Source organism: Oncorhynchus tshawytscha, linkage group LG02 (genome assembly GCF_018296145.1).
Source record: "Oncorhynchus tshawytscha isolate Ot180627B linkage group LG02, Otsh_v2.0, whole genome shotgun sequence".
In the NCBI taxonomy this organism is placed as follows: domain Eukaryota; kingdom Metazoa; phylum Chordata; class Actinopteri; order Salmoniformes; family Salmonidae; genus Oncorhynchus; species Oncorhynchus tshawytscha.
In genome coordinates, this window is record NC_056430.1 from 30,495,125 (window position 1) to 30,567,213 (window position 72,089).

Here is a 72,089-nt window from a genome sequence, read left to right on the forward strand (position 1 = left end):
GTGTGTGTAGTACAGCTGAGGCTGAGGGGAGATGGACTGTGTGTGTGTGTAGTACAGCTGAGGCTGAGGGGAGACGGACTGTGTGTGTGTGTAGTACAGCTGAGGCTGAGGGGAGATGGACTGTGTGTGTGTGTGTGTAGTACAGCTGAGGCTGAGAGGAGACGGACTGTGTGTGTGTGTGTAGTACAGCTGAGGCTGAGGAGAGACGGACTGTGTGTGTGTGTGTAGTACAGCTGAGGCTGAGGGGAGACGGACTGTGTGTGTGTGTAGTACAGCTGAGGCTGAGGAGAGACGGACTGTGTGTGTGTGTGTGTAGTACAGCTGAGGCTGAGGGGAGACGGACTGTGTGTGTGTGTGTGTGTGTAGTACAGCTGAGGCTGAGGGGAAACGGACTGTGTGTGTGTGTGTGTGTGTGTGTGTGTGTGTGTGTGTGTGTGTGTGTGTGTGTGTGTGTGTGTGTAGTACAGCTGAGGCTGAGGAGAGACGGACTGTGTGTGTGTAGTACAGCTGAGGCTGAGGGGAGACGGACTGTGTGTGTGTGTAGTACAGCTGAGGCTGAGGGGAGACGGACTGTGTGTGTGTGTGTAGTACAGCTGAGGCTGAGGGGAGACGGACTGTGTGTGTGTGTGTGTGTGTGTGTAGCTGAGGCTGAGGGGAGACGGACTGTGTGTGTGTGTGTAGTACAGCTGAGGCTGAGAGGGAGACGGACTGTGTGTGTGTGTGTAGTACAGCTGAGGCTGAGGGGAGACGGACTGTGTGTGTGTGTAGTACAGCTGAGGCTGAGGGGAGACGGACTGTGTGTGTGTGTGTGTGTAGTACAGCTGAGGCTGAGGGGAGACGGACTGTGTGTGTGTGTGTAGTACAGCTGAGGCTGAGGGGAGACGGACTGTGTGTGTGTGTGTGTGTGTGTAGTACAGCTGAGGCTGAGGGGAGACGGACTGTGTGTGTGTGTGTAGTACAGCTGAGGCTGAGGGGAGACGGACTGTGTGTGTGTGTGTAGTACAGCTGAGGCTGAGGGGAGACGGACTGTGTGTGTGTGTAGTACAGCTGAGGCTGAGGGGAGACGGACTGTGTGTGTGTGTAGTACAGCTGAGCCTGAGGGGAGACGGACTGTGTGTGTGTGTGTGTGTAGTACAGCTGAGGCTGAGGGGAGACGGACTATGTGTGTGTGTGTGTGTGTGTAGTACAGCTGAGGCTGAGGGGAGACGGACTGTGTGTGTGTGTGTAGTACAGCTGAGGCTGAGGGGAGACGGACTGTGTGTGTGTGTGTGTAGTACAGCTGAGGCTGAGGGGAGACGGACTGTGTGTGTGTGTAGTACAGCTGAGCCTGAGGGGAGACGGACTGTGTGTGTGTGTGTAGTACAGCTGAGGCTGAGGGGAGACGGACTATGTGTGTGTGTGTGTGTGTGTAGTACAGCTGAGGCTGAGGGGAGACGGACCATGAGAGTGTTACATGTATCTGTTAGCCGGTGACGACTTACCATCTCACAACAAGCTGTGCTGTGACAGGAGCTTGGTATCCATGATCTCCACAAACAGCCCCTCCAACCCACTCCGCTGCAACATATCTCTCTCTCACACAAACACCAGCTTTGCCAAGTCGGAGCTAGTAATGGAATTGATAGGAAATGACATCAAGTAGGGATGTTCTGTCTTAGTACATTTATTGTCCTGAAATACACTCAACAACCTGTGCCTAAACCCAAAAGCATGCTGCCTTTCAGGTCAATCAAAGAGAACCAATATGCAGAAATATTGATAACCTTCCTTCACTGAGTTGATCACTGACCTGTGAGATGATGAGATGTGAATACTTCAAGAAAGTACAGAAGGATTGTAAAATAATTCAGAATGGACCTCTGGGAGACAGCAACTCCAGATGAAATATCACACATCTAAATCTTTCTCTTCCCTCTGCCATCCCTGTGGCCATCTTTAGCATGGCATCATGGGCCACGTTCACACCACAGTCAGCATACCTACACCTGTTTCTCTCTTTATCTTTTCCTTCCTTTTCTCTTTATTCCCCCCTTTCTCTCCCTCTTACTTGATGAAAAACACATTGTCTTCCACATATTGGCAAGAGTGTCTGGCAAAAGACAGTAAATAGACAGCCCTCTAAGTTAACAGCCCTCTAAGTTAACAGCCCTCTTAGTTAACAGCCCTCTTAGTTAACAGCCCTCTAAGTTAACAGCCCTCTAAGTTAACAGCCCAGCCCTCTAAATTAACAGCCCTCTAAGTTAACAGCCCTCTAAGTTAACAGCCCTCTAAGTTAACAGCCCTCTAAGTTAACAGCCCTCTAAAATAACAGCCCTCTAAGTTAACAGCCCTCTAAATTAACAGCCCTCTAACAGTTAACAGCCCTCTAAATTAACAGCCCTCTAAGTTAACAGCCCTCTAAGTTAACAGCCCTCTAAAATAACAGCCCTCTAAGTTAACAGCCCTCTAAGTTAACAGCCCTCTAACAGCCCTCTAAATTAACAGCCCTCTAATTAACAACCCTCTAAATTAACAGCCCTCTAAATTAACAGCCCTCTAAATTAACAGCCCTCTAAGTTAACAGCCCTCTAAGTTAACAGCCCTCTAAGTTAACAGTCCTCTAAATTAACAGCCCTCTAAATTAACAGCCCTCTAAATTAACAGCCCTCTAAATTAACAGCTCTCTAAGTTAACAGCCCTCTAAATTAACAGCCCTCTATATTAACAGCCCTCTAAGTTAACTTGTTAACAGCCCTCTAAGTTAACTTGTTAACAGCCCTCTAAATTAACAGCCCTCTAAATTAACAACCCTCTAAGTTAACAGCCCTCTAAGTTAACAGCCCTCTAAGTTAACAGCCCTCTAAGTTAACAGCCCTCTAAGTTAACAGCCCTCTTAGTTAACAGCCCTCTAAGTTAACAGCCCTCTAAGTTAACAGCCCTCTAAGTTAACAGCCCTCTAAAATAACAGCCCTCTAAGTTAACAGCCCTCTAAATTAACAGCCCTCTAAGTTAACAGCCCTCTAAAATAACAGCCCTCTAAGTTAACAGCCCTCTAAGTTAACAGCCCTCTAAATTAACAGCCCTCTAATTAACAACCCTCTAAATTAACAGCCCTCTAAATTAACAGCCCTCTAAATTAACAGCCCTCTAAGTTAACAGCCCTCTAAGTTAACAGCCCTCTAAATTAACAGCCCTCTAAGTTAACAGTCCTCTAAATTAACAGCCCTCTAAATTAACAGCCCTCTAAATTAACAGCCCTCTAAATTAACAGCTCTCTAAGTTAACAGCCCTCTAAATTAACAGCTCTCTAAGTTAACAGCCCTCTAAATTAACAGCCCTCTATATTAACAGCCCTCTAAGTTAACTTGTTAACAGCCCTCTAAGTTAACTTGTTAACAGCCCTCTAAATTAACAGCCCTGATACAGACATGACATGGAATTGTTTAATGACAGTCAATTATTGCAATACACACAGACAGGCAGGCAGACAGATAAACAGACAGGCGTGCGCTTGAACACACCCCCCCATGCACAGACACACACACAAGGCTGAGGTGGCATGCCCATGCGTCTCCTAGACATATCTGTACAGTAATTTACTGTAGTGCTTTAATAAACTGCTAAAACCTTGACTGTGCTTTCCATCATAAGTCTGTGGAGATCATCGTAAAACGCTCCAGTCGTAAAACGCTGCATAGCTACACAGTTCTAGTGTTCAGCACTGCGCTTCTCTCACTATTCACATCCTGGAACATGGCTCTCAGCCAGCAGTGTGTGTGTCCCAGGTTGAAGGGTTCCTCTTGTGGTTCTCAGTTATTTCCAAGCTCTGATTTGTTATCCCAGAGGAGACGTTTAAACATGCTCGATCGTGATTGGCTGTCCCTAAGGGGACATTTAAACAGGCTTGATCTTGATTGGTCCTCCCAGAGGAGATACTTAAACCAGTCTGTCAGTAATGTGGAAGAGCAATGAGTCTTGTGGGACTCTTCACTCAGCTCTACATTAACCCAATGAGTCCCACCGCAACACAGGTGTATAATAATTCTAACAACACATTGTGTGTTTGAGCTACATACTTCTGGGTTGATTCGTCTCTTTCTTCTACATCCGTTGGTACCAACCAATAATCTGTGTGATTAACGGGGGCTGAACTAGAGTGGAGTTTCTGAGTCCAAATGGTCTGTAGTCCGAATGGTCTGTAGTCCGAATGGTCTGTAGTCCGAATGGTCTGTAGTCCGAATGGTCTGTAGTCAGAATGGTCTGTAGTCAGAATGGTCTGTAGTCAGAATGGTCTGTAGTCAGAATGGTCTATAGTCAGAATGGTCTATAGTCAGAATGGTCTGTAGTCAGAATTGTCTGTAGTCAGAATGGTCTGTAGTCAGAATGGTCTATAGTCAGAATGGTCTATAGTCAGAATGGTCTGTAGTCAGAATGGTCTGTAGTCAGAATGGTCTGTAGTCCGAATGGTCTGTAGTCCGAATGGTCTGTAGTCCAAATGGTCTGTAGTCCAAATGGTCTGTAGTCCAAATGGTCTGTAGTCCAAATGGTCTGTAGTCCAAATGGTCTGTAGTCCGAATGGTCTGTAGTCCGAATGGTCTGTAGTCCGAATGGTCTGTATTCCGAAAGGTCTGAGCTACAAACTATTAAAAGCTACTGTATCTATGGAAAGCTGAGACACTCACAAGCCACACAGCTGTTGCTAGAAGGTAAAGGTTTCTTCTACAAAGAAGATCCAAGAAGGACAGTGTCTATAATACTGTCAAACTCCAAAGAGTTGTCACTGACTAGTTGGTCCTTCATATTTGTATTGACATTTGTCAATAAAACTCATGAATTCAACTGTTTGCCAAATTGTTTTGTGTTCTGCTTGTAGCCCTGGTTGTCCTGAACACACACCCCGCACTAACACACAGAGAGGAGAGTTGTCCTGAACACACCCCCCCGCACTAACACACAGAGAGGAGAGAGAACGAGAGAGGAGAGTTGTCCTGAACACACACCCCCACTAACACACAGAGAGGAGAGAGAAACGAGAGAGGAGAGTTGTCCTGAACACACACCCCGCACTAACACACAGAGAGGAGAGTTGTCCTGAACACACACCCCGCACTAACACACAGAGAGGAGAGTTGTCCTGAACACACCCCCGCACTAACACACAGAGAGGAGAGTTGTCCTGAACACCCCCCCCGCACTAACGCACAGAGAGGAGAGTTGTCCTGAACACACCCCCGCACTAACACACAGAGAGGAGAGAGAACGAGAGAGGAGAGTTGTCCTGAACACACCCCCCCCACTAACACACAGAGAGGAGAGAGAACGAGAGAGGAGAGTTGTCCTGAACACACCCCCGCACTAACACACAGAGAGGAGAGAGAACGAGAGAGGAGAGTTGTCCTGAACACACCCCCGCACTAACACACAGAGAGGAGAGAGAACGAGAGAGGAGAGTTGTCCTGAACACACCCCCCACTAACACACAGAGAGGAGAGAACGAGAGAGGAGAGTTGTCATGAACACACCCCCGGACTAACACACAGAGAGGAGAGTTGTCCTGAACACACCCCCGCACTAACACACAGAGAGGAGAGTTGTCCTGAACACACACCCCGCACTAACACACAGAGAGGAGAGTTGTCCTGAACACACCCCCCCGCACTAACACACAGAGAGGAGAGTTGTCCTGAACACACCCCCGCACTAACACACAGAGAGGAGAGTTGTCTTGAACACACCCCCCGCACTAACACACAGAGAGGAGAGAGAACGAGAGAGGAGAGTTGTCCTGAACACCCCCCACACTAACACACAGAGAGGAGAGAGAACGAGAGAGGAGAGTTGTCCTGAACACCCCCCACACTAACACACAGAGAGGAGAGAGAACGAGAGAGGAGAGTTGTCCTGAACACACCCCCCCGCACTAACACACAGAGAGGAGAGAGAACGAGAGAGGAGAGTTGTCCTGAACACACCCCCACACTAACACACAGAGAGGAGAGAACGAGAGAGGAGAGTTGTCATGAACACACCCCCGGACTAACACACAGAGAGGAGAGTTGTCCTGAACACACCCCCCGCACTAACACACAGAGAGGAGAGTTGTCTTGAACACACCCCCCCGCACTAACACACAGAGAGGAGAGAGAACGAGAGAGGAGAGTTGTCCTGAACACACCCCCCACACTAACACACAGAGAGGAGAGAGAACGAGAGAGGAGAGTTGTCCTGAACACACCCCCGCACTAACACACAGAGAGGAGAGAGAACGAGAGAGGAGAGTTGTCCTGAACACACCTCCCGCACTAACACACAGAGAGGAGAGAGAACGAGAGAGGAGAGTTGTCCTGAACACCCCCCCCGCACTAACACACAGAGAAGAGAGAGAATGAGAGAGGAGAGTTGTCCTGAACACACACCCCGCACTAACACACAGAGAGGAGAGAGAACGAGAGAGGTGAGTTGTCCTGAACACACCCCCGCACTAACACACAGAGATGAGAGAACGAGAGAGGAGAGTTGTCCTGAACACACCCCCCGCACTAACACACAGAGAGGAGAGAGAACGAGAGAGGAGAGTTGTCCTGAACACACCCCCCGCACTAACACACAGAGAGGAGAGAACGAGAGAGGAGAGTTGTCATGAACACACCCCCCGGACTAACACACAGAGAGGAGAGTTGTCCTGAACACACCCCCCGCACTAACACACAGAGAGGAGAGTTGTCCTGAACACACACCCCGCACTAACACACAGAGAGGAGAGTTGTCCTGAACACACCCCCGCACTAACACACAGAGAGGAGAGTTGTCCTGAACACCCCCCGCACTAACACACAGAGAGGAGAGTTGTCCTGAACACACCCCCGCACTAACACACAGAGAGGAGAGAGAACGAGAGAGGAGAGTTGTCCTGAACACACCCCCGCACTAACACACAGAGAGGAGAGAGAACGAGAGAGGAGAGTTGTCCTGAACACACCCCCCGCACTAACACACAGAGAGGAGAGAGAACGAGAGAGGAGAGTTGTCCTGAACACCCCCCGCACTAACACACAGAGAGGAGAGTTGTCCTGAACACACCCCCGCACTAACACACAGAGAGGAGAGAGAACGAGAGAGGAGAGTTGTCCTGAACACACCCCCGCACTAACACACAGAGAGGAGAGAGAACGAGAGAGGAGAGTTGTCCTGAACACCCCCCGCACTAACACACAGAGAGGAGAGTTGTCCTGAACACACCCCCCGCACTAACACACAGAGAGGAGAGAGAACGAGAGAGGAGAGTTGTCCTGAACACACCCCCGCACTAACACACAGAGAGGAGAGAGAACGAGAGAGGAGAGTTGTCCTGAACACACCCCCCGCACTAACACACAGAGAGACAGGATGAGAGCAGACCACTTGCTCATCTGTGATGGTGGTGATTGTGCCCACGGGGTTCTGGCTTTATGAGTTGTGAGAGTTGAAGAGTAGATGATACTTGTACTGGCGAACACACAGTTTATCATAGAAAGTAGCGGGGAAAATACTTATTTTTCCAGTTCTGCAGTGTAATGTGAAGTATAACAGGCCTGGACCTTGAAAAACAGGATGGATATCAGCAGGTTTTGGTATCACCAGTATGGCATTATGACGACTAATCTGTGTGCTTAGATAGCAACAGCGACAGTGTTATCTAAATGTCTCCTCTGCAGGTGTCTACCCCTAGCTAACATACCATCACATATAGTAATGCCCTTACCTCAGCCTGTGGGATAATTCATGGATGTCCGTTTCTCTTTAGCGTAAGAAGGCGCTGACAGACAGCAGTCCAGAAATGCACGGAATGTGTGAAGGCCTCGCAGGGGTGGAGGGGTGTGTGTAGGGGGGGCATATTTCTACCCCCCTTAGGGCCAGATAATCTGGGTCACCTATCCTGGGAGTTCTCCCTCATCTACAGCGATTTGAGGAATTCCAATTCTGTGGTGTGTGTTTGCCAGCATCCGTGTACCCATGTGCATGTTGGTGCGTTTCAACACAAACCACCCCATAATTAAAGCCAGACAACACAGACTTCATCTTTTCATATTTAGTTTCATGTAATTAGTATGGAGGCAAAACATTAGTTTTCCATTTCGCTGTCGGATCTTTTTTTTTCCAGCAGATGGCAGCAGTGATAGCAGTATGTCTCACCTGTGGTCAAATGGCGCTCCCTGGTGGTTAAGGATTGTTCTACATATACTCAAGAATATCACATCCTTGAAAGACTGCATGCGCAACAGCTTCCTGGATTGTGATTAGTATGGAGGATACAGTGATGAACTTAACTTCGACATAGCCTTTTTCTCAGTATGATTGGAATGTTGAATATTTACACTTTGATTGTGATTTAGAGCCTCACATTGCAAAAACCCATTTGATGTCAAACTAAGCTAAGGGCCTTATAGGAAAGATGATAATTGGTGCTGTGTTTTTATCACCATTATTGTCACCTGCAAAGAAGAATGGGTACAGCCTCTCAGTGAAGGTGCAGCCAGTGAAAGAGTAGATATGAGACCTGGCCTCCACATTGGTTGACCTCCCCCTCCTCATAATCCACATACACCTACACCTTCCGGGGCTTCTCATTCAGTGAGAGGTACACAGTGTTCTGCGTTAGACACATACTCATCCAACCTCAGCCTTACAGTGTAGAACCCATTTATTAGATTTAGTGTAATTCTCCCCTTCCTGTTGATGGACTCTCTGGCCAATCCTAAAGCCCAGCGGATCTTCCCTTCAACCTGGACCTCACAGTAGGATCTTCCTGAGGAAAACTCCTCCTTTCCCATGATACACGCAGCAGGATCAAATCTCTCTGGGTTTGTAGGCAGATCCTGGATGATGTTGTCAAACCACACTTGTTTTCTGTCTTCAGATATGATGAGAAAGGGATTCGTTGTACCAGGGTCACATCCACTGCATACTGTTGTATCCTCTTCAGTTTGATTTCAGGCAACTTCTCCATCTCTTTAGTAAGTGCCTTCTCCATATGAGAAACGGCTCTCATCACAGTCCCCACACACAGACTGCACACTGATCTCAGTCCAGTCCTTGGTGAGGCTGCAGAGCGATGGGAAGTTCTGGAGTAGGAGGAGGTGGTCCTCAGTGTGTTTCTCCAGCTCAGTGCTTACCCTCTGTAGCTCAGTGATTTCCTGCTCCAGGTCTTTAATGAGGCCTTCAGCCTGCCTCTCTGCTGCTCTCTGCTTCTCCTCAATGACCTCAATTAGCTCAACCTGGCGTCTGTCAATGAATCGCACCAGTGAAGACCTTCACACTGCCCGCTATCTCCATCTCTGTTTCTCTCTTGTTGAGCTCTACTGAGTGTTGGATCTCCTTAACCTGCACTCACTGGATCATCTGCTGTGCTTTCCCCCTTTGCCTTCTGCAGATGAGCCTTCCTCTCTCCACACTCTTCCTCTATAGGGACAGTACTGTGGTTCTTGTGGTCTGTTTCAGTGTAGATCTGACATACATACTTTCGGTCACTCCGACAGAACAGCTCCAGGGGTCTCAAAGACACTGATATCAAATGACTTAAAACAAGATATTGTATTATAGCTAATAGAACAAGAAGTCATTCATGCAGTATCTAAACGTGTCTGTGTAAAATGTCTCTCTCTACCTTGTGTAGATGTTCTCTTTGTTCTTCTGATCAGAAAAAGGGTCCAAACATAGTGACATATGAATTCCCCAACAAACAAAGGAAAGCTATGTTCAGTCTCTGCTTGAACATGAACTCCCCAACTTCCTGGTTCTTTCTGTGACAATACACAAACACTCAACCAATCAAATCACAGCAAATTAAATGCCAGTTAAAATAAGTAAATACATTTTACAACACAGAACTGATTCAACACATTTCACAAAGTATAAGTGCCATAGATTTGTTTTTGTTTTTTGAAAATTGTACTACAAAACAAAATAATTCTCACAAAAGTAGTTTACTCATTATTATTTGTAGATCAGTCAGTTAGTCACCATTCACCCACGATGCATCATGGATTTGCTGCTCTCGAACATGGCCATTGATGAAGTCGCTGCAGTTTCCTGGCCATGGACCCAAAATATTGATGTTTTGTTCCCCGAGCAACTTAGTTATCACTTTTGCCTTATGGCAAGGTGCTCCATCATGCTGGAAAAGGCATTGTTCGTCACCAAACTGTTCCTGGATGGTTGGGAGAAGCTGTTCTCGGAGGATGTGTTGGTACCATTCTTTATTTATGTCTGTGTTCTTAGGCAAAATTGTGAGTGAGCCCACTCCCTTGGCTGAGAAGCAACCCCACACATGAATGGTCTCAGGATGCTTTACTGTTGGCATGACACAGGACTGATGGTAGCTCTCACCTTGTCTTCTCCGGACAAGCTTTTTTCCGGATGCCCCAAACAATCGGAAAGGGGATTCATCAGAGAAACTGACTTTACCCCAGTCCTCAGCAGTCCAATCCCTGTACCTGTTGCAGAATATCAGTCTGTCCCTGATGTTTTTCCTGGAGAGAAGTGGCTTCTTTGCTGCCCTTCTTGACACCAGGCCATCCTCCAAAAGTCTTCACCTCACTGTGTGTGCAGATGCACTCACACCTGCCTGCTGCCATTTCTGAGCAAGCTCTGTACTGGCGGTGTCCCGATCCCGCAGCTGAATCAACTTCAGGAGACGGTCCTGGCGCTTGGTGGACTTTCTTGGGCGCCCTGAAGCCTTCTTCACAACAATTGAACCGCTCTCCTTGAAGTTCTTGATGATCTGATAAATGGTTGATTTAGGTGCAATCTCACTGACAGCAATATCCTTGCCTGTGAAGCCCTTTTTGTGCAAAGCAATGATAATGGCCCATATTTCCTTGCAGGAAACCATGGATGACAGAGGAAGAACAATGATTCCAAGCACCACCCTCCTTTTGAAGCTTCCAGTCTGTTATTCAAACTCAATCAGCATGACAGAGTGATCTCCAGCCTTGTCCTCGTCAACACTCACACCTGTGTTAGAGAGAATCATGTGATCACTCTTCATAACATTCTGGAGTAAATGCAAATTGCCATCATACAAACTAAGGCAGCAGACTTTGTGAAAATGAATGTGTGTCATTCTCAAAACTTTTGGCCACGATTGTACACTTGCATGTCTTTGGTATGTCATAGAATAAAGCAAAGAAGCTGTGAAAATAGATTAATTATTGCTTTTTCTGCAAAGATATTCTAAAATGGCCTGGACACATTTGTTGGTATCCCTTAGAAAAGATAATAAATACTTGGATTATAGTGATATTTCAAACTACTTATTTTCTTTAGTTAGTATCACATCTCCAATCTTGTAATCAGTCATTCAGCCTATTTAAATGGAGAAAAGTGGTCACTGAGATGTTTGGTATCATTGTGGTCACCACACTGAACATGGACCAGAGTACAGTAGTCACTGTGCTGTTTGGTATCATTGTGGTCACCACACTGAACATGGACCAGAGTACAGTAGTCACTGTGCTGTTTGGTATCATTGTGGTCACCACACTGAACATGGACCAGAGTACAGTAGTCACTGAGCTGTTTGGTATCATTGTGTGCACCACACTGAACATGGACCAGAGTACAGTAGTCACTGAGCTGTTTGGTATCATTGTGTGCACCACACTGAACATGGACCAGAGTACAGTAGTCACTGAGCTGTTTGGTATCATTGTGTGCACCACACTGAACATGGACCAGAGTACAGTAGTCACTGAGCTGTTTGGTATCATTGTGTGCACCACACTGAACATTGACCAGAGTAAAGTAGTCACTGAGCTGTTTGGTATCATTGTGTGCACCACACTGAACATGGACCAGAGTAAAGTAGTCACTGAGCTGTTTGGTATCATTGTGTGCACCACACTGAACATTGACCAGAGTAAAGTAGTCACTGAGCTGTTTGGTATCATTGTGGTCACCACACTGAACATGGACCAGAGTACAGTAGTCACTGTGCTGTTTGGTATCATTGTGGTCACCACACTGAACATGGACCAGGGTAAAGTAGTCACTGTGCTGTTTGGTATCATTGTGGTCACCACACTGAACATGGACCTGAGTAAAGTAGTCACTGTGCTGTTTGGTATCATTGTGGTCACCACACTGAACATGGACCTGAGTAAAGTAGTCACTGTGCTGTTTGGTATCATTGTGTGCACCACACTGAACATGGACCAGAGTAAAGCAGTCACTGAGCTGTTTGGTATCATTGTGTGCACCACACTGAACATGGACCTGAGTAAAGCAGTCACTGAGCTGTTTGGTATCATTGTGGTCACCACATTGAACATTGACCAGAGTAAATTAGTCACTGTGCTGTTTGGTATCATTGTGTGCACCACACTGAACATGGACCAGAGTAAAGTAGTCACTGTGCTGTTTGGTATCATTGTGGTCACCACACTGAACATGGACCTGAGAAAGCAAAAGGAGAGATTTGTCTGAGGAGATGAGAAAGGAAATAATAGACAAGCATGGTAAAGGTTAAAGGCTACAAGACCACATCCAAGCAGCTTGATGTTACTGTGACAACAGTTGCAAATATTATTAAGAAGTTTAAGTTTCATGGAACTGTAGCCAACCTCCCTGGGCACGGCCGCACGAGGAAAATGGACCCCAGATTGAACAGAAGGAGAGTGTGAACGGTAGAAAAAAACAAGGACAACTGCCAAAGAGATACAAGCTGAACTCCAAGGTGAAGGTACGTCAGTTTCTGATCACACCATCCGCCGCTTTCTGAGCAAAAGTGGGCTCCATGGAAGAAGGACTCCACTTTTGAAAGAAAAACATAAAAAAGCCAGACTGGAGCTTGTTAAAATTCATAGTGACAAGCCACAATCCTTCTGTAATTTGGACAGATGAGTCAAAACTGGAGCTTTTTGGCAAGTCACATCAGCTTATTGTTCACAGTCGAAAAATTAAGCTTTCAAAGAGAAGAACACCATACCTACAGTGAAACATGGAGGAGGCTTGGTTATGTTTTGGGGCTGCTTTGCTGTGCCTGGCACAGGGTGTCTTTAATCTGTGCAGGGCACAATGGAATCTCAAGGCTATCAAGGCATTCTGGAGCAAAGCGTACTGCCCAGTGTCAGAAAGCTCTGTCTCAGTCGCAGGTCATGGGTCCTCCAACAGGATAATGACCACAAAACACACAGCTAAAATCACCCAAGAATGGATAAGAACAAAACATTGGACTATTCTGGAGTGGACTTCTGTGAGTCCTGATCAGAATCCTATCGAAGATCTATGGAAAGAGCTGAAGCCTGCAGTCTGGAGAAGGAACCCATCAATCCTGAAACAGCTGGAGCAGTTTGCTCAGGAACAGTGGGCCATACGACCTGTTAACAGGTGCAGACGTCTCATTGAGAACTACAGAAAATATTTGATTTCAGTGACTGTGCAACAAAATATTAGGTTAATTAAGGTTCCCATCATTTTTGTCCATGCCATTTTCATTTGTTTTATTATTTACAAAATAATGTTGAATAAAAATCTAAAAGCAAAGTCTGATTTCTATTAAATATGGAAGAAACAATGGTGGACGCCAATTACTTTTGTCAGTTTCAAGTTATTTCAGAGAAAATTGTGCATTCTTCGTTTTTTCTGGATGGGTACCAACCAATTTTAGCACATTTGTATGTGTTATGATAATTGCGTTGTTTGCTCTATAGCCTTTTAGTTAATATGCCGCTGTGATATATAGGCCAAAACAATAAGAAGACACAATGGTAGAATAAATTCCACCACACTTTTGTTTCATCACAAAACCGGAGAGCAACATCTGTCCAGTGGAGTCCACAAAACATATCGCATGTAACAGTTACATGACCTACAGCAGGGTCAAGCAGGATACCCATGCACCGTCCAAACTAAACACTTACAAATATATTCATGGGATGTACAGGATACCCATGTACCGTTCAAACTAAACACTTACAGATATATTCATGGGATGTACAGGATACCCATGTACCGTCCAAACTAAACACTTACAGATGTATTCATGGGATGTACAGGATACCCATGTACCGTTCAAACTAAACACTTACAGATGTATTCATGGGATGTACAGGATACCCATGTACCGTTCAAACTAAACACTTACAGATGTATTCATGGGATGTACAGGATACCCATGCACCGTCCAAACTAAACACTTACAGATGTATTCATGGGATGTACAGGATACCCATGCACCGTCCAAACTAAACACTTACAGACTTGCAGGTTCCTTCTTGACAATGCAACAATAAGAAATAAAATGCTACAAAAGTAAATGGCTCAGTAGAAAAGAATAAACATCTTATCATAAGTACAGTATAATAATGGAAGGCACAGATGACAGCACAATATTTACACATGTACAGTTGAAGTCGGAAGTTTACATACTCTAACATAAGTGTCATTAAAACTCGTTTTTCAACCACTCCACAAATTTCTTGTTAACAAACGATACATTTAGGCAAGTCAGTTAGGACATCTACTTTGGGAATGACACAAGTAATTTTTCCAACAATTGTTTACAGACAGATTATTTCACTTATAATTCACTCTATCACAATTCCAGTGGGTCAGAAGTTTACATACACTAAGTTGACTGTGCCTTTAAACAGCTTGGAAAATTCCAGAAAATGATGTCATGGCTTTAGAAGCTTCTGATAGGCTAATTGACATAATTTGAGTCAGTTGAAGGTGTACCTGTGGATGTATTTCAAGGCCTTCCTTCAAACTCAGTGCCTCTTTGCTTGACATCATGGGGAAATCAAAAGAAATCAGCTAAGACCCCAGAAAAAAATTGTAGACCTCCACATGTCTGGTTCATCCTTGGAAGCAATTTCCAAACGCCTGAAGGTACCACGTTCATCTGTACAAACAATAGAACACAAGTATAAACACCATGGGACCATGCAGCTGTCATACTGCTCAGGAAGGAGACGCGTTCTTTCTCCTAGAGATGAACGTACTTTGGTGCGAAAAGTGCAAATCAATCCCAGAACAGCAAAGGACCTTGTGAAGATGCTGGAGGAAACAGGTACAAAAGTATCTATATCCACAGTAAAACGAGTCCTATGACGACATAACCTGAAAGGCCGCTCAGCAATGAAGAAGCCACTGCTCCAAAACCGCCATAAAAAAGCCAGACTACGGTGTGCAACTGCACATGGGGACAAAGATCGTACTTTTTGGAGAAACGTCCTCTGGTCTGATTAAACAAAAATTGAACTGTTTGGAGGAAAAATGGGGAGACTCGCAAGCCGAAGAACACCATCCCATCCGGGAGGCACAGGGGTGGCAGCATCATGTTGTGGGGGCGCTTTGCTGCAGGAGGGACTGGTGCACTTCACAAAATAGATGGCATCATGAGGTAGGAAAATGTTGTGGATATATTGAAGCAACATCTCAAGAAGTTAAAGCTTGGTCGCAAATGGGTCTTCCAAATGGACAATGACCCCAAGCATACTTCCAAAGTTGTGGCAAAATGGCTTAAGGACAACAAAGTCAAGGTATTGGAGTGGCCATCACAAAGCCCTGACCTCAAATCTATAGAAAATTTGTGGGCAGAACTGAAAAAGCGTGTGAGCAAGGATGTCCTACAAACCTGACTCAGTTACATCAGCTCTGTCAGGAGGCATGGCCCAAAATGTACCCAACTTATTGTGGGAAGCTTGTGGAAGGCTACCCAAAACATTTGACCCAAGTTAAACAATTTAAAGGCAATGCTACCAAATACTAATTGAGTGCATGTAAACTTCAGACCCACTGGGAATGTGATGAAAGAAATAAAAGCTGAAATAAATCAATCATTCTCTGTACTGTTATTTCACATTCATAAAGTGGTGATCTTAACTGACCTAAGACATGGAATTTTTACTAGGATTACATGTCAGGAATTGTGAAAAACTGGGTTTAAATGTATTTGGCTAAGGTGTATGTAAACTTCCGACTTCAACTGTATCAGGGACGGGACGGGTGTTTTTTTATTTCTACAGGGCGGGTCACCATTGAGACCAGGGTGTCATTTACAAGGGAACCCTGTGAACATTAACATACATTATGTATTAAACTGTGTAAGACAATCAATACAATAAATACATCAAGATGAATAAAGAAAACTCACATCACCTTCCTTCAACTCCATCTCATGGAGACAAGCTATTTCAAGGTGGCCTGAAGGCTATTCCATGAGCTGGGGGCATAAAAACTCTAATCCTTTTTCCCCAGGTCAGTGGAGACCCGCAGGACCTCCAGAACCAGCCAGTCCAGAGAGTGGTTCTGAAAATAGCTGGATCTTCAATTAAAGGGGAAGAATTTGTTTTACAACCAAATCACTATTTTTTAATGTAAATAGTATGTTATGTGTGTGATTTCACATCTTTGAGAAAAAAAATGCCCCCGAAAACACAAAAAGTGACATTGCAGATAACGTTCAAAAACCTCTAAAGACCCGTTTCACTACTAAGAGCTTTGCCGCTTCTAAAAGGACATATTTGGCTGTTTTTTCGGGGGCCCCCATACTACACAACGAGGATGAGGAAATATGAAATCAAAAACAGGTGCCTGGACTCTTCTATAACAAACCATTTACATAGAAAAATAGAGATATTGTTGTAAAAATAAAGAACGTATCCTTTAATACGTGAGTTGAGGTAGCGGGGGAGTCTCTGAAGAACCGCTTTATATCCAAAAAGTAGAAAATGCTAGGCCCTTCTGGTTGTCAAGAGACTCCCAGCCAACAGAACTATACAAAATGCAGAGATGCGTACGGAAATTGTTCCCAGTGATAAAACAGTGCTGAGTGATAGACTGAATCCAAAGGTTTTAAAAACAGAGGCTGCTGCACGTAGATAATATCACCATAATCAAGTACTGGGAGAAGCGTTGCTTGAACAATCTTCCTTCTGCTTTACAAAGAGAGGCAGGATTTACTTCGAGAAAAGAAAATATTATCAGCTTTTGTCAGTTGGTCAATGTGTGCTTTAAAAAGACAGATTATCAGCAATCCAAATACCAAAGTACTTATAATGTGGGGAACTTTCTCAATTTGAGCTCCGTTCAATGTGCAAATACACAGGTTCCCATGGTCAATATTACAAAACCTAGAGAACATAAACTACAGCTAAATGATAATTAAACCAAGTTTAAACATCAGTTAGCGAGTTTAGAATGGAGTCAAAACCATTTTATTTATTTATTTTATTTCACCTTTATTTAACCAGGTAGGCAAGTTGAGAACAAGTTCTCATTTACAATTGCGACCTGGCCAAGATAAAGCAAAGCAGTTTGACAGATACAACGACACAGAGTTACACATGGAGTAAAACAAACATACAGTCAATAATACAGTATAAACAAGTCTATATACAATGTGAGCAAATGAGGTGAGATAAGGCAAAAAAGGCCATGGTGGCAAAGTAAATACAATATAGCACAATAAAACACTGGAATAGTAGTTTTGCAATGGAAGAATGTGCAAAGTAGAAATAAAAATAATGGGGTGCAAAGGAGCAAAATAAATAAATAAATTAAATACAGTTGGGAAAGAGGTAGTTGTTTGGGCTAAATTATAGGTGGGCTATGTACAGGTGCAGTAATCTGTAAGATGCTCTGACAGTTGGTGCTTAAAGCTAGTGAGGGAGATAAGTGTTTCCAGTTTCAGAGATTTGTGTAGTTTGTTCCAGTCATTGGCAGCAGAGAACTGGAAGGAGAGGCGGCCAAAGAAAGAATTGGTTTTGGGGGTGACTAGAGAGATATACCTGCTGGAGCGTGTGCTACAGGTGGGAGATGCTATGGTGACCAGCGAGCTGAGATAAGGGGGGACTACCTAGCAGGGTCTTGTAGATGACATGGAGCCAGTGGGTTTGGCGACGAGTATGAAGCGAGGGCCAGCCAACGAGAGCATACAGGTCGCAATGGTGGGTAGTATATGGGGCTTTGGTGACAAAACGGATTGCACTGTGATAGACTGCATCCAATTTGTTGAGTAGGGTATTGGAGGCTATTTTGTAAATGACATCGCCAAAGTCGAGGATTGGTAGGATGGTCAGTTTTACAAGGGTATGTTTGGCAGCATGAGTGAAGGATGCTTTGTTGCGAAATAGGAAGCCAATTCTAGATTTAACTTTGGATTGGAGATGTTTGATATGGGTCTGGAAGGAGAGTTTACAGTCTAACCAGACACCTAAGTATTTGTAGTTGTCCACGTATTCTAAGTCAGGGCCGTCCAGAGTAGTGATGTTGGTCAGGCGGGTAGGTGCAGGAAGCGATCGGTTGAAGAGCATGCATTTAGTTTTACTTTACAATCATTTGAGAAACCAAGGCTGTCGAGTCTGCCGATGAGGATGTGGTGATTGACAGAGTCGAAAGCCTTGGCCAGATCAATGAATACGGCTGCACAGTAATGTTTCTTATCGATGGCGGTTAAGATATTGTTTAGGACCTTGAGCGTGGCTGAGGTGCACCCATGACCAGCTCTGAAACCAGATTGCATAGCAGAGAAGGTATGGTGAGATTCGAAATGGTCGGTAATCTGTTTGTTGACTTGGCTTTCGAAGACCTTAGAAAGGCAGGGTAGGATAGATATAGGTCTGTAGCAGTTTGGGTCAAGAGTGTCCCTCCCTTTGAAGAGGGGGATGACCGCAGCTGCTTTCCAATCTTTGGGAATCTCAGACGACACAAAAGAGAGGTTGAACAGGCTAGTAATAGGGGTGGCAACAATTTCGGCAGATAATTTTAGAAAGAAAGGGTCCAGATTGATTTGTAGGGGTCCAGATTTTTCAGCTCTTTCAGAACATCAGCTGAATCGATTTGGGAGAAGGAGAAATGGGGAAGGCTTGGGCGAGTTGCTGTTGGGGGTGCAGTGCTGTTGACCGGGGTAGGAGTAGCCAGGTGGAAAGCATGGCCAGCCGTAGAAAAATGCTTATTGAAATTCTCAATTATGGTGGATTTATCAGTGGTGACAGTGTTTCCGATCTTCAGTGCAGTGGGCAGCTGGGAGGAGGTGTTCTTATTCTCCATGGACTTTACAGTGTCCCAGAACTTTTTTGAGTTAGTGTTGCAGGAAGCAAATTTCTGCTTGAAAAAGCTAGCCTTGGCTTTTCTAACTGCCTGTGTATAACGGTTTCTAGCTTCCCTGAACAGCTGCATATCACGGGGGCTGTTCGATGCTAATGCAGAACGCCATAGAATGTTTTTGTGTTGGTTAAGGGCAGTCAGGTCTGGGGAGAACCAAGGGCTATATCTGCTCCTGGTTCTAAATTTCTTGAATGGGGCATGTTTATTTAAGATGGTTAGGAAGGCATTTTAAAAAAATATCCAGGCATCCTCTACTGACGGGATGAGATCAATATCCTTCCAGGATACCCCGGCCAGGTCGATTAGAAAGGCCTGCTCGCTGAAGTGTTTCAGGGAGCGTTTTACAGTGATGAGTGGAGGTCGTTTGACCGCTGACCCATTACGGATGCAGGCAATGAGGCAGTGATCGCTGAGATCTTGGTTGAAGACAGCAAAGGTGTATTTAGAGGGGAAGTTGGTTAGGATGATATCTATGAGGGTGCCCGTGTTTAAGGCTTTGGGGGGGTACCTGGTAGGTTCATTGATAATTTGTGTGAGATTGAGGGCATCAAGTTTAGATTGTAGGATGGCTGGGGTGTTAAGCATGTTCCAGTTTAGGTCGCCTAGCAGCACGAGCTCTGAAGATAGATGGGGGCAATCAGTTCACATATGGTGTCCAGAGCACAGCTGGGGGCAGAGGGTGGTCTATAGCAGGCGGCAACGGTGAGAGACTTGTTTTTAGAGAGGTGGATTTTTAAAAGTAGAAGTTCAAATTGTTTGGGTACAGACCTGGATAGTAGGACAGAACTCTGCAGGCTATCTTTGCAGTAGATGGCAACACCGCCCCCTTTGGCAGTTCTATCTTGTCTGAAAATGTTGTAGTTTGGAATTAAAATTTCTGAATTTTTGGTGGTCTTCCTAAGCCAGGATTCAGACACAGCTAGAACATCCGGGTTGGCAGAGTGTGCTAAAGCAGTGAATAGAACAAACTTAGGGAGGAGGCTTCTAATGTTAACATGCATGAAACCAAGGCTATTACGGTTACAGAAGTCATCAAAAGAGAGCGCCTGGGGAATAGGAGTGGAGCTAGGCACTGCAGGGCCTGGATTCACCTCTACATCGCCAGAGGAACATAGGAGGAGAAGAATAAGGGTGCGGCTAAAAGCAATAAGAATTGGTCGTCAAGAACGTCTGGAACAGAGAGTAAAAGGAGGTTTCTGGGGGCGATAAAATAGCATCAAGGTATAATGTACAGACAAAGGTATGGTAGGAAGGTCATGCTGAAGGTCATGAAGGGCCTGCTGAACTGAGGGGGCACCAGAGTAAATAACCAATCATCCGCATAGAGGTTAACAGATAGACCAATAATATTGGTTGAAGTAGTGAAGAGAACAGGGCCCACCAAAACCGACCCCTGCAGCACACCTTTCATAATATTGAGGAAACTAGATTTGATACAGTCAGTAAGCACATAATGGGTCCTGACCGTTAGTGCTGGAAACAATTGGAAGATGCCTGATCTCGGACTATTTCAAACAACCTTGGAACAAGTAAGAAATGGTCAACCGTATCAAATGCCTTCGACAGGTCAATAAATACAATGACTTTTATGATCTAAACAACAGAGCACATCATCTAAGACGAGTGTAACCGCTGAAACAGAGCTACAGTGCCTTGCGAAAGTATTCGCCCGCCTTGAACTTTGCGACCTTTTGCCACATTTCAGGCTTCAAACATAAAGATATAAAACTGTATTTTTTTGTGAAGAATCAACCAGTGGGACACAATCATGAAGTGGAACGACATTTATTGGATATTTCAAACATTTTTAACAAATCAAAAATGGAAAAATTGGGCGTGCAAAATTATTCAGCCCCCTTAAGTTAATACATTGTAGCGCCTCCTTTTGCTGCGATTACAGCTGTAAGTCGCTTGGGGTATGTCTCTATCAGTTTTGCACATCGAGAGACTGAAATTTTTTCCCATTCCTCCTTGCAAAACAGCTCGAGCTCAGTGAGGTTGGATGGAGAGCATTTGTGAACAGCAGTTTTCAGTTCTTTCCACAGATTCTCGATTGGATTCAGGTCTGGACTTTGACTTGGCCATTCTAACACCTGGATATGTTTATTTTTGAACCATTCCATTGTAGATTTTGCTTTATGTTTTGGATCATTGTCTTGTTGGAAGACAAATCTCCGTCCCAGTCTCAGGTCTTTTGCAGACTCCATCAGGTTTTCTTCCAGAATGGTCCTGTATTTGGCTCCATCCATCTTCCCATCAATTTTAACCATCTTCCCTGTCCCTGCTGAAGAAAAGCAGGCCCAAACCATGATGCTGCCACCACCATGTTTGACAGTGGGGATGGTGTGTTCAGGGTGATGTGGGCTGTGTGGGCTGTGTTGCTTTTACGCCAAACATAACGTTTTGCATTGTTGCCAAAAAGTTCCATTTCGGTTTCATCTGACCAGAGCACCTTCCTCCACATGTTTGGTGTGTCTCCCAGGTGGCTTGTGGCAAACTTTAAACGACACTTTTTATGGATATCTTTAAGAAATGGCTTTCTTCTTGCCACTCTTCCATAAAGGCCAGATTTGTGCAATATACGACTGATTGTTGTCCTATGGACAGAGTCTCCCACCTCAGCTGTAGATCTCTGCAGTTCATCCAGAGTGATCATGGGCCTCTTGGCTGCATCTCTGATCAGTCTTCTCCTTGTATGAGCTGAAAGTTTAGAGGGATGGCCAGGTCTTGGTAGATTTGCAGTGGTCTGATACTCCTTCCATTTTAATATTATCGCTTGCACAGTGCTCCTTGGGATGTTTAAAGCTTGGGAAATCTTTTTGTATCCAAATCCGGCTTTAAACTTCTTCACAACAGTATCTCGGACCTGCCTGGTGTGTTCTTCGTGATGCTCTCTGCACTTTTAACGGACCTCTGAGACTATCACAGTGCAGGTGCATTTATACGGAGACTTGATTACACACAGGTGGATTGTATTTATCATCATTAGTCATTTAGGTCAACATTGGATCATTCAGAGATCCTCACTGAACTTCTGGAGAGAGTTTGCTGCACTGAAAGTAAAGGGGCTGAATAATTTTGCACGCCCAATTTTTAAGTTTTTGATTTGTTAAAAAAGTTTGAAATATCCAATAAATGTCATTCCACTTCATGATTGTGTCCCACTTGTTGTTGATTCTTCACAAAAAAATACAGTTTTATATCTTTATGTTTGAAGCCTGAAATGTGGCAAAAGGTCGCAAAGTTCAAGGGGGCCGAATACTTTCACAAGGCACTGTAATGTCCTGGTCTAAAACCAGACTGGTACAGTGCTATGTCCTGGTCTAAAACCAGACTGGTACAGTGCTATGTCCTGGTCTAAAACCAGACTGGTACAGTGCTATGTCCTGGTCTAAAACCAGACTGGTACAGTGCTATGTCCTGGTCTAAAACCAGACTGGTACAGTGCTATGTCCTGGTCTAAAACCAGACTGGTACAGTGCTATGTCCTGGTCTAAAACCAGACTGGTACAGTGCTATGTCCTGGTCTAAAACCAGACTGGTACAGTGCTATGTCCTGGTCTAAAACCAGACTGGTACAGTGCTATGTCCTGGTCTAAAACCAGACTGGTACAATGCTATGTCCTGCTCTAAAACCAGACTGGTACAATGCAGTATTCCAGATCTTAAGGGATAACCCCAAAAACAAGTGTCAAGCAAAAAAATATAGGTTAATGATTCTGCCATGTGCAGAAAGCTGCAGCAAAAAGGGATCAAGTGGATCTGTTTACATGATAAATGTGCAGTATTAGTAATAGCAAGTAGGATTCTGGTGGCAAATTGTATCCTAAATATATATTTTAAATTAAAATAAAAAAATGTTGTACCCCTTTTTCGTGGTGTCCAATTGTTGTAGTAGCTACTATCTTGTCTCATCGCTACAACTCCCGTACGGGCTCGGGAGAGACGAAGGTTGAAAGTCATGCGTCCTCCGATACACAACCCAACCTAGCCGCACTGCTTCTTAACACAGCGCGCATCCAACCCGGCTTACCAGGCGCACCAATGTGTCGGAGGAAAAACACCGTGCACCTGGCAACCTTGGTTAGCGCGCACTGCGCCCGGCCCGCCACAGGAGTCGCGCGATGAGACAAGGACATCCCTACCGACCAAGCCCTCCCTAACCCAGACGACGCTAGGCCAATTGTGCGTCGCCCCATGGACCTCCCGGTCGCGGCCGGTGGAACTCTGGGTTCGCAGTGCAGTACAGCGTCCTTAACCACTGCGCCACCCGGGAGGCCCTAAATTAAATTCTTATATCAATGGGCAAGATGCTGTCACATTGTGTGCCCCTATGGACTTGAGATCTGACAGGATATGACAGGTGTAAGCATATTGGTAATAGTTCCAACTCGCCCTCTGATAGGCTGAGTGGAAGTTTCACCATATTGCGTATACCAATCAAATCCTCTTAGATCTCCACAAGTGCATAGGACTCGATTTGGCAATGGGACAGCGGGGTTCTCTCCTTTTGGCCTCTCTCCTCTGTGACCAGGAAACCGATAAGTGGTTGAGTGAATCAGCATTTGAATCAGAACAAGCAAGTTTAAAAACAATATGCTACTTACTGTTTAATCTATAAATGTCCTGCACAACTAACTTTATTTGTTTTGAGCACTTCAGTTATTTTGTGATCCATTGTGTGGGTGTGTCAGGTATCTCAATAGGGGTGTCAGGATGCTGTTCTGCTCTCCATGTTAGGATTCACATCTACACTATATGTACAAAAGTATGTGGACGCCCATTCAAATTAGTGGATTCGGCCATCTCAGCCACCCCCGTTGCTGACAGGTGTATAAAACCTAGCACACAGCCATGCAATCTCCATAAACAAACAATGTCAGTAAAATGGCCTTACTGAAGAGCTCAGTTACTTTCAACACAGCACTGTCATAGGATGCCACCTTTCCTACAAGTCAGTTCGTCAAATATCAAATGTAAGTGTGGTTATTGTGAAGTGGAAACATCTTGGAGCAACAACGGCTCAGCCGCGAACCGGTAGAACGGGCCGCAGTGCTGAAGAGCGTAAAAGTCAGTCTTCGGTTGCAACACTCACCACGGAGTTCCAAACTGCCTCTGGAAGCAACATCAGCACAATAACTGTTCATCAGGAGCTTCATGAAATGGGTTTCATGGCCGAGCAGCAGCACACAAGCCTAAGATCACCATGCGCAATGCCAAGCATCGGCTGGAGTGGTGTAAAGATGGCCATCATTGGACTTCGGAGCAGTGGAAACGCCTTCTCTGAAGTGATGAATCACGCTTCACCATCTGGCAGTCTGACAGACGACTCTGGGTTTGGGGGATGACAGGAGCACACTACCTGTCCCAATGCATAGTGACAACTGTAAAGTTTGGAGGAAGAGGCCCTTTCCTGTTTCAGCATGACAATGCCCCCGTGCACAAAGAGAGGTCCATAAAGAAATCATTTGACGAGATCGGTGTAAGAATTTGACTGGCCTGCATAGAGCCCTGACCTCAACCCCATCGAACACCCTGGGGATGAATTGTAACGCCGACTGAGTCAGGCCTAATCCCCTAACATCAGTGCCCAACCTCACTAATTCTCTTATGGTTGAATGGAAGCAAGTCCCCGCAGTAAAGTTCCAACATCTAGTGGAAAGCCTTCCCAGAAGAATGGAGGCTGTTATATCAGCAAAGGGGGACCAACTCCATATTAATGCCCATGATTTTGGAATGAGATGTTCGACGAGCCGACATGACTTTTGGTCATGTAGTGCATTTGTCCCTTGAGCACCACCTCAATAATTCGGTAAACTGCCTGATGAATAAGAATGGCCAAGGAAAAGGAGTAAAGGCAATTAAGGTATAAGTTTAATATTTGTTTCAAAGAATGCATATACAAAGAACAGAGACGTAAGACAAAGCATTTGGTTTCGCACCAAAACAACAACAGTTATAATAACAATAATGTTAACTTGGTCTGGACGTCAACCCAACCTCGGAGCCACCAGTGTCTACCAACCAATCACAATCCAGGGTTGACAGACATTCCCTGTCATTGGAGGTCATTGGTGTTTGTAGCTGGTGTGTCAGAGTTCAGCTGAGTTCCGGACCCTAAGTGTAAAAGGACAGGAAGTAACCTTTTTAAAATTAAAATAAAAAAATAAAACAGATTATGGTAAAACATCTGGAGCCTACATTGACGCATGTGCCAGCTTACATTATTATTAAATCTGTTTACCTTTGACCGCAGAGGAGACCAGGGGCTCACCTACAGGCATTACCACAACGTTACCACCACAGAATTACAAGTAATAGAACCGACACAGTCCCTCATACCACAGATTTATTAGGAGGTACACCTAGCATGGCGGCACAATAGCATTGCCGTCGCAGCATGACAATATAGAACACTGAGAAAGGCACAGAATTCTGATGCTATAAGCATCAATTCATTCATCCAAATGGGACAAAATATGGCCACCGGTCTACACACAACAGAACGTTGCTTAGAACAAGTCAGCTTCACTAATAGTTCTATGGTTACCATAACGTTGAGACAAAGTTCAGCTAACTCTCCCTTGGTCCCTGGCAACCACTTCTTCTGCTAACACTGTTTAAGTTCCCTGCTTCAAAAGGCCAATTCCTGCATCAAGACCCATCGCGACAGGATGCCTTTAGTTCTTCAGTAATGCCAGTCTAGTCTACTCTAACCTCTTCCCCTACAGTACAGTTCTGAAAGGATTTGGATCGGTATAAGCAGTATGGTCATAAAATATTTCCCCATCTACTTGATTTGGATTTACTAAAGAGCCCAGGTGGTGGGGGATAATTTGGGATTGATCATTAAAATGGCAGACTGTTCTGTCACTAGGAAGGGAGGGGAGACTTTGGCAAAGAAAATAAATAAAAAATGGCTACTTTGCTTTATCAGGTGGTGTTGGAGATGGAGCAGCGGGATTGGGCGCTTGATGTACTCGTCATGAGGGGTGGAGCTTAATAATACAGCAGCGTGTCAAGCTGTCACTCTGAGCCATTTCATTTGAAGGCGGAGCATAGGTCTATCAGAAGTGCACAGGAGCTAGGTGGCTCAGAGCCAAATCAACACCACTGACAGAGAAAGCTGTCAAAGACAGTATAAATGTCATACTTTAAATCAGCCTGCTGTCCTATCACCAATGAGCGGTTATGACACCTTGACAGCTTACGTCAACCCTACAACAGGTTATGTCACCTGTATGACAGCCTGTGTTATCTAACCACCTGGAAGGTTCAAACCCTTTGGAGAGTAAAAGGGGGCATGTTTTGGCCTTCTCCTTGAGTACAGGGCTGAATCTCAATAGACTATAGTTACTGCCTCCTTGTCTCCTTCCCTTTCATCTTCACTGATGTTTAAAGACAATGCCCAGTAGGCATCCATCATATTCCTTTTGCTAACAATTTACTTGGGAGACCAGTGTAGAGAAAGGGAAACAAATGAGAGAAATCAACTTGAGCCTAGTGAGATGCACCCGTCTCGCTCTGTCCATCTGAAAGCTCTGACTGTTGTAACTGGAACGGGAGTGTGGCCACGGTAGTCACGGTTACAAGCTGGGTTATGTTCTCTTCTGTGCCTCTCTTCCCGTTGGTCCGCTGGTTGAACACAGGGATGGAGCAACTCATCGCTCCTTATTGCAGAGTCTAATCTGAAACGTTTGTTTGTTCCTATACTTTGCTTCAGAGTGCATGGCTGTCAATCAGCCTTAGCAGAGCAAGGGAGGAGGGGATGGGGGGGTGAAGGGGAGGGTGTACATGTGTGTGTGAGAGTTGGGGTCATTCATAGCAGCACACATTTGCGCTTCTTCTTGGGCTCGGGAGGCTCCAGCGCAGCCAGTATCGCCTCATCAAACACATTCTTTAGGCCTTTCTGTGGATAAAAACAAAACACACAGGCTCAATGAAGGCTCAACACAGGCTCAACACACACACAGGCTCAACAAAGGGGCAACACACACAGGCTCAACACACACAAACACACACAGGCTCAACAAAGGGGCAACACACACACAGGCTCAATGAAGGGGCAACACACACACAGGCTCAATGAAGGGGCAACACACACAGGCTCAATGGAGGGGCAACACACACACAGGCTCAATGAAGGGGCAACACACACACACAGGCTCAATGAAGGGGCAACACACACACACAGGCTCAATGAAGGGGCAACACACACACACAGGCTCAATGAAGGGGCAACACACACACACACACAGGCTCAATGAAGGTGCAACACACACAGGCTCAATGAGGGCAACACACACACAGGCTCAATGAAGGGGCAACACACACACACACACACACACACACACACACACACACACACACACACACACACACACACACACACAGGCTCAATGAAGGGGCAACACACACACAGGCTCAATGAAGGGGCAACACACACACACACACAGGCTCAATGAAGGGGCCACACACACACAGGCTCAATGAAGGGGCAACATACACACAGGCTCAATGAAGGGGCAACACACACACAGGCTCAATGAAGGGGCCACACACACACAGGCTCAATGAAGGGGCAACATACACACAGGCTCAATGAAGGGGCAACACACACACACACACACAGGCTCAATGAAGGGGCAACACACACAGGCTCAATGAAGGGGCCACACACACACAGGCTCAATGAAGGGGCCACACACACACACAGGCTCAATGAAGGGGCAACACACACACAGGCTCAATGAAGGGGCAACACACACACACACAGGCTCAATGAAGGGGCCACACACACACAGGCTCAATGAAGGGGCAACATACACACAGGCTCAATGAAGGGGCAACACACACACAGGCTCAATGAAGGGGCCACACACACACAGGCTCAATGAAGGGGCAACATACACACAGGCTCAATGAAGGGGCAACACACACACAGGCTCAATGAAGGGGCCACACACACACACAGGCTCAATGAAGGGGCAACACACACACAGGCTCAATGAAGGGGCCACACACACACACACACAGGCTCAATGAAGGGGCAACATACACACAGGCTCAATGAAGGGGCAACACACACACAGGCTCAATGAAGGGGACACACACACAGGCTCAATGAAGGGGCCACACACACACAGGCTCAATGAAGGGGCCACACACACACACACACAGGCTCAATGAAGGGGCCACACACACACACAGGCTCAATGAAGGGGCCACACACACACAGGCTCAATGAAGGGGCCACACACACACAGGCTCAATGAAGGGGCCACACACACACACAGGCTCAATGAAGGGGCAACACACACACACAGGCTCAATGAAGGGGCAACACACACAGGCTCAATGAAGGGGCAACACACACACACAGGCTCAATGAAGGGGCAACACACACACACAGGCTCAATGAAGGGGCAACACACACACAGGCTCAATGAAGGGGCCACACACACAGGCTCAATGAAGGGGCCACACACACAGGCTCAATGAAGGGGCCACACACACACAGGCTCAATGAAGGGGCCACACACACACAGGCTCAATGAAGGGGCCACACACACAGGCTCAATGAAGGGGCCACACACACACAGGCTCAATGAAGGGGCAACACACACACAGGCTCAATGAAGGGGCAACACACACACAGGCTCAATGAAGGGGCCACACACACAGGCTCAATGAAGGGGCCACACACACAGGCTCAATGAAGGGGCCACACACACAGGCTCAATGAAGGGGCAACACACACACAGGCTCAATGAAGGGGCAACACACACACAGGCTCAATGAAGGGGCAACACACACACAGGCTCAATGAAGGGGCAACACACAGGCTCAATGAAGGGGCCACACACAGGCTCAATGAAGGGGCCACACACACACACACAGGCTCAATGAAGGGGCCACACACACACACAGGCTCAATGAAGGGGCCACACACACACACAGGCTCAATGAAGGGGCCACACACACACAGGCTCAATGAAGGGGCCACACACACACAGGCTCAATGAAGGGGCAACATACACACAGGCTCAATGAAGGGGCAACACACACACAGGCTCAATGAAGGGGCCACACACACACACAGGCTCAATGAAGGGGCCACACACACACACAGGCTCAATGAAGGGGCCACACACACACAGGCTCAATGAAGGGGCCACACACACACAGGCTCAATGAAGGGGCCACACACACACAGGCTCAATGAAGGGGCCACACACACACACAGGCTCAATGAAGGGGCCACACACACACAGGCTCAATGAAGGGGCCACACACACACAGGCTCAATGAAGGGGCCACACACACACAGGCTCAATGAAGGGGCCACACACACACACAGGCTCAATGAAGGGGCACACACACAGGCTCAATGAAGGGGCAACACACACACACAGGCTCAATGAAGGGGCAACACACACACAGGCTCAATGAAGGGGCAACACACACACACAGGCTCAATGAAGGGGCAACACACACACAGGCTCAATGAAGGGGCAACACACACACACACACACACACACACAGGCTCAATGAAGGGGCCACACACACACAGGCTCAATGAAGGGGCAACACACACACAGGCTCAATGAAGGGGCAACACACAGGCTCAATGAAGGGGCCACACACACACACAGGCTCAATGAAGGGGCCACACACACAGGCTCAATGAAGGGGCCACACACACAGGCTCAATGAAGGGGCAACACACACACAGGCTCAATGAAGGGGCAACACACACACAGGCTCAATGAAGGGGCAACACACACACAGGCTCAATGCAGGGGCAACACACACACAGGCTCAATGAAGGGGCAACACACAGGCTCAATGAAGGGGCCACACACACAGGCTCAATGAAGGGGCAACACACACACACACAGGCTCAATGAAGGGGCAACACACACACAGGCTCAATGAAGGGGCAACACACACACACACACACAGGCTCAATGAAGGGGCAACACACACACAGGCTCAATGAAGGGGCAACACACACACAGGCTCAATGAAGGGGCCACACACACACAGGCTCAATGAAGGGGCCACACACACAGGCTCAATGAAGGGGCCACACACACACAGGCTCAATGAAGGGGCCACACACACACACACACACACAGGCTCAATGAAGGGGCCACACACACACAGGCTCAATGAAGGGGCCACACACACACACAGGCTCAATGAAGGGGCCACACACACACACACACACACACACAGGCTCAATGAAGGGGCCACACACACACAGGCTCAATGAAGGGGCCACACACACACACACAGGCTCAATGAAGGGGCAACACACACACACACACAGGCTCAATGAAGGGGCAACACACACAGGCTCAATGAAGGGGCAACACACACACACAGGCTCAATGAAGGGGCAACACACACACACAGGCTCAATGAAGGGGCAACACACACACAGGCTCAATGAAGGGGCCACACACACAGGCTCAATGAAGGGGCCACACACACAGGCTCAATGAAGGGGCCACACACACACAGGCTCAATGAAGGGGCCACACACACACAGGCTCAATGAAGGGGCCACACACACAGGCTCAATGAAGGGGCCACACACACACAGGCTCAATGAAGGGGCAACACACACACACACACACACACACACACAGGCTCAATGAAGGGGCCACACACACACAGGCTCAATGAAGGGGCCACACACACACAGGCTCAATGAAGGGGCAACACACACACAGGCTCAATGAAGGGGCAACACACACACAGGCTCAATGAAGGGGCCACACACACAGGCTCAATGAAGGGGCCACACACACAGGCTCAATGAAGGGGCCACACACACAGGCTCAATGAAGGGGCAACACACACACAGGCTCAATGAAGGGGCAACACACACACAGGCTCAATGAAGGGGCCACACACACACAGGCTCAATGAAGGGGCAACACACACACAGGCTCAATGAAGGGGCAACACACACACAGGCTCAATGAAGGGGCAACACACAGGCTCAATGAAGGGGCCACACACAGGCTCAATGAAGGGGCCACACACACACACACACACACACACAGGCTCAATGAAGGGGCCACACACACACAGGCTCAATGAAGGGGCCACACACACACACAGGCTCAATGAAGGGGCCACACACACACACAGGCTCAATGAAGGGGCCACACACACACAGGCTCAATGAAGGGGCCACACACACACAGGCTCAATGAAGGGGCAACATACACACAGGCTCAATGAAGGGGCAACACACACACAGGCTCAATGAAGGGGCCACACACACACACAGGCTCAATGAAGGGGCCACACACACACACAGGCTCAATGAAGGGGCCACACACACAGGCTCAATGAAGGGGCCACACACACACAGGCTCAATGAAGGGGCCACACACACACAGGCTCAATGAAGGGGCCACACACACACACAGGCTCAATGAAGGGGCCACACACACACAGGCTCAATGAAGGGGCCACACACACACAGGCTCAATGAAGGGGCCACACACACACAGGCTCAATGAAGGGGCCACACACACACACAGGCTCAATGAAGGGGCCACACACACAGGCTCAATGAAGGGGCAACACACACACACAGGCTCAATGAAGGGGCAACACACACACAGGCTCAATGAAGGGGCAACACACACACACAGGCTCAATGAAGGGGCAACACACACACAGGCTCAATGAAGGGGCAACACACACACACACAGGCTCAATGAAGGGGCCACACACACACAGGCTCAATGAAGGGGCAACACACACACAGGCTCAATGAAGGGGCAACACACAGGCTCAATGAAGGGGCCACACACACACAGGCTCAATGAAGGGGCCACACACACACAGGCTCAATGAAGGGGCCACACACACAGGCTCAATGAAGGGGCCACACACACAGGCTCAATGAAGGGGCAACACACACACAGGCTCAATGAAGGGGCAACACACACACAGGCTCAATGAAGGGGCAACACACACACAGGCTCAATGCAGGGGCAACACACACACAGGCTCAATGAAGGGGCAACACACAGGCTCAATGAAGGGGCCACACACACAGGCTCAATGAAGGGGCAACACACACACACAGGCTCAATGAAGGGGCAACACACACACAGGCTCAATGAAGGGGCAACACACACACACACACAGGCTCAATGAAGGGGCAACACACACACAGGCTCAATGAAGGGGCAACACACACACAGGCTCAATGAAGGGGCCACACACACACAGGCTCAATGAAGGGGCCACACACACAGGCTCAATGAAGGGGCCACACACACACAGGCTCAATGAAGGGGCCACACACACACAGGCTCAATGAAGGGGCCACACACACACAGGCTCAATGAAGGGGCCACACACACACACAGGCTCAATGAAGGGGCCACACACACACACACACAGGCTCAATGAAGGGGCAACACACACACACACAGGCTCAATGAAGGGGCAACACACACACACACAGGCTCAATGAAGGGGCAACACACACACAGGCTCAATGAAGGGGCAACACACACACACACACAGGCTCAATGAAGGGGCCACACACACACAGGCTCAATGAAGGGGCAACATACACACAGGCTCAATGAAGGGGCAACACACACACAGGCTCAATGAAGGGGCCACACACACACAGGCTCAATGAAGGGGCCACACACACACACAGGCTCAATGAAGGGGCCACACACACACACACACAGGCTCAATGAAAGGGCCACACACACAGGCTCAATGAAGGGGCCACACACACACAGGCTCAATGAAGGGGCCACACACACACACAGGCTCAATGAAGGGGCCACACACACACAGGCTCAATGAAGGGGCCACACACACACAGGCTCAATGAAGGGGCCACACACACACACAGGCTCAATGAAGGGGCCACACACACACACAGGCTCAATGAAAGGGCCACACACACAGGCTCAATGAAGGGGCCACACACACACAGGCTCAATGAAGGGGCCACACACACACACACAGGCTCAATGAAGGGGCCACACACACACAGGCTCAATGAAGGGGCCACACACACAGGCTCAATGAAGGGGCCACACACACACACAGGCTCAATGAAGGGGCCACACACAGGCTCAATGAAGGGGCCACACACACAGGCTCAATGAAGGGGCCACACACACACAGGCTCAATGAAGGGGCCACACACACACAGGCTCAATGAAGGGGCAACACACACACAGGCTCAATGAAGGGGCAACACACACACAGGCTCAATGAAGGGGCAACACACACACACACAGGCTCAATGAAGGGGCAACACACACACACAGGCTCAATGAAGGGGCAACACACACACACAGGCTCAATGAAGGGGCAACACACACACACAGGCTCAATGAAGGGGCCACACACACAGGCTCAATGAAGGGGCCACACACACAGGCTCAATGAAGGGGCCATACACACACACAGGCTCAATGAAGGGGCCACACACACACACAGGCTCAATGAAGGGGCCACACACACAGGCTCAATGAAGGGGCCACACACACAGGCTCAATGAAGGGGCAACACACACACAGGCTCAATGAAGGGGCAACACACAGGCTCAATGAAGGGGCCACACACACACACACACACAGGCTCAATGAAGGGGCCACACACACACAGGCTCAATGAAGGGGCCACACACACACAGGCTCAATGAAGGGGCCACACACACACAGGCTCAATGAAGGGGCCACACACACAGGCTCAATGAAGGGACCACACACACAGGCTCAATGAAGGGGCCACACACACACAGGCTCAATGAAGGGGCAACACACACACACAGGCTCAATGAAGGGGCAACACACAGGCTCAATGAAGGGGCAACACACACACACAGGCTCAATGAAGGGGCAACACACACACACAGGCTCAATGAAGGGGCAACACACACACACAGGCTCAATGAAGGCGCAACACACACACACACACACACACACACACACACACACACACACACACACACACAGGCTCAATGAAGGCGCAACACACACACACAGGCTCACTGAAAGGGCAACACACACACAGGCTCAATAAAAGGGCATTCAACTTAATAGAACACAAAGGGGTTAAAAGATCAAGTGCAAACTAAACCATAGCATTAGACATAAAAGGAAATAAAAACTCAGGATACTTCATTCTCATAGAGGGCTGGAAATGAACAAAGACAACTGGGGATATTATCAACAAAGGAAAATAGTAATACTACCTGCACTGATTCATGTCAAAGTGAAGTTGGATCGGGCAGTGAGCGCTCAAAACAAAGGCCGGGCAAACAAGAAAGTGGAGGTACGAGAGGACATGGGCTCAGAGACACACACACAGGGCCCAAGGGGATTCAAGTATAAACAACCAAAGTCAGACCACTAAAGTCAAAAAGGTGTTGAGAAAGACACACAGGTTTACCCTGATCACTAAAGACCCTACTGTTAGCCAGAACCTCCCATGGCGTCTGCAGATCAACATGTAATTAGTCAGAGCAGCACACACACAGTTAGAGCAGCTTAGGATTGGAAGGAATGCCTTGGGCCATGTCATGTGAGAGTCGTACAATACAGATGAGCAGAGCAGGAAACCCATGTATCCCTCTGTTCGGGGAATCTCTAGAAACCCCACAGAAAACCTTTGCCAAGACTTATATTTGAAAACCAGAGTTTAGGCTCTATATCATACTGGTCTTGGAGGCTGTGCGGCCAGAGGACCGAGCACTACTGAGCTGCTATCCAGCTGTCCCCATAGATAGAGGAAGGAAAGGAGAGGCAGAGGAAAAGGATAGCAATTTTAGTAGTCCTTTATTCATTCATTTCACAAATAATTCCACACAATTATATTAGCTTTTTAATCTTTTTAAACTCCCAAGATGGCTAGATATGAACTGCAGCAATGGAACATAACAGAGTGGAACAGAGAGAGAGTTTTGGCCCCGTGATGCTGCTACTGGGTTCTGGCTCTAATTCCATTGCTTCCCTTTGCAAGTTTGGCTTTAAAGTTCAACGGTCGGTCATCAGTCCACACTGCCCAAAAGGTGCCAACATGGCTTCCGCGACATTATCTAATAGCACTGGTGTGCTTTTCAGTTGAAACCAGGATGGCCAAACTCTCTATCTGTGGCTCTGGCACTTGACAGCCCTAAATGTCACCACGGTCACACCTCAGTCTCGTCATACACCAGCAGTAGTACAAAAAACACAACATTAGGAATCATGGAGGCTCCTAGAATTGGTGCTTAAATCACAATGCTGTGGAGTCAAGTAAATCAGACACTCCCTTAACTCTGGACTCTCCAAAGACCATAACAGAAGGAGAAACACTAACCAAAGAAGAAGACACATAGGCCGTGTCTCAAATCACATCCTAATTCCCAAAGTACACTACTTGGTCCAGTATGGGTAATAGGGTGTCATTTGAGATTTGCCCTGAGAGGATAAGTGATGTGATTAACCAAACCCAAAGTCAGCACTGATAGATCTGAGAAAACCCAAGAGCAACGGACACAGTCCTTCAGGCACAGTAAGGCCATGAGGACAAGTAAACAAAAAGGGGAGGGAAGGAAGAGTCAGTAACACTCAATATTAAGTAACACTGTCATAAAGGGGAAGTGGATACAGGGGATAGCTTGAAGAGGTGGTTGGTTGGGTTTAAACTAAAAGTAAGCAGCAGACAAGGAGAGAAAGACATTAGAATATACAGCACTTCCTCTTTCTTTGCGTCTCTGGTGGCTCTAGGGCAGCTAGGATAGCTTCATCAAATACATTCTTCAGCCCTCGCTATAACGACAAAGGGGAGGGGAGAAAACGACAACAGTTAGCACAGCAAACATAGAAAAAAAGGGTTGAGATGAGCAGAGAAGAAAATAGGATAGGGAAACAGAGTGGAAGTAGAGAGGGTGAGGGTGGAGAGGGTAGAGAGGGAGAGGGTAGAGAGGGAGAGGGTAGAGAGGGTAGAGAGGGAGAGGGTAGAGAGGGAGAGGGTAGAGAGAAAGAGTAAGTGCAACATTGTGTAGAAAATCTAACAGAGCACAAGGAGACTAAAGAGGACTGGAAGATAGCTAAAGTTGGTAGAGGAGATGAGGAACCCTCTAGACTATGAAGATACTGCCCTAAGAGATCGGAGCTGAAGCGTTTGAGATAGAAGTTTCCCTGACCCACAGATCTAGGATCAAATGACCCTACCCCCCTGTCCCAACCTTCACTATCAGGTGCAAATAACATCTGACCCAGGACGGGTGGTTAGGGCAACATCTGACTGGCAGGCAGAACAGTCACACAGGAAACAGGATATTGCATCAGCAGCTCTTACAGCAGAGGAAGCTGGTCTAGAGAGAGGAAGGACGGGGGCAGGATGCCAGGGCAGCGCAGGAGAGGAAGAGACACAAGATGGGGTTGGGGAGGGAGACCTAAACTTGGCCACAGTTATGATCCACTATGGCCCATGGTTTCCGTTAGAGTAAAGCCCTCGACTCCCACCGAGTAACACCATAGGGCACAAGATGGCCGTATGAGAGGGAGGTGATCGCTGTACTCCTTCAGTTTTCCTATTTCTTATGACTGTGGTCGGCAACAGGCCAGATTTTTGTTTTTGGTCAAAATAGACCGTAAAATCACCAGGAATTCAGCTAAAAATGTGTTTAAATAATTCTGCTCCCATTTGTCCACCACTTGGAGGTATTCTAGCCCTGATATCACACAAAAGTCTTGGACTACAGAGGTTTCTAAGTCTGAACAAAAATAATATTTACGCTCATTGAATATTAGAGAAGCACACTACCCCATGTTTCAATGCAAACTGGGCTTAATTGGCCCAAACTGGGCTTAATTGGCACACACTGGGCTTAATTGGCACACACTGGGCTTAATTGGCACACACTGGGCTTAATTGGCACACACTGGGCTTAATTGGCACACACTGGGCTTAATTGGCGCAGTGATTTATGGTGAGAAAGACAATAGCAAAGTCTACTCATAAAATATTTGCATAATATTGTAAATATTATGCAAAGTTATATTGTTTAATACTAAGTTAGTATTAAACAATATTGCTTTGTCATTTACATTCTGTATAGAAGGGGTGCTTTTTGAGCTCCTGTACCCTGTAAGCACACCTGAGACTGTATAACAATGCAGGGTTAATTTAACTGTAAAATAAGACAAAATGCATTTAAAAATGTAAGCTGTGAATGCCTGAAATCTATTACCTTGATGTAGTTCAAGTTGCTACTGTGTAACTGACATACAGGCACGACTGCTAGCAATTAAAACCCATATTTTCACATTTTAAGAAATAGTAACGAAATATACTATCATATCAATACATAAGCACATTCATCTCCTCATTTTATATATGAAGTACGGTCACTTATTGGAGAAGCTATTAATAATTTCTGAAAAAGAATGTGCTTATCTGACAGTAGCCTCAAAAATACCTTTTTGCAGCTTTGAAACTGGCCACTAGTGGGAACTCAGTCAATAATGTATAATAAAACATAAGACTGGCTAAGAATAAAACACTCATCGATTTAACCAGATGAATTAGTTGAAACAGTCAACTTTTTATTTCAATCCACAGATGGAGGTGGGTTTAGTAGGTTCCCCTACTGATTCACAGGGAACAGCCAGAGTGGGACTAGAACCAGACGCTTTGAGGTTTCAGGGCACTAGTACCTCCTGCCATAAAGGTCAGGATACAACACAGATCAGAACACGCAGCCAGTCCGTGGACCAACACTCTGTACCGTTCTCCATCCACTTTCTTGTTTCTTTGAGCCGTGACCGATGATATGTAGCATTGAAACAAAATGGTGCATTTCTTAATGTCCGCTCACTTCAGCTGACCAGAGACGAGAGAGAAAACTTAGCTGCAAGTGTCCTGTGTGATTTCAGGATTGTGAAGATGTGTGGGAGTGACTCTGATGATGTTCTGACGTGTTTGTGGAAGGGACTTGCATGTGCTAGGCTGGGGGCGAGTAGCATGTGTCTCTCTTTGCTCATACATGTGTGGGGACTGTGTGTGTGTGAGGTTGCACAACAGTGTGTGTGGTCTTACCTGCGTGAGGGCTGAGCACTCCACATATTTGACGGCCTTAAGGTCTTTGGCCAGTTTCTCTGCCGTCTCAAGAGCGATGGGCTTCTGTTTGTTCTTGGCCAGCTTCTCTATGGTGGACGGGTCATCTCGCAGATCTATCTGAGTCCCCACCAACAGGAACGGGGTCTTTGGACAGTGGTGGGTGATCTCTGGAACCCACTGGAACACACGGGTTAGAGAGTGTGTGAGTGACACGTGGAGGAGACTGGAAGAGAGGCAGCAGCAGAAGATGGGAGAAAGAGAAGGACAACCTTTTCTTTGACATTTTCGAAGGAGGAGGGGGAAACGACGGAGAAACAGACGAGGAAGACATCTGTCTGGGGATAACTCAGAGGTCGTAACCTGTCGTAGTCCTCCTGACCTGGGGGGAGAGAGAGAACACACAACGTTAGCCTACACACACACATGGAACATGCACTTCCATGTGTACACCGACACACTAGGGGACATTGGCAGGCCATCCAGAGAAGGCAGGGTGTCTTTGATCAGACTGAGGCAGAGCCAAAACTCTCCACTTTATATAGAGACCAGGACACACCCTAATCTAAAATAGCAATGACACACATTTTAAATATTTGATTTGAATCCAGTGTAGACTGTACCTGCAGTGTCAAACAAGCCCAGGGTGTAGGGCTCCCCTCCTATCATTACAGTTACAGCATAGTTGTCAAACACCTGCAACACAAAGAGACACATGTGAGCTAGAGAGAGAGAGGGGGGCGCGCGTGCGGAGAGACTCCAGCTCTCTCTCGCGCACGCGCGCGAGCGGCCCTCCCGCTCTCTCTCTCGCTCGCTCGCTCGCTCCCCCTCTCTCTCTCTCTCTCTCGGAGCTCGCGCTCGCTCTCTCGCTCTCTCTCTCTCTCTCTCTCTCTCGCGCGAGAGCTCTCTCGCTCTCTCTCTCTCGCCGCGCGCTCGCTCTCTCGCCCTCCCGCGGAGCCGCGCAGAGAGCGCGGAGCCGCGCGAGAGAGAGCGGGAGCCGCGCGAGAGAGAGAGAGCGGGAGCCGCGAGAGAGAGAGAGGGAGCCGCGCGCGAGAGAGAGAGCGGGAGCCGCGCGCGAGAGCGGGAGCCGCGCGCGCGAGAGAGCGGGAGCCGCGCGCGAGAGAGAGCGGGAGCCGCGCGCGCGAGAGAGCGGGAGCCGCGCGCGCGAGAGAGCGGGAGCCGCGCGCGCGAGAGAGCGGGAGCCGCGCGCGCGCGAGAGAGAGAGAGAGAGAGAGAGAGAGCCGCGAGAGAGAGAGAGAGGGAGCCGCGCGCGCGAGAGAGCGGGAGCCGCGCGCGCGAGAGAGCGGGAGCCGCGAGAGAGAGAGCGGGAGCCGCGAGAGAGAGAGCGGAGCCGCGCGCGCGAGAGAGAGCGGAGCCGCGCGCGCGAGAGAGAGAGAGAGAGAGAGAGGGAGCCGCGGAGCGCGAGAGAGAGAGAGAGAGAGAGCGGGAGCCGCGAGCGCGAGAGAGAGAGCGGAGCCGCGCGCGCGAGAGAGAGAGCGGGAGCCGCGCGCGAGAGAGAGAGCGGAGCCGCGCGCGAGAGAGAGAGAGAGAGAGAGAGAGAGCGGAGCCGCGCGCGAGAGAGCGGGCGAGGAGCCGCGCGCGAGAGAGAGAGGGAGGGAGCGCGCGCGAGAGAGAGAGAGAGAGAGAGAGCGGAGAGCCGCGCGAGAGAGAGAGCGGGAGCCGCGCGAGAGAGAGAGCGGGAGCCGCGCGCGCGAGAGAGAGAGGAGAGAGAGAGAGCGCGGAGAGCGCGCGCGAGAGAGCGCGGAGCGCGGGAGCCGCGAGAGAGAGCGCGGAGCGGGAGCCGCGCGCGAGAGAGGGAGCCGCGCGCGAGAGAGAGAGCGGGAGCCGCGCGCGCGAGAGAGAGAGAGCGGGAGCCGCGCGCGCGAGAGAGAGAGCGGGAGCCGCGCGCGAGAGAGAGCGGGAGCCGCGAGAGAGCGCGAGAGCGCGGGAGCCGCGCGCGCGAGAGAGAGAGCGGGAGCCGCGCGCGCGAGAGAGAGCGGGAGCCGCGCGCGAGAGAGAGGGAGCCGCGCGCGAGAGAGAGCGGGAGCCGCGCGCGAGAGAGAGCGGGAGCCGCGCGCGCGAGAGAGAGAGCGGAGCCGCGCGCGCGAGAGAGCGGGAGCCCGCGCGCGCGAGAGAGCGGGAGCCGCGCGAGAGAGAGAGAGAGAGCGGAGCCGCGCGCGAGAGAGAGGGAGGAGCCGCGCGAGAGAGAGAGGGAGGAGCCGCGCGCGAGAGAGAGAGAGAGAGAGAGAGCGGAGCCGCGCGCGAGAGAGAGAGAGGGAGCCGCGCGAGAGAGAGCGCGGAGCCGCGCGCGAGAGAGAGAGAGAGAGAGAGAGAGCGGGAGCCGCGCGCGAGAGAGAGAGAGAGCGCGGGAGCCGCGCGAGCGAGAGAGAGCGGGAGCCGCGCGCGCGGAGAGCGGAGCCGCGCGAGAGAGAGAGCGCGGAGCGCGCGAGAGAGCGCGAGAGAGAGAGCGGGAGCCGCGCGCGCGAGAGAGCGGAGCGCGCGAGAGAGAGAGCGCGAGCGCGAGAGAGAGCCGCGGAGCCGAGAGCGGGAGCCGCGAGAGAGAGAGCGCGAGCGAGGAGCGCGGAGCCGCGCGAGAGAGCGCGGAGCCGCGCGCGAGAGAGAGCGGGAGCCACACGAGAGAGAGCGCGGGAGCCACACGAGAGAGAGAGAGAGAGGAGCCGCGCGCGAGAGAGAGAGAGAGAGGAGCCGCGCGCGAGAGAGAGCGGGAGCCGCGCGAGAGAGAGAGAGCGGAGCCGCGAGCGAGAGAGAGAGAGAGAGAGAGAGAGAGAGAGAGAGAGAGCGGAGCGCGCGAGAGAGAGAGAGCGGGAGCCAGCGGAGCCGCGCGCGAGAGAGAGAGAGAGAGCGGGAGCCGAGAGAGAGAGAGCGGAGAGCGCGGAGCCGGAGCGCGCGCGAGAGAGAGAGAGCGGGAGCCGCGAGAGAGAGAGAGAGAGAGCGGGAGCCACACGAGAGAGAGAGAGCGGGAGCCACACGAGAGAGAGAGAGAGCGGGAGCCACACGAGAGAGAGAGCGCGGGAGCCGCGCGCGCGAGAGAGAGAGCGCGGAGCCGCGCGCGGAGAGAGAGAGAGCGAGCGCGGGAGCCGCGCGCGAGAGAGAGCGCGGGAGCCGCGCGCGCGAGAGAGAGCGGGAGCCACGCGAGAGAGAGAGGGAGCCGCGCGCGCGAGAGAGAGGGAGCCGCGCACGCGAGAGAGAGCGCAGGAGCCGCGAGCGCGAGAGAGAGAGCGCGAGAGCAACGGGGAGCAACGCGCGCGCGCGAGCGAGCGGGAGCCGCGCGCGAGAGAGGGAGCCGCTCGAGAGAGAGGGAGCCGCGCGAGAGAGAGCGGGAGCCGCGCGCGAGAGAGAGAGCGCGGGAGCCACGCGCGAGAGAGAGAGGGAGCCGCGAGAGAGAGAGAGAGCAGCGGGAGCCGCGTGCGCGAGAGAGAGAGCGGGAGCCGCGCGCGAGAGAGAGCGGAGCCGCGCGCGAGAGAGAGAGAGGGAGCGGCGCGAGAGAGAGAGAGAGAGAGAGCGGAGCCACACGAGAGAGAGAGCGGGAGCCGCGAGAGAGAGAGAGAGAGCGGAGCCGCGCGAGAGAGAGAGAGAGAGAGAGCGGAGCCGCACGCGAGAGAGAGAGCGGAGCCGCGCGCGAGAGAGAGCCACACGAGAGAGAGAGAGCCACACAGAGAGAGAGAGAGAGCGGAGCCACACGAGAGAGAGAGAGAGAGAGCGGAGCCACACGAGAGAGAGAGAGAGAGAGAGAGAGAGAGAGAGAGAGAGCGGGAGCCACACGAGAGAGAGAGCGCGGAGCCGCGCGCGAGAGAGAGCGGAGGAGCCGCGCGCCAGAGAGAGAGAGAGCGGAGCCACGCGAGAGAGAGAGAGCGGAGCCGCGCGCGAGAGAGAGAGAGAGCGGAGCCGCGCGAGAGAGAGAGAGAGAGCGGGAGCCACACGAGAGAGAGAGAGAGAGAGAGGAGCCGCGCGAGAGAGAGAGAGAGAGCGCGGAGCGCCGCGCGAGAGAGAGAGAGCGGGAGCCACACGAGAGAGAGAGAGAGAGCGGGAGCCACACGAGAGAGAGAGCGGGAGCCACACGAGAGAGAGAGAGAGGAGCCGGAGCCACACGAGAGAGAGAGAGAGAGCCACACGAGAGAGAGAGCGGAGCCACACGAGAGAGAGAGAGAGAGAGAGAGCCCGCACGAGAGAGAGAGCGCGGGAGCCGCGCACGAGAGAGAGCGCGGGAGCCGCGCGCGAGATAGAGAGAGAGAGCGGGAGCCGCGCGCGAGAGAGAGAGAGCGCGGAGCCGCGCACACGAGAGAGAGAGAGCGCGGAGCCACGAGAGAGAGAGAGAGAGAGCGAGAGAGCGCGAGAGAGAGAGAGAGAGAGAGCGGGAGCCACACGAGAGAGAGAGAGAGAGAGAGAGGGAGCCACACGAGAGAGAGAGAGAGAGAGAGAGAGCGGGAGCCACACGAGAGAGAGCGCGAGAGAGAGAGAGCGGGAGCCACACGAGAGAGAGAGAGAGAGAGCGGGAGCCACACGAGAGAGAGAGAGAGAGCGGGAGCCACACGAGAGAGAGAGAGAGAGAGAGAGCGGGAGCCACACGAGAGAGAGAGAGAGAGCGGGAGCCACACGAGAGAGAGAGAGAGCGGGAGCCACACGAGAGAGAGAGAGCGGGAGCCACACGAGAGAGAGAGAGCGGGAGCCACACGAGAGAGAGAGAGCGGGAGCCACACGAGAGAGAGAGAGAGCGGGAGCCACACGAGAGAGAGAGAGAGCGGGAGCCACACGAGAGAGAGAGAGAGCGGGAGCCACACGAGAGAGAGAGAGCGGGAGCCACACGAGAGAGAGAGAGCGGGAGCCACACGAGAGAGAGAGAGAGCGGGAGCCACACGAGAGAGAGAGAGACGGGAGCCACACGAGAGAGAGAGAGAGCGGGAGCCACACGAGAGAGAGAGAGAGCGGGAGCCACACGAGAGAGAGAGAGAGCGGGAGCCACACGAGAGAGAGAGAGAGCGGGAGCCACACGAGAGAGAGAGAGAGCCACACGAGGGAGCCACACGAGAGAGAGAGAGCGGGAGCCACACGAGAGAGAGAGAGAGAGAGGGAGCCACACGAGAGAGAGAGAGAGCGGGAGCCACACGAGAGAGAGAGAGAGCGGGAGCCGCACGCGAGAGAGAGAGAGCGGAGCCGCACGAGAGAGAGAGAGAGCGGAGCCACGCGCGCGAGAGAGAGAGAGCGGAGCCGCGCGAGAGAGAGAGAGGGAGCCACACGCGAGAGAGAGAGAGCGGAGCCGCGCGAGAGAGAGAGAGAGGGAGCCGCGCGAGAGAGAGAGAGAGAGCGGAGCCACGAGAGAGAGAGAGCGGGAGCCGCGAGAGAGAGAGAGCGGAGCCGCGCGAGAGAGAGAGAGAGCGGGAGCCGCGCGAGAGAGAGAGAGCGGGAGCCGCGCGAGAGAGAGAGAGAGAGCGGGAGCCACGCGAGAGAGAGAGAGAGAGCGGAGCCACACGAGAGAGAGAGAGCGGAGCCGCGCGAGAGAGAGAGAGAGAGCGCGGGAGCCACGCGCGAGAGAGAGAGCGCGGAGAGCGAGAGGAGAGCGGAGCCACACGAGAGCGAGAGAGCCGGGAGCCACACGAGAGAGAGAGCGCGGGAGCCGCGCGAGAGATATAGAGAGCGCGGGAGCCACACGCGAGAGAGAGAGCGCGGGAGCCACACGAGAGAGAGAGAGCGGGAGCGGAGCCGCGCGCGCGAGAGAGAGAGCGCGGGAGCCACACGAGAGAGAGAGAGCGGGAGCCACACGAGAGAGAGAGAGCGGGAGCCACACGAGAGAGAGAGAGCGGGAGCCACACGAGAGAGAGAGAGAGCGGGAGCCACACGAGAGAGAGAGAGCGGGAGCCACACGAGAGAGAGAGAGAGCGGGAGCCACACGAGAGAGAGAGAGAGCGGGAGCCACACGAGAGAGAGAGAGAGAGCGGGAGCCACACGAGAGAGAGAGAGCGGGAGCCACACGAGAGAGAGAGAGAGCGGGAGCCACACGAGAGAGAGAGAGCGGAGCCACACGAGAGAGAGAGAGCGGGAGCCACACGAGAGAGAGAGAGCGGGAGCCACACGAGAGAGAGAGAGAGCGGGAGCCACACGAGAGAGAGAGAGAGAACGGGAGCCACACGAGAGAGAGAGAGAGAGAGAGCGGGAGCCACACGAGAGAGAGAGAGAGCGGGAGCCACACGAGAGAGAGAGAGAGCGGGAGCCACACGAGAGAGAGAGAGAGCGGGAGCCACACGAGAGAGAGAGAGAGAGGGAGCCACACGAGAGAGAGAGAGAGCGGGAGCCACACGAGAGAGAGAGAGAGAGAGAGCGGGAGCCACACGAGAGAGAGAGAGAGCGGGAGCCACACGAGAGAGAGAGAGAGAGCGGGAGCCACACGAGAGAGAGAGAGCCACACGAGAGAGAGAGAGAGAGAGAGCGGGAGCCACACGAGAGAGAGAGAGAGAGAGCGGGAGCCACACGAGAGAGAGAGAGAGAGCGGGAGCCACACGAGAGAGAGAGAGAGCCACACGAGAGAGAGAGAGAGAGAGCGGGAGCCACACGAGAGAGAGAGAGAGCGGGAGCCACACGAGAGAGAGAGAGAGAGCGGGAGCCACACGAGAGAGAGAGAGAGAGCGGGAGCCACACGAGAGAGAGAGAGAGAGCGGGAGCCACACGAGAGAGAGAGCGGGAGCCACACGAGAGAGAGAGAGGGGTTAGAGGTGTGTGTTTAAGGTACTTACCGTGGGTACATATTCAGAGGGGAACTTGTTTGTGGTGTAGGAGATGAGCAGACAGGTTTTACCCACAGCTCCGTCACCCACCACAACACACTTGATCGTTTGCATAGCTGTGCTTTAGAAACCTCTCTACTCATTCAAGATCTAGAGTGTAAAAGAACCAGAAGAGAGATTAGTGGGTACAACGGCAGAACGACAGCCTCGGAGACAGCTACAGGCTAATGAGCACCCTGTTCAAGGCCTACGCTTTTTTGTTTCTAAAATAAAATGAGCAGCATTGTTGGGCTGCAGACTGAGGTAGTGACAGCATACTGCCCCTGAGTGAACTTGAGAATCAGGGATGAGGAAGAAGACCGGTTGGAATAATCATGAGCTGAAGTTCACCCAGTGAGACAGACCGAGCTCTGACAGTCACTATTACACATCTCTTCCATGGGGTCTTCTGACCATCTCTTCTTACACACACCATCTCCCTCCATTTCTCTACCCACACACAACCGCTCTCAATACACATGCAGGTGTGTCATGTACACACACTACCCTCTTCTCTCCCTGTCATTACACACTTGCTCATTACATAAACCATGCTTTCATTACACACACCATCCAGCCAGAGAGACCACATCACAGTTCAGTGAAAGAGAAGTGTTGGTTAAGAGGTGCAACAGTGACTACAGTCAACACCCAGACACACCTCCTGTTCCATAGCTGAATGACGCAGGCCCGGTCTGTAAAACAACCTCTTGCCTGGCCCAAACCCTTCCGCATTACAGGGATTTCTTCAATAGACGACAGATGGGTTGAATAGAGATTCAGGAATATTTCTAATCCACTCATCCCATTCTTTTAGATCTGAGGTGATAGGAGGAGACAGGGGCCTGTTCTGTAACTACACCTCCAGAAACGACCCTAATGGAGAAAACTATAGACAGAGGGAAGGACATTTGGGTCATTTAAATAGTAGTGTCATTCACACAAACAAGGCATGGCTGTGCTGGGTCACACATACAGCAGAGCTGGGCTGCTGGCATGGAGAAATGGGCTCCATCAGTGAGAGGAGAACACTGGGTTTTGTGATGCTACGGAACACACACCTCACACTGATCTTCACTTTACCCATCTACTACCCGTAGAACAAGCAAGACCAAGGTCGCAATAATGCAGAAATGGTCCGTTTTACTGGGGGGAAAATCAGTAACCACAGAGAGGAAGTGGGAAGAAACCAGCAAGCAAACAGGCAGACAAAGATCTGATTGGCTGACCTGGAAGAAGAGGGTGGCATACTTTCAATTGCAGCTATACATGTTTTGGGATAGATAAATATAAACGGATCAAACTGACCTAAGACACTGATTTGACAGCGAGGCCTAAATGCTTTATCATTGGCAAAGCAACATCTAGTAGCAAATCAATAACCCATATCCACGCACAATACTAGACAATGGCAGATGTTATTGGCACAACACATTTGAAATCAGCCTAAATAAAATAAAACATTGTCTGTATACATACATCATTTACCATATTATTTCATGATAATATAGTGACGTCAGTCCCCAGCCACTGCAGGCCACTCACACAGACAACCAGGCCTGGAATTTTGTGATCTCAGGGGCGAGGAAATTTGGTCTTCAAGAGATTCCCAATCTGCCAGGGCACCAAGGCCATTAACCAAAATAGCCAAATAAATTGATTAGAACTGTGCTGGTACCGTTTATATTTAGGTGCAGGAGCTCCACAATATTTTTGAGCTAATATTCTAGAAGAGGAACAGGAGCTCAAGCAGTAGAACGTTTGAGGTGCCAGTACTCAGCTCTGGTGAGCTCAGGCCCAAGTCAAACACTGCTTCTTAAGCCCTTACGCAAATAGCCTACTGCTGCTTCTGTACGAAGCTCACTGGCGCTGGAAACTGAGCACCCAGAATATTTTATACAATGTTGCAAGTTTGCTAGCACAAGCTTCAGGCCAGACCCAAGTTAATAATTGATCATGTTTCAAGAAAAGTTCATCACAGAGTTCACAACGAGCCAGGCGGCCCAAACTGCTGCATATACAGACACTGCTTGCACTGAATGCAAGAGAAGTTACAATTTCCCTAGTTAATATTGCCTGCTAACATTCATTTATTTTAACTAAATATGCAGTTTTTTTATGTACTACTGTGCATTGATTTTAAGAAAGGCTTCGATGTTTATGATCAGGTACATTTGCGCAACGATTGTGCTTTTTTCACGAATGCACTTTTCTTAAATCCTCACCCATTTGCGGAGTTGAAGTAGGCTGTAATTTGATGATAATTGAACAGGCACCGCATTGATTATATGCAACGCAAGACAAGCTAGTTAACCTAGTAATATCAACCTTGTGTATTTAACGAGTGATTATGAAAATATCCATTGTTTTTTATAAGATAAGTTTAATGCAAGCTAGCAACTTACCTTGGCTCCTTGCACCCACATGTACCACTATGTAACAAAATATGGAAAAAGTCAAGGGGTGTGAATACTTTGAAGGCAAAACACCAGTCATGTTTGACAAATAATGAAGGATAATTCATTTTGATGCTACACTCGTGTAACAGGTGTTCAGTCTGCCACGCAGTCTCCTTGTGGATTGCAATGTAATCGGTCATAATTGGCGCCCAAAAAGGCAGATTACAGATTGTTATGGGGGGAAAGTTTTACAAAAATCGGCTCTAATTAAATCGGCCATGCCGATTAATCGGTCAACCTCTAATAGGAGATTTTACTAAAAAACACATAGGGTGTGTCTATATATGGAAGAATATATGTTTAGAAATTGACCAATTGATTGGTCTAAAGAACTGACAACTTTCCGTCGACCAACATGTTGTTGTTGTGGACAGCCCTAACAAATGTATATAAATAATTAGCCTACATGTCAAAGTGTAGGTGATAGACTATATGTATTGGCTACAGCTGACATGAGGGAGGCGCCAGAAACTGCAGCCAAACATGAATGAGACTTTTAATTACATATACAGTGCCTTCAGAAAGTACTCACACCCCTTGAATTTTACCATTTTGTTGTTACAGCCTGAATTTCAAATGTTTAAACACAATACCCCATAATGTCAAAGTGGAATTATTTTTTCAAAAATGATACTAGTTAATAATCTGAAATGTCTCAAGTCAATAAATATTTGACGCCTTTGTTATGGCAAGCCTAAATATGTTCAGGAGTCAAAATTTGCTTAAGTCACATAATACACAACATGACCAAAAGTACGTGGACATCTGCTTGAACATCTCATTCCAAAATCTTTGGCATTAATATAGAGTTGGTCCACCCTTTGCTGCTATAACAGCCTCCACAATTCTGGATATGATTTCCACTAGATGTTGGAACGGGGGAGTTGCTTCCATTCAGTCACAAGAACATTAGGGATGTCGGGCAGTAATATTGGGCGATTAGGCCTGGCTTGCAGTTCCAATTCATTCCAAAGGTGTTCAATGGGGTTGAGGTTAGGGCTAGTGCAAGCCAGTCAAGTTCTTCCACACCTATCGACAAAAACATTTCTGTATGGATCTTGCTTTGTGGGCATTGTCATGCTGAAACAGGAAAGGGCCTTCCCCAAACTGTTGCCACGAAGTTGAAAGCACAGAAACGTCTAGAATGTCTTTCTATGCTGTAGAGCTTGCAGAACTTAGAAAATAATAAATGGGTGTCGAAAGCTCATAGACTTAAGGCATCAGCATGATTCAGTTTGGCTAGCACATAGCCGACCCCAACAAGTGTGCTCATTCTCTTAAAAGACCTTTGCTTGATTTTTTTATTTTTATAAAAAGCGGTAATAGTACTGTTAGTCTGAATTAATCAAACATATATCGGAAATTAATTACATTTCTTGAGATCTTAGTTGTGCAATTTTACAACTAAGATGTTTGTATTTCTCAATGAAAAAATGTGCAGGAAAACAAGTCGTCTCTTGTTGAACGACATAATTTATTGAAGAATATCTACCGTTGACCAATCACCGACGAAGGGACGTAGACTCCGCAGACATCACAGAAAGGAGTCATAATATGCAAACTCTTCTGAATAGTTTTGGCTGTGGAGCATGTCAAAAAGACTCACAGCTGTAATCGCTGTCAAAGGTCATTCTAACATACACTGACACAGGGGGTTGAATACTTCTCTAAATCAAGATAGTGTTTCATTTTCCAAAAATGGACTTGGACAGAGTATCATGTAGATCGTTGACAGAAAATGACAATTAGATCTATTTTAATACCACTGCAAATGCGAGTGGTTTCACGACAGAGACGGAAAGAGCTAAAGACTTAAAACATGTTAAAGTGACCAGGATTGTGTCTTTGGCTGGTGGACAACAAAAGAAAATTGAAAACATGAGAAATACTGGTTTCAATGGCATATGTGGGCAAGTTTATAAAACAATCCCCTTACTATTCCTATGGTCGGAACTAGTCTTGGGAGGTAAAATAAATAAAAACATGTATTTGGAAAAGGCCACTGGATGATTTTTCAACACTGCCAATACTGTTGAAATGAATTCTTAAGTGTTTATTATACATTTGAATACGTGCAGCTACTTTAAGTAAAATACCTGCAGTCAACTTGTGCAATGGTTCAGGAGATTTTAAAAAAACATTGGGTTCTTCATGTCACCCGTTACATTATTATGGCGCTTACTGTAGTCCCCAGTCACGTGATGTTTGATTACAAGCACACAAAGATGAGACCCGAGCCTTGTGAATCACTCACTGTAGTGCAGCATGCGCCAGGTGATCCAATTACAGCTAAATGTTTGCCAGCTAGATATCTTCAAACTATTAAAAGTTAACTGTCTAAAAATGTGCTAAATGCTCTGCAGTTGTGCATTTGGTTTGCTAATTTAGTAGCTAGTTAGCTATCTAGCTAAGTGGTTAACTCTTCCACAATCAACCATTCACTTGATACCAGCAGAGAATCCCCTCCTGGATCAAGAGCCTTGCTGGCTAGTATTTGTTTTGTGCGTGCAGTAAACCGAGTTGCATTTGAGTTACTTGTACAGATTCTGACCAAAAATATACAAAAAGTTTGTAGTGCGTTCATTAGCATTAAGTCAGCATTCTCTATGAGATTTTACATGTACTTGTTAGCATTGCTAACCTTTGGATTACAGAGTATCATTTGGGTTTGAAAACAACCCTTGTGTTCAATGCAGGTATTACATATTACCTTTAGCACTTACACTGAACAAAAAAATATATGAAATGCAACAAAGATTTTACTGAGGTACAGTTCATATAAGGAAATTAGTTCATTGAAATAAATTCATTAGGCCATAATCTATGGATTTCACATGACTGGGCAGGGGTGCAGCCATGGGTGGACATAGACCCAACCACTGGGGAGCAAGGCCAAGCCAATCAAAATGAGTACTCCTCAGATTCATCAGTCGGACAGCTGCAGTCAGCATACCAATTGCACACTCCCTCAAAACTTGAGACATTTGTGGCATTGTGTTGTATGACTGAACTACACATTTTTTAAGTGGCCTTTTTACTGTCCCCAGCACAAGGTGCACCTGTGTAATGATCGTGCCGTTTAATCAGCTTCTTGATATGCCACACCTGTTTATTTCAGCTCATATATATAAGAGCGAGAGCGAGAAATGTGTGAGTACACAAACAGTCAAAAGAGGTCAAATGCCAATCCCCAGTACAGATAACTCATCCAGAGCTCTTTGACTTCTGGCAGAAAGCTATTCAAAGATATGATGGCAAACATTTAGTTGTGAATTGCATACAAATGTAGCGAGGAAGAGAGAAAGCAAGACTACAAGTCATATTTCAAGTGAGCAAGAGAGCGTAAGAGTGAAAGAAACAGCGTGTGCAAACAAACTGGTCATGCACAGATGGACCCCATCCTTCCATACCACAACACCCTAAGGATGTGGTGCTGACCATCGATCTGGTCCAGTAGGACACACAGCAGATTGATCAGGGTGTTCTCTTTCTACAGTGACTCCAGGCAGCTGGACACTGGCTGGGGTGAGTTGATGCAGATGCCAAGTTATGAGTGATAGCACTGTTTAGGTGGTCTGCACGAGAAGAACCCACAGAGGTCCAAACTAGAGGTCGACAGATTAATCGGAATGGCTGATTAATTAGGGCAGATTTCAAGTTTTCATAACAATCTGAAATCGGTATTTTTGGGTGCCGATTTTTTTTATTTTTAAATATATATATTTTTTATGCCTTTATTTAACTAGGCAAGTCAGTTAAGAACACCTTATTTTCAATGACGGCCTAGGAACAGTGGGTTAACTGCCTTGTTCAGGGGCAGAACGACAGATTTTCACCTTGTCAGCTCAGGGGATTCAATCTTGCAACCTTACAGAAAACTAGTCCAATGCAATAACGACCTGCCTCTCTCGTTGCACTCCACAAGGAGACTGCCTGTTACGCGAATGTAGTTAGCCAAGGTAAGTTGCTAGCTAGCATTAAACTTATCTTATAAAAAAACAATCAATCATAATCACTAGTTAACTACACATGGTTGATGATATTACTAGATATTATCTAGCATGTCCTGCTTTGCATATAATCTGACTGAGCATACAAGCATCTGACTGAGCGGTGGTAGGCAGAAGCAGGTGTGTAAACATTCATTCAAACAGCACTTTCATGCGTTTTGCCAGCAGCTCTTCGTTGTGCGTCAAGCATTGTGCTGTTTATGACTTCAAGCCTATCAACTCCCGAGATGAGGCTGGTGTAACCGAAGTGAAATGGCTAACTAGGGGAACGGAAGCTATACTGTTACACTGGAAATACTAAAGTGCCTATAAGAACATCCAATAGTCAAAGGTTAATGAAATACAAATGGTATAGAGGGAAATGGTGCTGTAATTCCTATAATAACTACAACCTAAAACTTATTACCTGGGAATATTGAAGACTCATGTTAAAAGGAACCACCAGCTTTCATATGTTCTCATGTTCTGAGCAAGGAACTGAAACATTAGCTTTCTTACATAGCACATATTGCACTTTTACATTCTTCTCCAACACTGTTTTTGCATTATTTAAACCAAATTGAATATGTTTCATTATTTACTTGAGGGTAAATTGATTTTATTGATGTATTATATTAAGTTAAAATAAGTGTTCATTCAGTATTGTTGTAATTGTCATTATTACAAATAAAACAAAAAAATTGGCTGATTAATCGGTAACGGCTTCTCGGGTCCTCCAATAATCGGTATCGGCATTGAAAAATCATAATCGGTCTACCTCTAGTCCAAACGTTGCCACATCTAGCCCCTCCACCCTGAGCGGTTTACCAGACAAAACTGGGACCCATTAAAGCCTATTGCTGCCCCCTGCTAGATTAATGAGCATGTTCAGCCTGCAAAATGTTCTCACCTCGTCTGTCTAGTAGCACTGACAGTCTATCCGTCTACCCATATTTTACCCTGCACTGACACCATCTATTTATAACTAAGCAACACTGTTAATAGCTAATACAATCGTCATACTTCCAGAAGGGTGACCTGCATGACCAAAGCGGATGTCATGAGACGGCTACAGCTAATTCTGCCAGGGCCAAGTCAAAACGGATGGACTCAAAGTAGGCACAACAGCCTGGGGTTTGGGCCATCTAGTGGTTACAGACACCATCTTTGGTGCACGTAGACCCGTGAGAGCATAGGATCGTATCCCGATCCCGGCGTTCCACACACACACACACTTCTGTTCATCATTTGATATAGGCCAATAAATGTACTGTTAAAAGGAAACTCCAATAGTTGCCAACCAACACCAAGCAATGTGGACTTTTCACCTGTGGACTCAAGACTACACTGAATCTGTCTGACTGTCAATACTGATTCTGTGGGTTTATCTATAAGCTTATTTCACTGATCTAGCTGAACTTGCTTCAGAGTGCTGGCTGGCCTACAAATACAAATGAGTGGATAAAGGCTGATGCAGTCATTACTACAACTGTAAAGCGTCTCCATCGCCACACACACATCTAATGTTGAACTAATACGAGCGGGTGTTCGGCTATTCCAAGAATGTCTAAAGAGAAGATTCTCCATCCCACTGCTTTGTATTTGCAAGGGTTCACTGTAATAAAAAATCTGCAAGAAATTCAGTAGAAATGTGAAATTAGGCTACCCTTCCTAGCAAACCAATATGTCGTCTCATATCTATGGCACTTCTACAGTATGAAAAAAGTATTCAAATGTATGCACTCACTACTGTAATTTGCTCTGTGTAAGAGTGTCTGCTAAATGACTCATATTTTAAAATGTAGATAGCAGGGGACACAGAATGTAGTTGTACAATTGTTTTCAGGGACTTCCTCCTCTGGGCTTACAGTTAAATGCTGTGCAGTAATAGGCTACCAAAACCAGCTCTATCTGCAAGGCGGTGTCTGGTATTACGCCAGGTTTACTCACCCTGAAAGGCTTTAGTGATCATTCACAGCCTCCCTGTTTCCTTCCTACTGGCTATGTAGAAAAACACAGACTCACATACTGCTAACCATCCCTTCAATCAATGGTCCATGTTAGTAAAGACAGCCAAATTACTATTACTGCACACCACTGTACTGTCTGGTACACCAAGCAAATGAAATCAATGTACTACAGAAAGTCAATAATGTTCAGTTGGATCCCTTTTCTATTAGCACTGACTATATAGGGCACTGTGTAATAGGGGAAATCAGCTCTACACAAGACAACTTACCACACAAACTTTCCTATGGCATGGATCTCAAGTCCAACTACCTTGATTAGAATTGGTCTGGGTAATTAGCATGGAAGGTCAGTCGCCGTCTGTTTTATTGCAACATCCAACATTATTGGATTATTTAGCTATGCAATCAATTTTAGTGCGGATTCAACATCCGGACTTCACAGGAATGCAGCATCATCAAAACATTGGCCGAATGTCAACCTTAACTTCTTAGCTGGGTAAATGATGAATAATGTCCTGGTAGCTTGGTAATAACAACATACGAGCTAAATAACGTAACGGATCGTACTAGTCGATGGCCTAATCTGTTTGGTGACAATTTTATCACATTGATAGGGAAATGTTCGACAATCACAACAATTTGCAAAAGAATAACACGCCTAGGTAATATTAACGTTACATTTACAAACTACATTGTCTTGAAATAATTAAACATTCTGTGTTCTGGCTACCATCGTTTAGTTTTCCTTCCCGGCTTTCTCAGTAACGTTACTCTCCCTGGCAGTTTTCAGCAGTGAGCAACCATCGCCATTCGAGCTACTTAGTTATCCAAGTTAACAGTTAGCAACAGTGCGATCGGTCAATGATGAAGAAATACATAATAACGTTATTTGTTTTCATATGAACCCTGTCATACCGGTTAGCTCATTTAGATATAATATTTAATTGAAAATGAATGATTACCGTTGACCTAGCTTGCTCTCAGCTTCCTCTGCTGCTAGCTAGTAACGTTAGTTTGCAGTAGACTGGCTGGCAAGCGGATGCTGTTGTTGAATGAGATTGACAAAATGAAGCATTTTATCTCCAATTAAGTAAACAACCAGATACATACGTTGATAGTGACATGCTAGTAATAACAGTTTTTAACCACTCTTCGGGGGAAAATTATTGATGAAAAAGTGATTTTCCGTACCGTCTCCTCTCTGTCTCTGCGCGGGCGTTGGCAGGTTCGCGCTTGGGGGTTTCTAGTCCAAATTGCAGGGGCATGTTGCGTATGACGTAATGCGTGACATGCTAATCACAAATCACTTGTAGCTAAATGTATTGATTTACTACAAATTATTTACATTTCAATAACAGTGTACATTGATGTTTTCCGTAGTAAGAATAGTATAGTACAATACTGGATTTATCTTACCATGTGGTAATGAAAGTTATGAAAACACCTGCCTTTTCGCAGTCACCTGCTATATTATAAGTAGATGGAGAGAATCTCATTCCGTTTCCATTAAGATTACATTCGCACAATATCATTATTTTGACCATGATTATTATTTTAACTACACTCCACTCAATCAAAGAGACTAATGTAGTCTGATTGTATCTTTGTGAAGTGTCACAGGAAATATATGGCTACATTTGCATTGGCTACTATTTGCACATTGCTACAACACTGTAGATAGCCATAAAATGAGAGTTGAAATGTCGCTATTTCTTTGGAACTTTTCTGAGTGTACTGTTTACTGTTCATTGTTTATTAATGAGAGTTGAAATGTCGCTATTTCTTTGGAACTTTTCTGAGTGTACTGTTTACTGTTCATTGTTTATTTCACGTTTGTTTATTATCTATTTCACTCGTTTAACAGTGGTGGTTCTTTAGATATTTGAAGCATTGGAGAAAACAATAAAGAGAGTACGAACAATACATTTCCAGTTCGGAAAAGGAGAGCAAATGTCCACAAAGGCTACTGGACTTGGTTTTCAAACCCAATATAAAGTTACATAAAGCACTTTTGTTGGTCGCTAATTTTGTGCCTCTCCCAACTACGGATTCATTAGTTTGTCTGTGTGTATATGTGTACCATTGGTTGCTTGTTTTCTTATAAGATAAATTGGGGCTAGTACAAGAAGAACCTTTATGAGTCCAAAAACTCGGACCGGTTCCGAAATGGACCTGGGGCTTTCCCACCCGGACCCGATATGCATAAATTCATGTTAAAAAAATATAGAGGCCCGTTCTGAACGAATCCAAGGACAACTAGACCCGTTCAGTATAGACCTGCACTGTAAAAAATATATATAGAGAGAGACCCGTTCTGAACGAATCCAAGGACAACTAGACCCGTTCAGTATAGACCTGCACTGTAAAAAATATATATAGAGAGAGACCCGTTCTGAACGAATCCAAGGACAACTAGACCCGTTCAGTATAGACCTGTACTGTAAAAAATATATATAGAGAGAGACCCGTTCTGAACGAATCCAAGGACAACTAGACCCGTTCAGTATAGACCTGTACTGTAAAAAATATATATAGAGAGAGACCCGTTCTGAACGAATCCAAGGACAACTAGACCCGTTCAGTATAGACCTGTACTGTAAAAAATATATATAGAGAGAGACCCGTTCTGAACGAATCCAAGGACAACTAGACCCGTTCAGTATAGACCTGTACTGTAAAAAATATATATAGAGAGAGACCCGTTCTGAACGAATCCAAGGACAACTAGACCCGTTCAGTATAGACCTGCACTGTAAAAAATATATATAGAGAGAGACCCGTTCTGAACGAATCCAAGGACAACTAGACCCGTTCAGTATAGACCTGTACTGTAAAAAATATATATAGAGAGAGACCCGTTCTGAACGAATCCAAGGACAACTAGACCCGTTCAGTATAGACCTGCACTGTAAAAAATATATATAGAGAGAGACCCGTTCTGAACGAATCCAAGGACAACTAGACCCGTTCAGTATAGACCTGCACTGTAAAAAATATATATAGAGAGAGACCCGTTCTGAACGAATCCAAGGACAACTAGACCCGTTCAGTATAGACCTGCACTGTAAAAAATATCTATAGAGAGAGACCCGTTCTGAACGAATCCAAGGACAACTAGACCCGTTCAGTATAGACCTGTACTGTAAAAAATATATATAGAGAGAGACCCGTTCAGTATAGACCTGCACTGTAAAAAATATCTATAGAGAGAGACCCGTTCTGAATGAATCCAAGGACAACTAGACCCGTTCAGTATAGACCTGCACTGTAAAAAATATCTATAGAGAGAGACCCGTTCTGAACGAATCCAAGGACAACTAGACCCGTTCAGTATAGACCTGTACTGTAAAAAATATATATAGAGAGAGACCCGTTCTGAACGAATCCAAGGACAACTAGACCCGTTCAGTATAGACCTGTACTGTAAAAAATATATATAGAGAGAGACCCGTTCTGAACGAATCCAAGGACAACTAGACCCGTTCAGTATAGACCTGTACTGTAAAAAATATATATAGAGAGAGACCCGTTCTGAACGAATCCAAGGACAACTAGACCCGTTCAGTATAGACCTGTACTGTAAAAAATATCTATAGAGAGAGACCCGTTCTGAACGAATCCAAGGACAACTAGACCCGTTCAGTATAGACCTGTACTGTAAAAAATATATATAGAGAGAGACCCGTTCTGAACGAATCCAAGGACAACTAGACCCGTTCAGTATAGACCTGTACTGTAAAAAATATATATAGAGAGAGACCCGTTCTGAACGAATCCAAGGACAACTAGACCCGTTCAGTATAGACCTGTACTGTAAAAAATATATATAGAGAGAGACCCGTTCTGAACGAATCCAAGGACAACTAGACCCGTTCAGTATAGACCTGCACTGTAAAAAATATATATAGAGAGAGACCCGTTCTGAACGAATCCAAGGACAACTAGACCCGTTCAGTATAGACCTGTACTGTAAAAAATATCTATAGAGAGAGACCCGTTCTGAACGAATCCAAGGACAACTAGACCCGTTCAGTATAGACCTGCACTGTAAAAATATATATAGAGAGAGACCCGTTCTGAACGAATCCAAGGACAACTAGACCCGTTCAGTATAGACCTGCACTGTAAAAAATATATATAGAGAGAGACCCGTTCTGAACGAATCCAAGGACAACTAGACCCGTTCAGTATAGACCTGAACTGTAAAAAATATATATAGAGAGAGACCCGTTCTGAATGAATCCAAGGACAACTAGACCCGTTCAGTATAGACCTGCACTGTAAAAAAATATATATAGAGAGAGACCCGTTCTGAACGAATCCAAGGACAACTAGACCCGTTCAGTATAGACCTGCACTGTAAAAAAGATATATAGAGAGAGACCCGTTCTGAACGAATCCAAGGACAACTAGACCCGTTCAGTATAGACCTGTACTGTAAAAAATATATATAGAGAGAGACCCGTTCTGAACGAATCCAAGGACAACTAGACCCGTTCAGTATAGACCTGTACTGTAAAAAATATATATAGAGAGAGACCCGTTCTGAACGAATCCAAGGACAACTAGACCCGTTCAGTATAGACCTGTACTGTAAAAAATATATATAGAGAGAGACCCGTTCTGAACGAATCCAAGGACAACTAGACCCGTTCAGTATAGACCTGTACTGTAAAAAATATATATAGAGAGAGACCCGTTCTGAACGAATCCAAGGACAACTAGACCCGTTCAGTATAGACCTGTACTGTAAAAAATATATATAGAGAGAGACCCGTTCTGAACGAATCCAAGGACAACTAGACCCGTTCAGTATAGACCTGTACTGTAAAAAATATATATAGAGAGAGACCCGTTCTGAACGAATCCAAGGACAACTAGACCCGTTCAGTATAGACCTGCACTGTAAAAAATATCTGTCATTTTACTGGACATGTAAACATGTTTCCCATGCCAATAAAACCCTTGAATTGAGTTGAGTGGTGGTGTCCTGTCGGCCAGGCAGTTGGCATGGTGCAGGAGCAGATAGGGTCAAAGTAGTGGAATGGGGTAGTGGGTAGGGTAATTAAAAATATATTTTATTTTTCTCGTTTCCCGTTTTGTATCACAAAGGGTAATGGATTTGTATTATAGTTCAGTTGGTGGCAGTAATGCAACATATTGGATGTTAAACTCCACCGAAGAATCTGCTGAGTGTGGAGACACGCAGGTTAGATAGATAGTGCTTTTGTGGGATTGGAGAGTATTGGAGTGGTGATAGCTTTTGCTGGGTTCCCGCCCATGTGGGTGTGGAGGGTAATGAGAAGGCTGATGTGGTGGCTAAGAGTGCGGTGAGGAGAGAGGGGGTAGATATTCAGGTCCCGCTGGGCCGCAGGGAAGTCAAGTCCTTGATCCGGTCTCAATCTTTGGCAAAGGGAGTGGGATGCTAGGAGTAAGGGGAGGCAATTTTATAATGTGCAGTAAAGGAAGAGGTGGGGAGTATGGGATGTAGGAGAGAGGAAGTTGTGTGGAGTGGACTACGCTTTGGGCACACAGGTTTGAATGCCACATTGTGGATGATAGAGAGACATGAAACAGGTCTGTGTGATGAGATGTTCTTAATGTTTGGTAAACTCAGTGCAGTACCAGTCAAATGTTTGGACTCAACTACTCATTCAAGGGTTTTTCTTTATTTTTACTATTTTCTACATTGTAGAATAATAGTGAAGACATCAAAACTATGAAATAACACACATGGAATCATGTAGTATCAAAAAAGTGTTTAACAAATCAAAATATGTATATATTTTGAGATTCTTCAAATTAGCCACCCTTTGCCTTGATGACAGCTTTGCAAACTATTTGCATTCTCTCAACCAGCTTCATGAGGTAGTCACCTGGAATGCATTTCAATTAACAGGTGGGCCTTGTTAAAAGTTAATTTGTGGAATTTATTTCCATTTGAGCCAATAAGTTGTGTTGTGACAAGGTAGGGGTGTTATACAGAAGATAGCCCTATTTGGTAAAATACCAAGTCCATATTATAGCAAGAACAGCTCAAATAAGCAAAGAGAAACGACAGTCCATCATTACTTTACGAAGGTCAGTCAATTCGGAAAATGTCATGAACTTTAAAAGCTTCTTCAAGTGCAGTCTCAAAAACCATCAAGCGCTATGATGAAACTGGCTCTCATGAGGACCGCCACAGGAAAGGGAGATCCAGAGTTACCTCTGCTGCAGAGGATATGTTCCGTAGAGATAACTGCACCTCAGAAATTGCAGCCCAAATAAATGCTTCACAGAGTTCAAGTAACAGACACATCTCAACATCAACTGTGTGAATCAGGCTTTCATGGTCGAATTTCTGCAAAGAAACCACTACTAAAGACCACCAATAAGAACAAGAGACTTGCTTGAGCCAAGAAACGTGAGCAATGGACATTAGACCATGGAAATCTGTCCTTTGGGCTGATGAGTGAAAAATGTGAGATTTCTGATTCCAACAGCCGTATCTTTGTGAGACACGGAGTAGGTGAATGGATGATCGCTGCATGTGTGGTTCCCACCATGAAGCATGGAGGAGGAGGTGTGGGGGTGATTTGCTGGTGACACTGTCTGACTTATTTAGAATTCAATGCACACTTAACCAGCATGGCTACCACAGTATTCTGCAGCGATAAGCCATCCCATCTGGTTTGGGCTTTGTGGGACTATCATTTGTTTTCCAACAGGACAATGACTCAATACACCTCCAGGCTCTGTATGGGCTATTTGACCAAGGAGAGTGATGGAGTGCTGCATCAGATGACCTGGCCTCCACAATCACATAACCACAACCCAATTGAGATGGTTTGGGATGAGTTGGACCACAGAGTGAAGGAAAATCAGCCAACAAGTGCTCAGCATTTGTGGGAACTCCTTCAAAACAGTTGGAAATTATTCCAGATGAAGCTGTTTGAGAGAATGCCAAGAGTGTGCAAAGCTGTCATCAAGACAAAGGGTGGCTACTTTGAGGAATCTAAAATCTAAAATATATTTTGATTTCGTTAACACTTTTTTGGTTACTACATGTGTTATTATTATTTCATAGTTTTGATGTCTTCACTGTTATTTTATTAGAAAATAGTAAAAATAAAGAACCCCTCTTTAGTATTCAGACCCTTTACTCTGTACTTTGTTGAAGCCCCTTTGATAGCGATTACAGCCTTGATTCTTCTTGGGTATGATGCTACAAGCTTGACACACCTGTATTTGGAGACTTTCTTCCTTTATTTTCTGCAGATCCTCTCAAGCTATGTCAGGTTGGATGGAGAGCGACGCTGCACAGCTATTTTCAGGTGTCCCCAGAGATGTCTGAATATTATACTGTATATACACTAAACGCTTGTTGTCACTTTTATCCAAATTGTTTGATATTTTTTCGTGGTCTACTTAAAGGATTGCTTTAGCTCATGAGTAATTATTTTTTCCTATTGCCTGTATTTAGTTTCTTTTCCATGGTAATTCTATATCCTGAGATTTTAGATTATTCTGAAAATATTTTTTGCAAGGGGAGCATTACGTTTTCAGTGTTGGTGAGGTATATTAGGAGATCATCTGCCAATACTGATACCTGTTACGTTTGGGTCTTGTCTAATTCTTTCTGCAAGAGATTCGATTGCCAGTGCAAACAGGAGTGGGGAGAGAAGACATCCCTGTCTTGTGCCCCTTTCTAAAGCAATAATGTATTATTATCAGATAATGTATTATCTCTGTATATTTTTGCTTTAAGACATTTTATACAATATTTTTATGAACTGTATTACACTACATGCCCAAAAGTATGTGGACACCGGCTCGTCAAACATCTCATTCCAAAATTATGGGCATTCATATAGAGTTTGCTGCTATTACAGCCTCCACTCTTCTGGGAAGGCTTTCCACTAGCTGTTGGAACATTGCTTCAATTCAGCGACAAGATCATTAAAGAGGTGGGGCACTGATGGCCGATTAGGCCTGGCTCGCAGCCGGCATTCCAATTCATCCCAATGGTGTTTGATGGGTTTGAGGTCAGAGCTCTGTGCAGGCCAGTCTATGATCCAAGCCACAGACCACATTATGCCTGACAAGCAGAGTCCTCCACATCCCTCCACACTCATACACTGTCTGCTACTCCTACAGATATGTTGTGCAGCTTGGTTTTATTTGGTCCTAATAGAATAAAGTAGTGATTAACTAATCTGCGTTGCCTTGGCCTCCACTTAAACTTCAGCTCTACACTGTAAAAAATAAACCCAAAGCATAATTTTACCACAGATACGGTACTATCTTTGATTTTACTTATGAAAAACTCACTCACACTGGACATTATGAGCTAACACGCTAGGTGGCAGTATTGCACAAACCTTCAGGCTCCAGCCTGCACAGGTGGACGAAAAGGGAATGGGTGCTTCGCCAAATATTTCCTAGCATGGCTTCAATAGCTGCTTGCAACCATTAACTTATTCACCAAAATGGCTCGATTGGAATCTCTTAAGGTGTTTCTAGCCTTATGGAACAAATGATTACCAAGTATGAGGGTAAAATGTTATGTTTCAAGCAGAAGAACGACGTGCACCTACCGAGCATGTTGGACGTTGCTGTGAACACTGAAACACTAATCTCAGGCCTGGAACTAGCTAGACTGGTAGCTAATTTGAAGTTTATGTACAATTTTCTAAAGTATACTCTGGACCTATCTTGTTCCTGGCAACAGTACCATAGTGCCTAACCTATGTATTACTGTCTCTAACAAATCCATATCTGTCTACCACAGCTACTAAGTAGCTATAATTTGTCACTGTTGTGCACTTGAATAATGGTATGGTATCATTAACATAAGGTGTAGTTTGCTTTGATGAGGTGGATGCCTCTTAGATATTTTGTTCTATCTATTACTATTAACAATAGGTTGTGGGTCATTTTCACTATTTTATGCCCGATGGTCATTTGAGCTAATAATATAATCTGTCTTTTCAGGTTCTCGGATGCTCGCACTCTCAGGCTCCATAGAGGATCCCCATGACCAGCCGCAGGAGTGGAGCCACTGTCTGGGACAGAAGGGCAAGACCAGCCATGAAAGACGCACCTCAGTTGTCACATGCATACCGAACTGTACACTCATCGGCACTCGCTGACACAGACAGCTCCTCAGCATGGAGTGAAAGCCCCAGTGAGAGTGAGAGCCAAGGAAGTGATGATGAGTACCAACAACTGCAGACGGAAAACTCACGCAGGAGAGGAAGTGGAAAGGGCGGAGAGTAAGGGCTCAAAAGAGTCAAAGGTAAGCGGGAGGAACGGGGCAGAGACCTCCCAGGAGTCTCCATCCTCCATCCAGAGCCAACAACCTTCCTTCCCCTGTAAGGTCTGCAAGTCATTCAGGCACATGGGAAATTTCAACGTGCATGTAAGAGTGCACACGCAGGAGGAGCTGTACCTCTGCAGTGTGTGTGGTAAACAGTGCCGGTCCTCAGAGGAACTGACAGGAAACTATGAGATCCACATCGGGGAGAAGCCCTACCGCTGCCACTCCTGTGGAAAGGGCTTCAGACAGGCAGGAGAGCTGAGGGTCCACACAGGAGAGAAGTCCTACAAGTGTTCTGAGTATGGGAAAATGTTCATCTCGCCACTACACTCAGAATCCATCAGAAGATCCACACAGGAGAGAAGTCCTACAAGTGTTCTGAGTGTGGGAAAATGTTCATCTCGCCACTACACTCAGAATCCATCAGAAGATCCACACAGGAGAGAAGTCCTACAAGTGTTCTGAGTGTGGGAAAATGTTCATCTCGCCACTACACTCAGAATCCATCAGAAGATCCACACAGGAGAGAAGTCCTACAAGTGTTCTGAGTGTGGGAAAATGTTCATCTTGCCACTACACTCAGAATCCATCAGAAGATCCACACAGGAGCGAAGCCCTATTGCTGCGAGGTCTGTAGGAAATTCTTCACTCAGAAGGTTCACCTCAACGTGCACATGAAGGTCCATGTAAAGGCCAAATAGTGAGGATATAGAGAGAGGAGTAAGGGATAGACTGCTTTTCAGGTCAATAGCATAAACTATTCTGACATGTGGTGTCACTCCTACGCAACGCTCGTTCCTCTGTTTAAAGATATTGTGTGAGACTGATTCCCTTCACCTGATTTTTTAAAATTATAATTATACTCAAAGAACATTTGCTATGTGAAAATGTGTGGTAAGTGTTAATCTCCAATGCTTCAAACCAGTGGCGATTTTAGCATGTAAATCTTGGCCAAAAAAAACTAAAGTAGGCTGCATTGCTAGCAAAGCCACTACACTACACAACACAACACTGAACAATACATTAATTGCACTATAACAGTGACAAAAGGTGCCCACAAACTGTTAGGACCTACATAAAGCTGTCCCAAAAGCAGTCTCAACACCGTACCACTGCTACACCTGGCTATCAGCGGAGCCTTGTCTGGCAGCAAAACAGTTCATTCAGCTTAATTTACTGCCTTTTAGAAAACATAGCTGATATGGCTGACTTGCTTAAACAAATGTGGTTTCTACTGACAATTGAGATGTACTAACTATGGCATAAGGGGACAACAAGCAGATAAGAGGCAATCAGTAATTTCTATGAAGACATTAATGAGCGAGCTAGGTCGGACGTAGTCAATATAAGTTCAGCACCTTTGTAATGTACAGCAACATAATTCAGAACATGTGCCGTTCTTACAGTGTTCTCCATGTACACCAAGTCAGAACCATAGGATAAATAAAGGGGTCATACAGTATAAGCAGACAATGAAATCTCTTAAAATATTTGATGATTACATTTCTCTAAAAACAGGTTATAGGCTACATGTGCACCACCAAGTCAGAATATTAGGTGAAATTAAGAGGTGACAATAGACCAAATTATTAGGGTGAGGCACATGGGCTACTAACAGCTTACTACACAACATACACTTAATATTACTTTCTTAGCTACAGTATATATATCTCCCTGGCATATTACATAATTTATGCAGCAGCATACAAGACATTTTTGGACTCACCTTGTGCTGTGCTCACTTGAACAGGAAGGTGGCGCGGATGTCCTTCGTGTGACGAATTTTGTCATCAAACTTTGTCATCAAAGTCTGGCATTCTCTGGCTTTATGGTGTTTTCAAGACAACTGGGAACTCAAACAAAAAAGGGTTGATTCATGATGACATCAGTGATCTTCAGGTCGTAGCTCTAGAAAGAGGCCCAAGTTCCGAATGTACAATTCCGAGTTGGATGAAAGTTCAAAACGTATTTTCCCAATCGAGTTCCCAGTTGTCTTGAACTCACTGAAGTCAAATTTTGCAGTTCTGAGTTAACTTGTTTTGAGCGCGGCACAAATCATGCTTCATTGACAGCATGGCCAATGTTGAATGTTTATCATTTTAAATTAGGAAATGAGACCCTTAATCTTAGACTTTGGACCACACAGTCACTGCACTGAATAGCAGGATAATTACTGCTTTGCAATGCTTGCAGTTAGCCACTGATTCCTTCTAAACCACTCATTGTTGAATTTGCGATTTCCAACTTGTGTAATGTTTATGTCCAATGGCCGATGAGCACTGATACGTTTTATCTATTATTTATCTTAATTATTTATCTTCATATGTCAAGGAATAAAAAGGATTTGCCAGTAGATTCTCAACTTGATTCACAATGATGACTGCTAGCTAAGATTTGAAAGTATGATGTTGACATGATCAGTCCAATCTGTAGATATGTGATTTAATGTAATTTTATCTGTGGCCAATGACCTTGAGCCTTCTTGGATGGGCACTTCTAATGTAACTCTATGGCAGCACCCAAGGGGTTTGAATTTTCTAGCTCCACCCTTAGACTTGGAGTTGACTTAGTGTCCGCATGAGTGACAGAACACTGAGTAAATCACGGCGCAACGCTCCGTATTTTCTGCTGGCTTGCCCCATCACAGAAAGCACCGAGCTAGACTGAAACACTTGCATTTTGGAGCTGCCTTACTCAATAAACAAAAGAGACCATGTTTGTATGCAGCTTTAACTCAGTGATATCAGTTTGGAAACAATGTTAAAAAAGGTGACATGTATTAATGTCAAAATAACATGCAAAACAGGAAAGACCCCCCAAAATGTTTTATTTTAGGCTCTGTCCCACCTGCACTGAATAGCCAGTTGCTACTGCTTACATTAATTTGGGATCCTAGGCCGAAAGCAGACATTTTGCCAATCATTAATAGACAGGACAAAACACATATCACAGAGAAAATGATAAACAGCTGCCTCTGATTGAGAACCAATCTAGGCAACCATAGACATAAAAACACCTAGACTGGAAAAAACCCCATAAACATACAAAAACCCTAGACAGGCCAAAAACACATATATCACCCTCGTCACACCCTGACCCAACCAAAATAATAAAGAAAACAAAGATAACTAACGTCAGGGCCTGACACTGATGGCAGCCCATTCTTGCATAATCAATGCTTGGAGTTTGTCAGAATTTGTGGGTTTTTGTTTGTCCACCCGCCTCTTGAGGATTGACCACAAGTTCTCAATGGGATTCAGGTCTGGGGAGTTTCCTGGCCATGGACCCAAAATATTGATGTTTTGTTCCCTGAGCCACTTAGTTATCACTTTTGTCTTATGGAAAGGTGCTCCATCATGCTGGAAAAGGCATTGTTTGTCACCAAACTGTTCCTGGATGGTTGAGAGAAGTTGCTCTCGGAGGATGTGTTGGTACCATTCTTTATTTATGGCTGTGTTCTTAGGCAAAATTGTGTGCCCACTCCCTTGGCTGAGAAGCAACCCCACACATCAATGGTCTCAGGATGCTTTACTGTTGGCATGACACATGACTGATGGTAGTGCTCACCTTGTCTTCTCCGAACAAGCTTTTTTCCAGATGCCCCAAACAATTGGAAACGGGATTCATCAGAGAAACTGACTTTACCCCAGTCCTCAGCAGTCCAATCCCTGTACCTTTTGCAGAATATCAGTCTGTCCCTGATGTTTTTCCTGGAGAGAAGTGGCTTCTTTGCTGCCCTTCTTGACACCAGGCCATCCTCCAAAAGTCTTTGCCTCACTGTGCGTGCAGATGCACTAACACCTGCCTGCTGCCATTCCTGAGCAAGCTGAATTAACTTTAGGAGACGGTCCTGGCACTTGCTGGACCTTCTTCACAACAATTGAACCGCTCTCCTTGAAGTTCTTGATGATCCAATAAATGCTTGATTTAGGTGCAATCTTACTGGCAGCAATATCGTTGCCTGTAAAGCCCTTTTTGTGCAATGCAATGATGATGGCACGTGTTTCCTTGCAGTTATGTCACGACTTTGGCCGAAGTCGATGCCTCTCCTTGTTCGGGTGGTGTTCGGCGGTCGACGTCACCGGTCTTCTAGCCATCGCCGATCCATTTGTCATTTTCCAGTTGTTTTGTCTTGTTTTCCCACACACCCGGTTTTCATTTCCCAATTACTGGGCATGTATTTAACCCTCTGTTTCCCCCATGTCTTTGTGTGTGATTGTTATTTGTTCAGGTCGGTATGTTCCGGCTGGTTTGTACCGGGTGCTGTTTATCACCCATGCTTTGTGGCAACCGTTCTTTTTGCACTTTGTAAATTGTTTACTTTGTGCTGTTGAGTAAAGTGTGTTGTTTCACTCAGCTCTGCTCTCTTGCGCCTGACTTTATACACCAGCTACACCCAAGTTAACCATGGCTGACAGAAGAAGAACAATGATTCCAAGCATGACCCTCCTTTTGAAGCTTCCAGTCTGTTATTCAAATTCAATCAGCATGACAGAGTGATCTCCAGCCTTGTCCTCGTCAACACTCACACCTGTGTTAAGGAGAAAATCACTGACATGATGTCAACTGGTCCTTTTGTGGCTGGGCTGAAATGCAGTAGAAATGTTTTTTGGGGATTCAGTTCATTTGCATGACAAAGAGGGACTTTGCAATTAATTTCAATTCATCTGATCACTCTTCATACCATTCTGGAGTATATACAAATTCCCATTATACAAACTGAGGCATCAGACTTTGTGAAAATTAATATTTGTGTCATTCTCCAAACTTTTGGCCATGACTGTATTGAAGTGTCACTGAATAATAAGGTATCTCTGTAAGATCTTGGTCTGTACCAGTGTTTTCAATAGGAAGTTATTTTCACCCACAATCTTACACAAGTGGCAATACATTACCCCACTCTACTCCATGCTGATCATTCATTTACACAGGAGAAGTAATGCATAGTGGGAAACGTACTGCAGCGTCCCCCATTAACACGATTCTGTCTGGAGAAGCCCCTGACTGCAGTGTGCAGTTCGGGGCAGGGCTCAATGTGGGCGGAGTCAAACACGTTTAACCAGAACCCTTCCCGTCTCCTTCAAGGTCACCCAAGTTGAGGTAAACGTCGAAGGTATCAACGTCAATGAAAGCCAATCTTAATCGAACCTAACCTACATGGATAAAAATATAAACCATGGAAGTAAGTGAGACTGTCATTATGCATAATGTACTTTGTAATATTCATGTTATAACAATGCAGTGGTATATTTTTATATGACCAACTACGGCACCGATGTTAGCATAGCGTTAATTAGCACCCATTTGCACGTGAGCTAGCTAATTGCTCACAATTGAGGAATCTTATTTGGCCAAATTTGCCTACTTGAGCAGTAAGCCTCGGTTTACATGTACAGTTACGTAATCGATTTGATCATTGATTTTCTTCTGTGTTTCTTCAATGTCTGCCTTGTTGTGATTGGCTGGCTCTAAATGTGTATCGTTGATGCCATTCCCTTAGTTAGACATAGTGAGTCTACACAGCCTAGACATAGTATATACAATAATGAAATCCCCTGGTCCCAACATAAACTCAGCAAAAAAAGAAACGTCCCTTTTTCAGGACCCTGTCTTTCAAAGATAATTCGTAAAAATCCAAATAACTTCACAGATCTTCATTGTTAAGGTTTTAAACACTGTTTCCCATGCTTGTTCAATGAACCATAAACAATTAATGAACATGCACCGGTCGTTAAGACACTAACAGCTTACAGACGGTAGGCAATTAAGTTCACAGTTATGAAAACTTAGGACACTAAAGAGGCCTTTCTACTGACTCTGAAAAACACCAAAAGAAAGAATCCCAGGATCCCCTGCTCATTTTCTTGAACGTGCCTTAGGCATGCTGCAAGGAGGCATGAGGATTGCAAATGTGGCCAGGGCAATAAATTGTAATGTCTGTACTGTGAGACGCCTAAGACAGCTCTACAGGGAGACTGGACGGACAGCTGATCGTCCTCGCAGTGGCAGACCACATGTAACAACACCTGCACAGCATCGGTACATCCGAACATCACATCTGTGGGACAGGTACAGGATGGCAACAACAACTGCCCGAGTTGCACATCAGTGCTCAGACTGTCCGCAATAGGCTGAGAGAGGCTGGCCTGTTGTAAGGCGGGTCCTCACCAGACATTACTGGCAACAACATCGCCTATGGGCACAAACCCACCGTCACTGGACCAGACAAGACTGGGAAAAAAGTGCTCTTCACTGACGAGTCGCGGTATTGTCTCACCACGGGTGATGGTCGGATTCGCGTTTATCGCCGAAGGAATGAGCGTTACACCGAGACCTGTACTCTGGAGCGGGATTGATTTGGAGGTGGAGGGTCCATCATGGTCTGGGGCAGTGTGTCACAGCATCATCGGACTGAGCTTGTTGTCATTGCAGGCAATCTCAACGCTGTGCGTTACAGAGAAGACATCCTCCTCCCTCATGTGGTACCCTTCCTGCAGGCTCATCCTGACATATCCCTCCAGCATGACAATGCCACCAGCCATACTGCTCGTTCTATGCGTGATTTCCTGCAAGACAGGAATGTCAGTGTTCTGCCATGGCCAGCGAAGAGCCCGGATCTCAATCCCATTGAGCATGTCCGGGACCTGTTGGATCGGAGGGTGAGGGATAGGGCCATTCCCCCCAGAAATGTCCAGGAACTTGCAGGTGCCTTGGTGGAAGAGTGGGGTTACATCTCAACACAAGAACTGGCAAATCTGGTGCAGTCCATGAGGAGGAGATGCACTGCAGTACTTAATGCAGCTGGTGGCCACCCCAGATACTGACTATTACTTTTGATTTTGACCCCCCCTTTGTTGAGGGACACATTATTCAATTTTGGTATTGTTATTATTATTTACTATGATCATTATTGTTGTTATCATAACTATCAAACTTAACAACCTATTATTTCTTAACTTACAGTATGTTCTATACATTGAAATGGAAGCACAGTGTGATTTCCCTGAGGTATGTATAAATTATGAAATTCTCATCACTAATGGATATAATGTTTTTTGGGATCCTCATCCGATTGTGTGATTTTCTTTTTCAAAGGAAAACATGCAGCACATTAGGCGATGGTGGTGCATAGTTCTCCTGCAGAACTTTCTCATGCCGTAAGTCTTGAACATTATAAAAGGAACAGGAACAGGTACTGTAAAGGCTATTAGCTAAAGTAAGGTGCACTCTTTTACACACATCCCTAGAGGTTCCCTTACATTACTTAATGACCACAATCTGTTTTCTTTCTAGATGATACTGAAAACAAAATGCATGACAAACTGGGAGCTGTGAACTGGGTATGTAGTCTGTGTGTAATGCTGAAGGCTTGATGCATGGCAAACTGGGAGCTGTGAACTGGGTATGTAGTCTGTGTGTAATGCTGAAGGCTTGATGCATGGCAAACTGGGAGCTGTGAACTGGGTATGTAGTCTGTGTGTAATGCTGAAGGCTTGATGCATGGCAAACTGGGAGCTGTGAACTGGGTATGTAGTCTGTGTGTAATGCTGAAGGCTTGATGCATGGCAAACTGGGAGCTGTGAACTGGGTATGTAGTCTGTGTGTAATGCTGAAGGCTTGATGCATGGCAAACTGGGAGCTGTGAACTGGGTATGTAGTCTGTGTGTAATGCTGAAGGCTTGATGCATGGCAAACTGGGAGCTGTGAACTGGGTATGTAGTCTGTGTGTAATGCTGAAGGCTTGATGCATGGCAAACTGGGAGCTGTGAACTGGGTATGTAGTCTGTGTGTAATGCTGAATGCTTGATGCATGACAAACTGGGAGCTGTGAACTGGGTATGTAGTCTGTGTGTAATGCTGAAGGCTTGATGCATGGCAAACTGGGAGCTGTGAACTGGGTATGTAGTCTGTGTGTAATGCTGAATGCTTGATGCATGACAAACTGGGAGCTGTGAACTGGGTATGTAGTCTGTGTGTAATGCTGAAGGCTTGATGCATGGCAAACTGGGAGCTGTGAACTGGGTATGTAGTCTGTGTGTAATGCTGAAGGCTTGATGCATGGCAAACTGGGAGCTGTGAACTGGGTATGTAGTCTGTGTGTAATGCTGAAGGCTTGATGCATGGCAAGATATAATAGTTGTGATGACTTGTTGAGTAGTTATAGATATCATTGAGAACCCCTTTAGTAATGGTGTTTTTTGTTTGCATGGTGGTATTGTGAAAATAGGGTGTAATTTGTCTTGATCACCCAATGAGGCACTACTCTTAATATTTATTCTTCCTTTTTCTTCAAGGAAGCAGATGTTCTTCTCATGGACAGCCTAGAGGCAGCAAGGTGGTGCGAACGCCAAACATTTAAAGGCACCATTTCCCTCCCAGGTGTAATTGGTATGGACGGGGAAGACCGTATTACACCTCTTAAAGAACTACGGTTGTATGATTGCCTGGATGAAGAGGAACATATTCTCCTCAAGGAACCATTCATGTTCTCATTCCAGTTAGAGAGATGAGATGTTCCATGTGGAGGCAGTTGACAAGAAAATGACTGTCTGCCACTTCTGAGGAGCAGGAGTGAAGCCATTTTTGAGGAGTGTCAAACCTTGTTTTTGTCTGCTGTGTAAATTGTGTTATGTTGTTTAGTAAAGACGTAGAAGTCACCCGAGTCTCTGATCTCTGTACTGGAGCTGGTATAACTCAATGTACAAAACACATTCAGCTTGTCAGTATGTCTATATGGTATAGTCTGTCTCCATTCTCATGAGGAAAGTAAATAGCATTACAAATCAGGATAGGTAGTAACAATGTTACAATGATCTGTAATTTTTCAATCAATACTTCACTGGGGCACTTTCTTCAATACAACACAGATATTCAATGATACGATCTGCTGTCGTCTACAATCCTGTTGAGTGGCTGGCCTTCCGAGAGCGGCTGGTTCTTCCTGCTTCCCCATCAATGAAAGGTTTCTTTGGCCAATAAGCACCAATGAGTGTGACTAGAATGTCTGAATTGTTTTGCTATATATATATATATTCTCAATGAAATAATATAATCAAGTTATAATATTTATCAACACAATTTTAACAGTACATGACATAATTCTGTTGTTCACTGCAACAATATCAGCAGCTTGTCTCAAATATAGTATCAAGCAAAAAGTGTTACAACACATCTGCCGGACCACTTTGTATAATATTTCTTATGATCTTCAAAAATGAAATACGTTTGTATTCCATGTGTCTTACGCAAACGTCTGTTGTTTTTATTCAGTGTGTGACTGAAACCTCAGATGGACAAAAAAGTGGGTGGGGTCAAACGTCGGTGGGGTCAAACGATTGACTCCGCCCGCACCGCTCCGAACTGTACAGTGCAGTCAGAGGTACTGTCTGTCTGTCTGTGTCTGGTAGGGAATC

The 72,089-nt window shown here is 46.6% G+C and overlaps 1 protein-coding gene and 1 long non-coding RNA gene across 5 annotated transcripts; one reads left to right on the top strand and one right to left on the bottom strand.

The window, feature by feature from the left end:
• Positions 1-24,920: 24,920 nt before the first annotated feature.
• LOC112218284 (cell division control protein 42 homolog) lies at positions 24,921-54,647 on the bottom strand. Of its 3 annotated transcripts, none has more exons than XM_042296344.1 (6): positions 54,567-54,647; positions 44,928-45,068; positions 38,805-38,877; positions 38,454-38,563; positions 38,164-38,361; positions 24,921-26,977 (listed from the first exon to the last, which is right to left on the bottom strand). In XM_042296344.1, exons 2-6 carry the CDS (start codon positions 45,030-45,032, stop codon positions 26,888-26,890), a joined length of 576 nt encoding a protein of 191 aa, XP_042152278.1. In that variant the 5' UTR covers positions 45,033-45,068; positions 54,567-54,647; the 3' UTR covers positions 24,921-26,887. The 3 variants fall into 3 exon arrangements, with proteins under 3 accessions (XP_042152278.1, XP_042152267.1, XP_042152273.1); XM_042296333.1 differs by lacking the exon at positions 54,567-54,647 and adding an exon at positions 54,338-54,423; XM_042296339.1 differs by lacking the exons at positions 24,921-26,977; positions 54,567-54,647 and adding exons at positions 34,897-35,888; positions 54,338-54,423.
• A 13,060-nt stretch (positions 54,648-67,707) lies between these two features.
• Positions 67,708-71,333, top strand: LOC112262304. Of its 2 annotated transcripts, none has more exons than XR_002955330.2 (5): positions 67,708-67,858; positions 69,640-69,684; positions 69,772-69,868; positions 69,970-70,016; positions 70,971-71,333. It is a non-coding gene; the product is annotated as an uncharacterized LOC112262304 (long non-coding RNA). The 2 variants fall into 2 exon arrangements; XR_002955329.2 differs by having other exon boundaries at positions 69,772-69,833.
• Positions 71,334-72,089: the final 756 nt, after the last annotated feature.

Coding starts and splice junctions, on each gene's coding strand:
- LOC112218284 (XM_042296344.1), bottom strand. CDS start 45,032: ATGCAAACGATCAAGTGTGTTGTGGTGGGTGACGGAGCTGTGGGTAAA. Junction 38,362..38,453: donor TCGAAAATGTCAAAGAAAAG/GTTGTCCTTCTC, acceptor CGTGTGTTCCAG/TGGGTTCCAGAGATCACCCA. Junction 26,978..38,163: donor AGTGCTCAGCCCTCACGCAG/GTAAGACCACAC, acceptor TTTTATCCACAG/AAAGGCCTAAAGAATGTGTT.